The following is a 72,089-nucleotide window of genomic DNA, read 5'->3' on the forward strand; positions in this document are numbered from 1 at the left end:
TGTATATTCTATATTATGCGTATAACGCTCTGCCCATGCTGTCTTGAGAACAGGACCTCGGACGAGTTCGTAAATGGCCAATCTAGCACAAAGGAGGTGGAAATGGTGCGGGAGGAGTGAAATTTTCATTTCGCTATAACTTTAATATTGAACATAGAAAAATAAATCCAATGAGCCAAATTAGAGCCTCATTAAGACGAACAAATTTTGTATTTGAAGTTTTTCGATAACTGCGATATTTTAGAACTTGGAGCCTGAAAAGTGATTTTCAAGCTTTAACTTGAACTGTTTCTAACCTCAATAATTTATATTGTCAGATAGTAACTTAGATGTTAAAGAATCTACCTTTACCTTCCAGCTTGCCGAGAGGAATTTTTTTATGACGTATTAATATGAACCAATAAAGATATTTCCAGTCGCTTCCGCTCATTCCAACTTCATTCGAGAATATTTAATATATAAATAAAAAATTCCAATTAAAATTAAATGGATAAAACAACTGAAATATTCTGCTCCTAGTCTAATATTCTTAATCCATTAAAGGGCCATTTTTTTCTAGTCGTATTATGTTAAAATATTTTTAGGCTTGAAATTAGAATAAGAAAAGGGATTCATCTAGCTTATTAGATAAATTTAATTTGATTAATTAATTTGGTTAATTAATAATTAAGTAACAAATCAAGATACATCATTTTGTGTGAGATAAAGAACTGAAGCATCTAAGTTTCTGACTTACTAAAAATATTTGTCAGAATTTATGCCAACCTACATAAATTCATACAAAGATTGATAAATTTTGTAGGAAGCATACTTCCCACGGCCTTAGAAAGGGTTAACACAACTTAAGAGAATAACTTCTATGGGAAATTGAGTCTCGAATATTTATTTGACATCAAAATTTCAATACAGTTCATTATCGAATAAGGAATCTATAATGAAGCTTGCTAATCAAATTGCGTGAAAATTTATTTTTGAAAAGAGCCGGTACTTTCGTTAAAATTTAAATATAACATTTAGAGAGTGAACCTTCCCATTTTCATTCAAAAATAATTAACTTCTTTTTTCTTAAGAGTTTATAAGCTCAAACCTCGTCGATATAAATTCGGATCTCAGCAGATAGATGTGATAATTCAGGAGATATTTACATATGAATAGTTTTAGAGCAACCCATTAAAAATACCGCAATCGAATCAAATTTAGTGTCAGTGGCGTACATATAGAAAATGGAGCCCTGGGCAAACGTCAAATTCCACTCACCCCTTCTTCCTTTTTTCTAAATCTTGGGCCCAAATTTGAAAAAATATTTATATTTGAAGCATATAAAAATTGCAATTAAATTCATTCATCCCAACTAACTGACACTTTTAATAGTGAAAAACAAAGGGTGATATTAATGAAAATAATTGGAAGGTAAGCCGCAATTTCAAGTATTCCACAACTTCCACATCGCTAAAAACAAGTGGTAAGCAACGTTGTCAAGTACTACTTGCAGAAATTTGTCGGATTTTGAGGTATGCCTTAACGTCATGATTTGCCCGAATAAAGAGCAATCTAGCAATTGCTCAATTGAAAAGGGATGTCTTATAAGAAAGTGGCATATTTCTTTTCAAAGAGCAATCCAGCAATTGCTCAATTGAAAAGGGATGTCTTATAAGAAAGGGGCATATTTCTTTTCAAAGGACAATCCAGCAATTGCTCAATTGAAAAGGGATGTCTTATAAGAAAGGGGCATATTTCTTTGATCTGTCTTAAACTGTAATTCACTGACTTTGAAACCCGTTCCAAACTACTGGAGATGTTCGTAGGTCGAATCATGATCAGACACATGCAATAAAACGAACCGAAAATCCTTAATTGTCCGTAACTATCGGCAGAAACGGAACAAAAACAGTCACTTATTTGCAAAGCAGAACTGTTCCAAGCTACAGGAAATGACATACCATCATAAACTACACTAAATCTCTTATTATTATGATTTGTATGCATATAGACTCTTAGTTTATATCTCCTTAACCGTGAATCTAGAGTGCGGAGAACCTTGGAAATGAATATCACAGTTGAAATGAAACAGACCGGATTCGAAATTTCTACATAACACGAGAGACACTATGTTTGGTCAAATAATCGCTGATATTCATATCAATAGAACATTTAATGAGAAAATAATCCTTATTCTGTACTCAAAATGCAACTTTCTTTATCTTATCTTTCGTGATCTTCTTGCAGTCACAGAAAGCCAAGTTCGAAAGTTGAGTGTTTCCAGAAAGCTACACGAGAGATATCTGCTTACAAGAGAATCTGCTGTTCGCATTACCCTACAATTAAAATTGTTTAGCGAAAAGCAATTAACATTGAGTTTGAACCATGAATCAGTTAGGGGCCCTTCTTGTCTCTAATGAGTTCAGCTCAATCTGACCACTGATTCTCAACATACTTCATTTGGAAATAATCAGGGATCTGCTACTTTCTCTCTCATCTTCGAGAAAGAAAATATTACGACAACGGATGCTTGATGGTTTAGGCAGGCACCATGCTGAATGGCCACAGAGATCTACATATCTTTGGTAGATGTAGGGAAGAAGATGCGAGATGTAGGGAAGAGATTTTAGAACCATATATTCACTTATTCAAGAGCGGAGTTGACTGGGCTTTTACTTTTATCAGTTACAATATCCGACTTATCTGGTTGACAAATTTACCAGTCAAATCTCCGGCTCTAAGCCTACAACAAACATGGGACGCTATTGGAGGGCAAATATAATTCTTCCCAAAACTATCCAGAGCCTGATAATAGCATTGATAAAAGTGTAGAACGGAGCATTGTAGTGATTCACGAACTACCTCATTTCTAAGATGAACTGAACTCGTGTAAATTGTACAGATGTGAGAAGGGATCATATTCCTATTAACTCATTTTTTTCCTGCATTGCAACCTTATTTACAGACTTTTTTTACTTTGAGGAAATGTCGGGGGATCATGCATGTGAGCCATAATTGTTGTAAGGTTTTTATTGTTTCACCTTAACATATATCCCACTGGGGAAGATATATGTTGAGGTAAAACAGATATAGGAATGATTAGGGGTAAAACAGATACAGGAATGATTAGGGGTAAAACAGATACAGGAATGATTAGGGGTAAAACAGATACAGGAATGATTAGGGGTAAAACAGATACAGGAATGATTAGGGGTAAAACAGATACAGGAATGATTAGGGGTAAAACAGATACAGGAATGATTAGGGGTAAAACAGATACAGGAATGATTAGGGGTAAAACAGATACAGGAATGATTAGGGGTAAAACAGATACAGGAATGATTAGGGGTAAAACAGATACAGGAATGATTAGGGGTAAAACAGATACAGGAATGATTAGGGGTAAAACAGATACAGGAATGATTAGGGGTAAAACAGATACAGGAATGATTAGGGGTAAAACAGATACAGGAATGATTAGGGGTAAAACAGATACAGGAATGATTAGGGGTAAAACAGATACAGGAATGATTAGGGGTAAAACAGATACAGGAATGATTAGGGGTAAAACAGATACAGGAATGATTAGGGGTAAAACAGATACAGGAATGATTAGGGGTAAAACAGATACAGGAATGATTAGGGGTAAAACAGATACAGGAATGATTAGGGGTAAAACAGATACAGGAATGATTAGGGGTAAAACAGATACAGGAATAATTAGGGGTAAAACAGATACAGGAATAATTAGGGATAAAACAGATACAGGAATAATTAGGGATAAAACAGATACAGGAATAATTAGAGGTAAAACAGATATAAGAATGAACATTACTGTATAAGTAAGCCCATTCTCGTTTCTCTAGTGGATGCAGAAATAATGTGGACCGCCCCTGCTTACATCACGATTAAGTTTGTCCTTCCTCTTTGAGGGTTGAATGCATGGGCTGCACCATAATAAGAGGGGGGAAGCATTATGCATTTACCTTAGACCCTGACTATACTGTTTCGGAAGCTCGATCTTCAGATTTCCCCGGAAGCATTAGCATGGTGAAGATAGCTCGATTTTGATTACCTCAACATATGTAATACCTAATTTTATTAATATTATATATATATGTAGTAAATTTATAGATAATCAAATAAAAGAGAAAAATTTTTTAATACTGAACACTATTGCAAGTACCTAATATTTGTAAACTTAAAAATCGATTTTTCAAAAAATTAAATTTATTAAAGTTTTCTGTCTTAGTTGAATTCATTCTAAAAGACCCAATTCAAAACTCAGTCGGCTTAATATTTGAATGTTCCGGGGAAACACTTTCGCAGACGAAAATTCCACAGGTTATTCAAGGCTCTGGTATCGCATTATTATTGCCGCTCAGACTAGATATTGCAAACCTTGAGAAACACTCATGACATTTACCACCCATAAAGAGCTTTGTGTGTCAAAATCATAAACTTCGCCGGTGCCTCGCGACTTGATATGCGCTCAAAAGATAAAGCTCGGACTCAAAGAAGCAGATATTATGTTTGTGTACTTTAGGATGTTAAGGAATAAATCCTTAAAAGTCCTGTACGGTCTTTTGTTTCAGCCGTGATGGGCTCAGGATATTTCAATGGGTTTAGTTTATTACTATTATTTTTTTTATTGTTTATTCTTCGAATGGAATTGCTTTTATTGGTATTTTATTGGCTCGTATATCTCTAATAATGGCTCAATTAAATAAGTCGTTTTACCGTCGAGAGTCAAAGTTTAAAATCACGATCACGTAATTGTTTTTTTGCAGTTATTAAAAATACATCGCGGAAATGGAAAGTAGTTGTTGAATATTAAAGAGAACTTGACGAAATAGAAATTAAATAATTTTATAAATGAAAGTCGGGAGACTTTTTTTATTTTCTTGTAAAAAGTTAAGAAAAATTCAACGGAAAGTGAAAAAAAAAAAAAAAGCCTATCCATATCTAACAAGACACGAAGAAAGCTATATATATTCGTAACTTTTTTTTACAAGTGTTAAGGAACTTATAATGAATAAAAAGCATTAATGCTTGGCAATGCTCTGTGTTACCGTAGTAGAATCTTTTTTAATGATTTGAGATCCTCCGCGGTTTTACCACTCTAAAAAATGTCCCGTTATTTTTAAGGATTTTTTACTACTAATTTCGAATTAGTGAGAAAAATAGACATTAGAAGAAAACTTCAAAAAGTTTGAAGATAAGAATTATTTTACCTGGTAATTTTGTCCAATTCTTTCTACAGCTATCATGTATTATATATATAAGCATATTTTTTAGCAGTTGCGTGGCCCATTAGTACAAGCTTTTGAAAAGTTTGAAACTTTGCTTTATTCCATCCCGGGAGGCATAATTTATGTACAAGAATAAGTGGTAAGAAATACGCCAGCCTACATCGTGACACAAGAGCAAAAGAGACCGAAATTTTCCCTTCAGTGAGTTTTTACAATGATATTTTGATAGCGATTTCTTTGAAACTTGTAGTCTTGAGAAACGGAAATCTACGTATCTTTAAAAGAATTTGCTAAGTGTTAAGGATTTTTTTTCTGTTCTCTCGGAGCATGAGAAAATGCTGCATTTACAGTTTTCTAGAGCGCGTGTTAAAAGCAATTAAATAAAAAGTGGAATTGGATCATGAAATAAGGGAACATTTTAAAATTAAATTGATATGGGTTAAATTAAGATAAAAATTTGGAAGTTAATTAAGATTTAAATTTGATTTAAAAATATCATTACATATATATTATGTGACACTCATATGAGTAATACGAAGCTTAACTTATTATGCTTTAAATGGATCCCATCTAAAGTCTTTTTCTTTTATAGCTCGATTTAATAATCAGAATGGTACCATTTTTTATTATTTAAGAGAGAAAGAACAGTAACTACAAAACGTACAAAAATATTTTGTATATAAAAACAATTTGAAACATTTTAGCTGCATCAGCGATAGTCTGAACGACTGAAGCGTCGCAAAATATATAAACTCCTTATATTAGACATTCCGCAAAACATTTCCTATGAAAAACTTTCAAAAATTACACATAAGATGCAATTAGTCCTTTCTGTATTTATCCTTAAATCGATACATAAAAGGTCTCCTATGGAGTCCATGTCCTCAGATGGATGTTTTAAGAAAAGTATACGGCATGCTGGTTGCAATCGGAGTTTATATATTCAGAAGATTATAGATGCATATTCTATAGTTGATTGTTAATATGCAGCTCATGTATTTTTTAACTATAGCCTTACTGAATACTTCTGCTCCTAGAATCAGGACAGTTCCTAGAATTCAGGTTCTTAATTTTTTTTAAAAAAAATGGAAGCCATTTATTGAGAATATCCTATACAAATCACGTCAGCATTTATCAGATTTTGTATTTGGTTTTAGTGTTGTAATTTAAGCTGTTAATAATTTCTTATTCGTAAAAAAAGTACATGTTTAATCGTACTTTAATATGCTTTTTATTGTTTTATTTTAATTAGTTTCTGCGAATATAAACTGTTGTTACTTTCAATAAATTTTAGAATAATTTATCTGTTTGAAATATTGTTTCCTATCTTTTCAATGGTACAAGGCGAAAACTGCTGTAAAGTGTCAATACGTTTATCTTTTTCTTTTTTTTTAATTTTTTTTTTTTTTTTTTTTACACGTTCTCAAACCTAAGGGGGGGGAAAAGTGCCACAAAATAATGGTATCGTCAATTTCTGAAACAATTTTCTAGATTTATTTTAATTATAAAACTCGTATGATGAAACTGTACTTCCTTAAATGATATTTCAGCGTTGAAAAAACGTTTGAGATGAAATGCCTTGATTGGGCGTTGCTGCTACTATTTTTTAGTTCTTAAAAGTTTTCAAATAGCATATTAACATCATTTAGCTTCTCTAAATAAAAGGCATATTAATCTATCATATTATGAGGAGAAATTTTGTTCTTGTAAGGAAAATTTCAATTGCAATATACTCTAAAATTACCTAACTAAAGTTAATCCAAAATATTTTTAATGACATTTTAATATAAATTATATGTTTTTGATTGCAATTAAACTATGTATTAATTACTATAGAAATTAAATTAAACTACGAAGCGTGCATTTTAAGTACATTACGTTTACATCTGCTATTAAATAAATTTTGCTATAGAATCTACTAACTGAAAAGTTATTCACTTTTTGAAGTTATACAAGATAAAGATTAAATGTTTCAAATGCTGTTTTCTTTTCAAAGTTTACTGGAGAATTTTTTGAAATCAGATTTATCAATTAATCAAATATACTTATAAGACAGTAAGTATATAAAACATGTGACACATTCAAACGATGTCTTCTCTAATCTAAATTTATAGTTGGTATTATTCTTCAAATATTGAAAATGGAGCTGTCGTACACGCGAACAAGTTTGTTATTTTATTGATTTCTGGTATCTAATTTTTGGAGGCACTGTAAAAGAAACGGGAGTATTTTCTTGAGAAAGAATGTTGGAGAACTTGTTAATTATTGATAATTTTTATGCAACAAAATTATCAACAAGGAAATACGCCAAAAATAAAATGCATTTATTTCTACTGCAATAAATAAACCAACTGAGTCCCAAGGACTATTTTTAATTATATCCAAAATAAGATAAACTTTTATCGAATTTTTTTTCTGATAGACACCTGGAATTTCTATATATTATGATCCGATTTCATACAAAAAAGAATATATTCATTTTTTTTCATATAATTTAAAATAATTTCTGAATTTTCTACATTCTAAACTTTTTGTATTCCTGTCATCAAACTATTTAAATTAGATGAAAAATCATGCAATCGACTGTCCGTAAAGAAAATAACTTATTTTACGGACTTCATTTCTTTATTATATAATGATAATATTGCGAAAAGCATGTGTTAGTTCCAGACACAGGCTTTAAATATTGATGTACAATAAAAGAAAACAAAGTATAATATGTAATGCAAAATGTAAGAATGCTGGTAGAGGACTATAATGCAATAAAAATATGATGTTGAATTTGTTGCATTATCCGCTGCAACCAACAACGAATCATTATTTTAACATTCGAGCTGTCCATTGTTTTAACTAAATCCAAATTTGAATTTGAAACTCCCATTTTATTGTATCGCTTTCAACATAAACTATAAAAACAGCTGTTGGAATTACTTATAAATAAAACAAAAGCTTCTCAATTCCCCCCTATTATTTCTCCTCTGATAAGAACTTTATTGATAAACAATATTAATAAAATATTGTCCTTTAATGCCGTGCTTTAACAGAGCAAAACGTTTTAAAATTATTTGCGGAAACAATACGATGAGAGCAATGAAATACTTCAAAAATGAACCGATGCTTAAAACTAGACACTGTTACAGTGAAGGGTTGCATGCCTTTTTCTTCGCCTCTGTTTCTTTCTTTAAATTCAAATTCTTCGATTTGTGTATGAGTTTCATTGTGCGGCGAACACAATGAGAATTTATGAAGTAAAGCATTTGATTATAAATCACTGGAGAAAACTGCAATTTTCATTTTTATTGAGAGGCTAGGCATATAGATGTAGTTCCGCAATGCTTAGTGGATGCAACGAAGAGATGTATTACTTTCGTGGACCTTATTGTTTTCCACCAAGTAGCACTCGCCTGAGTCAAAGCATAAAATTGCTAGAAAAAGTCCGGAATTCGATATAAAGATCATTATTAATAATAAATTCTTCAGTTTACAGTCATAGTTCGTCATTAAAAACCCGGCTTATGAAAACGCTGAAACCTGATATTTTTGTGATCTTTTTATATCGCTGCAAATAATTGAAAATAAAAAAAAAGTGACAAAGGAATTAAAAATATAATGTCAGCAAAATAAGGAAAAGTGGTTTTTGCATGAACTCAATATTCAAGAAAATAAATTTATATGAAAAAAACTGGACTTTAAGTTTTTTTCTGTCAATATGTGATCATTATAAACATAACTTACGAAAGAAACCTGATATTTTTGTAATTATATCAATGTAAATAAATAAAAATAATGATGGTAAAAGAAAAAATGCAACAAAATAAAGACAAAAGAATGAACTCAATATTCAAACAAACGATTTATACGAAAAAAAAATCGAATTTTAAATTTCTTCTGTCAATACATGATTATTATAAACCCAACTTACGAAAGAAACCTGTAATTTTTGAATTGTATTTATATCGGTGTAAATAAAAATAAATGTGATGGTAAAGGATGAAAAAAAAATGACAACAAAATAAAGAGAAAAAAGTGAACACAATATTCAAAGAAATCGATTCATATGAAAAAAGTGAATTTCAAATTTTTGAATCATTTATTTCGTAAATTTATGCTATGTTTATTACTTAGTTTATTTTCTCCAAAATCATCTAATTAATAATCCATAATTAACTCCACGCAATAGTTGATCTTCTCCAAAATCATCTAATTAATAATCCATAACTAACTCCACGCAATAGTTGATTTTCTCCAAAATCATCTAATTAATAATCCATAACTAACTCCACGCAATAGTTGATTTTCTCCAAAATCATCTAATCAATAATCCATAACTAACTCCACGCAATAGTTGATTTTCTCCAAAATCATCTAATTAATAATCCATAACTAACTCCACGCAATAGTTGATTTTCTCCAAAATCACCTATTTGGTGGAGTAATCACTCATGAGCATTTTTAATTTTTGCAAAATATTTTTTTAAGATTCTTATGGTTATTTCAAGAAATATATTCAATTACTCTTTATTAAAAAAATTTCTTAATTTTTATTTTATTTTGAAGAGCGAAAAATAACAGCCGACTTGTACTAGGAGGTTTAGTTGATTTTCTCCAAAATCAACTATTGCGTAGAGTAATCAACCATGAGCGTTTTTCATTTTTAATTTTCCAAATTATTTTTTTTTAAATTCCTGTGAGTAATGAAGAAATTTATTCAGTTGCTCTTTATTTTATATATGTTGCTTAATTTTTATTCTATTTTTGTTTTATATTGAAGAGCGAAAAACAACGGCCGACTTGCGCGCAGAGGTTGAGCTGCTTCTCCATAGACAAAAACAAAATATCTTGAGTAGCTTTGCAAAAATGTGGTTGCTTTTTAACACATCGATTAAGCACATAAAATAAATGGTGACGAAAATATTTAGTTTGTCCACTTGTTAGATTTTCATTATGTAAAAAATGTGATAATTTTTTTTAAATCAAAACATTCTATCCTGCAAAAGAATAAATTCTCTTGAAAATTATATAAAATATACAACCAATGCATTTTATTTCTTTGAGCATTTTTAAATAAGAAAAAACAAAAACTCTTGAATTATTACATTAAACTAATTAAAAACGTGCTTTCTTATAGTTTTAACATTTTCTTATAAGTTTATTCCGTAGTCCGATCCTTAGTGATATGATTTTATTATTCGTTTTTACTGGTGTTTTAAAGCGTTGAAATCGATAGTTTAGTACTGTTAATACTTGATATCTAAATAAATCATTTTAACCCTTTCGCCGTCCTCTCCTGTCCGCGAAAATTTCTGCTTTTCCTGTGTTTTTCGCCACGTTAGAATAAACAAAAATAAAAACTCAAACAAGTAAACATTTACAAAGCGTTTTAAAAGTTTAAAAATGTAGAACGCTTGAAGCACGTTACGGCCGCCCTGCAGAAGTTTCACTTGAACGCACTAGAGGCGTTACGGACGAAGAAAAGGTTAAACTAAATAAGAAAAATTTAAATACTAAAGGACTAAACTTTTGTTTGAAGTCAACCAAAAAGAAATTTCGACCAGATAAATATGACATGTAACTAGTAAATTAGAAGTAGTGGCACCATGGACAGCAAATATCTAAAATAATTTTTCTACATATTCTGATGAATTGGTTTTACCCTTTCCAAATAGAACATTCTTTGATTTACAATCAGCAAAAATTAAAGAAAATATGTTAAAGGAAAAACAACGAAAACAAACATTAAGGTGTTTGCATGATTACTGCATGCTTTCATGCAAAGAAAACATTAAGCAGCTATTGAGAAAGTTGTGGAAATAACTGCATCTAACTAATAATAGCCAGACTTAAACTCATTAACATACCATTATTTTGTTTGAATGAGATATGCTTTTTAAAATGATTTTCTCAATAATTCAGCAATTGATTCCAACAAAGCTCTTGGCGAACCAATTTATCAACAAAGACATCAACTAAACCTATATCCCTCTTTATGAGACTCTTTAAACTTTATAAAGCTAAACGATATTCTTAAAAGAAATTAATAAAGCTAAACGATATTCTTAAAAGAAATTAATAAAGCTAAACGATATTCTTAAAAGAAATAAAGCTAAACGATATTCTTAAAAGAAATAAAGCTAAACGATATTCTTAAAAGAAATAAAGCTAAACGATATTTTGAAAACTTAATAAAGCGAAATGATATTTTGAAAACTTAATAAAGCGAAATGATATTTTGAAAACTTAATAAAGCGAAATGATATTTTGAAAACTTAATAAAGCGAAATGATATTTTGAAAACTTAATAAAGCGAAATGATATTTTGAAAACTTAATAAAGCGAAATGATATTTTGAAAACTTAATAAAGCGAAATGATATTTTGAAAACTTAATAAAGCGAAATGATATTTTGAAAACTTAATAAAGCGAAATGACATTTTGAAAACTTAATAAAGCGAAATGACATTTTGAAAACTTAATAAAGCGAAATGACATTTTGAAAACTTAATAAAGCGAAATGACATTTTGAAAACTTAATAAAGCGAAATGACATTTTGAAAACTTAATAAAGCGAAATGACATTTTGAAAACTTAATAAAGCGAAATGACATTTTGAAAACTTAATAAAGCGAAATGACATTTTGAAAACTTAATAAAGCGAAATGACATTTTGAAAACTTAATAAAGCGAAATGACATTTTGAAAACTTAATAAAGCGAAATGAGATTTAATATAATATTAGTTTCATGTAATAAAAGAGATACGAATAAGCACAAAAGCATAAGACAACGTACAGACAGAATATAGAAATGAATTGTTTGTTTCAGAATATACTGTATTATTTATGGACTATTTTACTCAGCAGAGATGCCATATGCAGTAATTAATAATGACCCCTTTTTGGGAGTTCCTTGTTCGGCACTTTTCAATTTTTGCTATTTTGTTTCGACATTAATTTTCATTTTTTTTTTTAAGTTTTACAATTTTTTTTTAATTTCGTAACATATATAATATTGCTTGGTGTAAAAAAAAAAAAAAAAATGAGCATCATCTCCTCTAAAGGTCATATTCATAGAGAAATCAAAACAAGCCTGCGCATGCGCAAAACAACAGGAAGGTGTCGTTGCTGAGATCATACCATTTATTACAACAGCTCTGACAACAAATAAGGTTGAAAACAAAAGTTTTGAGGTCATAAACAGCTTTCTATATTAGAATCTTCTATCTTAATTAAGGAAAACTAAGCAATAAAGCCAATTTAATTTGAAGAATTTCGTTCAAATTTTGTAAATAATTTTAGTGCAAATATTTTTTTTCATTTATCATTAATTAACGATTTATTGATATATTTATATTTGGAATCGCAAAAAGTTTTCGTGTAAATAGACAATACCTTAAAAAAAAATATCAACGAGTGAATGTAGAATAATTTTAAACTAAATTAGTTTACGGCATTATTTAAAAATTTTACAGTAAAAAATAATTATTATTATATTGAATAATTTTCATTTCCTTTTGCCTCTTTATGTAAGACAAATAATAAAAATTATTCTAATGATATATAACTTCAATTACTTATGAAACATTACAGTCATCTTGACAAAGTATATAAATATTGCATTATAATAATTATTACTAAAGTAGTAAAGTTTTTAAGATCACTAAACCTAATAAATTTGCCAATTTGTACTTGGTTACGAGGAATATATTATATATAAATCCACAAATGTAATCAATTCATGCTCAGATGATATACACTAAATACGGCGCGCCAATGGAACTTTGGAATCCTTTCCATACCTTGTAAAAGAAATAAGGGTTGATGTCACAATACATTACAAGATAACATGCAGTTAGATGCCAAAAGGCATGCGCAGTCATATTTACAAATGAATAGTGCCACATGAATTAACCCCGTTTGTATGATGAAATATTACAAAATATTCATGTTTGTATTTTGGTATACAGCCTGCATTTCTACTTATATTTTATAAATTAATAAAAAAATAATACTGAATCGAAGAATAATAACTTCAGATTATTAATACAGATTCTATTTCTGCTTATATTTTATAAATTAATTGAAAAAGTAGTATTGAACTAAAGGAACATAACTTCACACCGCATTAAGTTCTAAAAAAAGCAAAAATATGCTGCTCTTGAGTTTTCTAACCTGCTCTTTCGAAAGTTAGCGGTATACTTTAATGATTTTTTTTTATAGCAGTTCGTGATCATAGACAATAAGATGACAAAACCATGAGCAATTTAGAAGAAAGAAACACGACATAAAAATATTGTTTCTGAAGATCTTCTCGGAAAACATGGTAAGAATCTTTAATAATATCATTTAAAGATAATAAACGGGGAATATTACAGCCTTAAAAATTTTACATGTCTAATTAATCGCTGGTGGTCTTTTATTTCTGAAAATGCTGACAACTACAATTCATAAGCAAAGTATTAACAATAAGTGAGAAGCTAAAGTTACCATTACATAATAACTGAATAGATTTATGAAGGTTTTGCAAAGATTAAAAATTTTAGATAACTCGGGTGTTTAAAATTGCTATATTCTCATTCTCAATACCAACGAGAAAAAAAATCAATTAAATTAGCGACCATAAGAACTCCAAATATTGATGATGTTCTGATAAAAAAGGACTTTGTCGTCACTGTTTCATCAAAATATCTAAACTAAATTCGCCAAAATATTTTATTGATGCAAAACATTTGCATTTGTAAATTTACATCTGCTCTCAAATATCACGCGTAGATAGTGGTTCCGGATGTTACTGGTTTGTTTTGTTTACTGGCGCAAAAGCCATGTTTTGGTTAGGCTGCACCAATAATTGTTACCAGCTGTTCCAGGAAAAAATGCAAAATTTTGATGCATGTGGTTTTTGAAACACGAATTTTGATATAACAGCGACGTTAATTGAAATTTTGTCTGACAATAAAATGATAGGTTTAAAAACATTTTTATTTAAACTCTTCATTTAAATGTATTTTAGTTGTTAAATTATGAGCCCAGAACAAAAGCTTGCGTGCCGTGTCACTAAGTAATTTCTCTGTATTTCTTAAATAATCTTCTCTATTTTCGGAGGAAAAATATAACCAAGACTCCTATATCAAAGAATAATTTGAAAATTTAGCGATGAATAAAAATAAATTCAGTTTTAAATGCATTTCAACAATTTAAAAAAAATGGTTTTAATGAATATAATTTTCTTACTATTTACACGTATTGAAAGTGTCAAATATTTTAGGATGCTATGCATATCATACAAAGTTGAACAATATAATTTTGTGTAATAGTTTTATATTCCAGGGTGCACGGAGAAAATTGAAAAAAATTATATTAATTAATAAAATGTATGGAGTAGCTAGAATTTTCAAAGAGCTGTAGGAGGAAACTAGAATTTTTAAGTACATCTAACATCTGTTATAAGCAATTCATAATACCGGAAAAACATCTATTTTTTTTTCTATCTTCACGGTCATTTTAAATAATTTAAAAATCAAGAATTTCAATAAAATGGCGCATTTTTAAAAATTACAATTCTACTGTGAAATGTGGCTTAATATCATTTTTTTTAGATTCTGTGGAACTTCTGCTTTTCCAAGCATCAATAGTGCAGCTCAGACAAAGGTTCAAAACTGAGTTGGCGATTATTTGAGCAGCTTGACTTGAAATAGAGTTAAACCGGCGAGAAAGTTTACGTCATTTGCAATTTACTAATATTTACGAAATGGAGAGACAAAATTGATGCTTTGATGGTAAGAGAAGAGAAAAAGAGAAAAGTCATCTATTTAACCTTGGAATTTTTTTAATAGATTCCGCGTTCGCTAAGGAGAAGCGTGTATTGAAAAACGATGTCGAAATGTTTTTTATTATATAACAGACTGTTGCAAAACAGCATGTTAAAATTTTCCCGGAAGTCATTTGTTAGTGTGGCTCCCATGAGAAAATTTTAATTAGAAATAGAACATATTCTCATCAATAATTTATACATATATAATATATATACATATAGTCTCACTTTATCATACATAATTTTTTTTAAGCTCAACTATCAATTTTTTTAATCACTTATAACATATTATATATACAAACATTTTACACAAGTAATTCTTTTGACAAAAGTTGAAGTTTTTTCTTAAATATCATTTTTTGATAATAAAAAATGTGTCAAGGAACAAAACGAGCCTAGAAGATCTCTGAATACATATAGATGTTTACAAAAATTCTGGATATTTCCAAATTTCTGAATGCAATATTACAATGCATATTCACAACAATATTGTAAGCATATTTTGCCGTGTGGTTTTTGACATATGCTATTTGGATATAACAGCAACGTTACATAAAATTTCGTTTGAAAATTATACAAGGAAAAAATTAAGCATTCGTTAAAACGATACGAACTACTAAAAATCAAACCGAGTTACTTCTCTAGACGTCAAAATCAGGTGACAATTATAACTGGGAATGCCATTTAACATTTGATTGCGCACTGTTTTATGTTACGGCCTTTTACCAGAACATTACGAATTCCAAAATTAAATTGGAGCGGTGCTGTTGATACGATTAAACTGGGTTAATTGTACAGGATCTCCTCGACTTCGGCACAGTTCCTCTCCTATTGAAAACTCTTATACTGGGTTTATAGTTTTTACTCCTTTTCATTGAAACAGGTTATAAGAATTTTACATAAAACAATTCAATCTAAGTACATGTATTTACTGTACATAATGTGAAACTATATTCTATGTAACTTAAATGGAGTATTCAATGCAATTTAAATAACCCTTGAATATTAAGCCTTATTTTAAAATTTGGAATTTATTTTTTATGATCATAAATGCAGATGTTCTAAAGTGGTGAAGAAGTTATTTTAACCCTTTGAGGTCGAATGGTGCCTCTCACTCACCAGTGAAAACGGCGTATCATTTTGAAATTTATTTATTTTTCACTTTTGATTATTAAAAATACCTACAGAATAGTAAAAAGATGTAAATTAATTTTTCGGTGAAATTCAACTTGAAACAATTATATGTATTTATTTTGCGGAACAATAAATAAGCCCTTGTATTAGGTGAATAATTTTGTATCGAATTACTTTTCCGAGTGTAAAGGGTAAATTACTTATTTTCATTTTAATTTATAGATGAACTTTAATTTATGGCAAGGATATTAATTCATGGATAAATAATCTTAATATTAATGATATACTATTTTACGTGTTATTTAATCAATTTTTCTTAGTTTCAAAATATTTTAATTTATTGACATTCTTTAAATTATCATTTTCTTTTTATAAAACAAATTTTAACAAATTGGTTTATTTTAGTCTAAGTTATTAATAATTTCATGCAGAGAAATAAGTGCTTAAACAAATGGAAATACACTAAATCTTTTTATCGGTATCAAACTTTGTAAAGGACGTCTATTTTCTCTTCCAAAATGACAAATTGTGAGTTTTAATAAAATTATAGTCTCTGTTTTGAACTGACAGCAAATTTTTATTGCACCGCCAAATTTTTCCTCGAAATAGAATTTCAAATATAGTTTTTTTTTTTTTTTGAATTTACACCCTGCAAACGATATCTCCCCCCCTTTTACTACACAAAAACATGACTACTGTGAAATGGAAAATTTTGCAATAAGACTTTCCTTTGATCGCAATTATTTTAAACAATTATTCATTGTTTAAATACCATAAACATTTTTAAATTATCATTTATCTTCAATGCTAACTGATCTCTAAATAGTTGTAGATGCACAAACCAGAAAATTTAATTCGAAACACATTGACAGTCATGCCAGTGTTTTCACCAATTTTTTCTAACTACCGGAAATTTTTTGTTTTATGTTTTATTAAAGACACTGACAATCTTACAATACGCCAACAATTTAAATTTTTCGTGTAACTTATACTTTTCTTCCAATCTAAATGCGCATTTTCCTATAATGTTATTCAGACGAAATTTCTCTTCCGTACCTACTTGCTCAACCGGTTAACCTTTTTAATATACGTTGATTAGATTGATGATCTTAGATCTTATCTGTTAAAGACAGGAATTAAATTCTAGTCACTTTTACAAATGAGATTGCCCTTTTAAAGAAACCAAAAGGAGTCTGAGTGTCGCATTGCATTCTGATGTTCCAATTACAGCAGATTAACGTTACTTCTTTAGAAAAAGCGGACTGTGTCGAAATTATATAATGTGTGAGAGTTTTGAAAAATAAAATTGCATCCAATACTTAAGAATCCAAAAATTTTAAATTCAGTATTTACTTCAAATTAGAATATTAACACCAACAAAGGACTTAAAATGTTACAATTTCCTTAAAAAATATTTTTTTTTTAAATACAGTTTTTAAACTTTTTCCCCGTGACTTACATTATTCATTGTTGTCTTTCCGTTGCTCCAAAATCATATAAAAATAATTTAATCAGGTTTTGTTACTTAAATTCCGGACAATTCCCAATATTAAGCATATTCAATTCATATAAAAAGGTGAAATAATTCCAGTACAAATCGCAGAATTTCAGTACAATTTTAAAAGAAAAGATATTTTTTTCCAAAATAAACGGGACAAAATGCGGTCAGTCCAGAAGTCCTATTAGCCCATTGCAGATTCTAAAACAATAGCATAGATATTTTATAGCTATTAGAAATGCTTCATTCTTACTAAAAATTTTATTGTTAAGAATACAGTATATTTAGAAACTCAATATGAATAGCTTCATTCAAAAAAAGGAATGAATTATCCATTTTTAAAAAATTAATTTGTATCAATTCAAATAATGATTTTGAGAAATAGCTCTATAATATTATGGGACGACTTCATTAGGAAGGCTAATTTGCACAATAAACAAAGCAAGTGTATGGTTATTAACACAACTCTATATCTATCACAATTTGAAGCTTGAGAATACTTTACTGAAACAACCATGAACAAGCAATATTTTTATTAGAGCATAGAATTAACTGAATTTAAGCATTACCAATATTTCCGGCGAATTAGATGATCACCAAAAACAAAAAGATAAGTTTCATTTATAGCATTAGTATATAGAAAAATGGATTTGAATCGATTTAAAATATCTGTTTTGAAACATGACTTCATTCATTGCATTATTATTTTTAAAAAATGGATTTGAATCAATTCAAAACAATTATTGATTTAGCTTCATTCATCGTAATAATATTAAATGAATATGGATTTGAATCAATTCAAAATAATTATTAATTTAGCTTCATTCATCGTAATAATATTAAATAAATATGGATTTGAATCAATTCAAAATAATTATTAATTTAGCTTCATTCATCGTAATAATATTAAATAAATATGGATTTGAATCAATTCAAAATACTCAATTATAAATTTAGCTTCATTTATCTTAATATTAAAGAAAATGGATTTGAATCAATTCAAAATACTCGGCTTAAAATTTCGAGGTAAATCTATTTCCAAATTCAGACATTTTTTACTTATATGAAATTCTGTTATAAAAACTCAAGAGAAAAACAATTCTAAAAGAAAATATTTTCAGGGCTATAAAAAGGATCCCGTAAACGTTCTTTTAGAAAGCTATCATCGAAATTTTACGATTCAAGTGTTTATATGTATCTGAAATGTAGACGAAATTTTGACTTATCAGTTTTATTTCAACAGCAAGCGTCCGAACATTTTATTTGCCCATGTTTGATCAAAATCTTGCTCCACAAGTCAGGATTTGCTGATAAATCTGCTTATCTTTTTGAGCATTCTAACGAAGTTACATCTCATCAGAACGCGCTCCATATTTAGTTCTATATGCTTCATTTTAAATAATATAAGTAATGCCTGAAATAATATGCATTTCTCATCAAGATTGGTTTATTGATTGAAAATCAAATGCCAACCCCTCACGTTCCAAAAAAGTGTAAAAAGAGGTAAGAAAACATAGCAGAATTCTATATTTAAAATGTAGTAAATCTGTCGCTTTAGCTGTCTAGGGAAGAAAAGATTTTCAGTTTTATTTCTCCTAAACGCGCGTTTTTGACCTTGAGTTCTATTGAAAGCTCTCGAAGAAAACAGACATACTTCAGCGTTTGAAATCGAAAAGAGCGATTTCGATAATTGGGTGTTACCTTGCCAATTTATTCACAAAAATAAATTGTGGCATTCTTCAAAATAACCATTTGCAAAGCTAATTTAACCGCGAACTTTTCTTCACTGCGGTTAAAACAAGAACATTATATTCCTCGAATTATTTGAAAATAAACAATAGCTCGCATGGAAGTACAACCGAACTAAAGATATTTATAAAACAAGCCATTCTTTTTTATTCTATAAAAATTAAACAATTTCGCAACCATTCTTATCTGATTCGAGAAGCAAATACAACCAAGCATTTATCTCTAAAAATAAACAAGTGTCTCTTAAAATCATTTTTTTTTTTTTTTTTTTTAAGTTTCTGTCTTACATTTTCTCCTATGTTTATTAGAGTTTTTCTTATATTTAAAATGTTTAAAACAGAGAACAACGTAATCAAATCGTCAATTTTTTTTAATGATGTATATATTAAAAATAATGATAACAATCTGAACTAACGTATCAATATTTTAAATCTAATATTTTAAGTCATTATACCTTTAACATGACATAAAAACTCAAAAAGAAACACAACAACAGTAAGTACAAAACAAAACGAAGGTTTAAGTTAACTTCTTAAGGTCGACCTCATGTAAAAAGGTAATCAATACATGAAAAAACATTTTTTTAATAAACAAAAAAATTAATCGCATTTTAACATTTCTTTAACATTTTTCCTTATACAAAAAAGCATATCTTTATGTGAATTTCAAGTGATCTCAATTATAGAAATTCTTATTTACTCAAAAATTACATAATAATCATGTAAAAGGAATTATATCTTCAGCAAATTACAATAAATTAAACCTGCAATTCACAACATCACATTCTGAAACTTCAATATGCAGCATAAACATTTTACTAACACTAAGTATTTTCATTAATTTTACAACTTAAATTTAATGAGCTTTATGCCAATTTATGGTAACAGCATAAACATTAGCATAGTCTTGAGGCTTAGTACCAGAGTCTACACTGAATTATGGTAGAGAAGAAATTTTAGCCGCTTAAATAAAGTTGATCTTGGTAAACAAGAAATAAAAAGTAAAAATAAACTTATCTGTTTCTATAGATTTAACTTCTTGAGGAGTAATGAGTCTGCAGCAGTCCAGAACTCACTAAAAGGTGGTAAAGACCATATCAGGTGGAAATGTCATAGGTACGCAGGCCAAGATATTAATATGAACAGGCAGAGGGATAGGAAAGTTCTGCAAATGCAAAGGTCCGGAATATGGCCAATGGTGGTAAAGGCAAAATCCTTGAATTGTACAGCTCAGGAAGCTATACCTAAACCTCGAGTAATTATTCTGTACTACAACTTTTCTGTCTTTTTTTTTTTTTTATCGGTGACGTGCCTTCACGTCATGCTCCAAGTTGCAGGCCGCTAACTAATGACCAGGCTTATCTTCCAAACTGTTATTTTTAGTTTCCAACATCTCAAGACATAGCAATCTCTCTATCATGTATCTGAAAAAAAGGTCACTGTCCCTTCTTTTGTGTATTAAAAAGAAGAAAAAAATACCTCCTCCTTCCTCTAAAATTCATGCAAGCACTTATAAAAACTCAAATTCCGCCAGCACAACTACATTTAACATGTTGACTGCCGCGGGAATCGCTGGTGACCAGTGGGGCATAAGAATTACATTGTGAGAAACTCAGTGCGGCAGTCAGCGTGTTAAGTTTTCACTCATTGGTCAACCAAAATTAATGAAAGAGTGATTGGAAGAAATCAGAAGGTTACCAGAAAAAAAAATATATATTCTCTATCCAATCAAAGCATAACGATTAAAAGCACACTCTCAGTTTCCAGATGTCGAAATATCAAAATTCAAGTTATAATTATGACAAATAACTCTCAAACTAATCCCTCTAAACAGCGGGGTTCAAATTAACTAGGTCTAGGCCACAGAAAAGAGGCTACTTAAACAAGACTGACCAATTTTAGATCTCAAGGGTTGAACACCCTTAAACTTTTAACAAGTACAATTGTGCCTTAAAAAAAGAGATCCTAATTACAGGTTATTCTTACAATATTTACCGTTTTTTCTTTAAAAGATTCGAAGAGAATTCTCATAAACAGGGTTCAAAAGTGAACTTTTGATTACAAAATAAAGAATAAAAATTAAATTTAATGAGAAAATACCAAATAAAGAGTAAACAATTAAAATGCCATGAAGGAGACTTGCAAAGTAAAAATTAATTTCCATTATACTTCATCAATACAATCATCCCAAATGAAAGTATAAATTATAACAGGCACGTCAAATTGAACACATGTTTCAACAACGGTGGCACCTATATTGAAATATAACCCAAAGATTGTAGTTTATTGTGTAATAAAATTGTTTTTCAAAAAATCGTGTCCTCTTTTTATAATTTCTTTACTAAACTCGGCTTCTGAACTTGGATACGATCAATGCAGGGTAATGATCGTATCCAAGTTTGTAACCACATTGTATTTATGCTATTAATATATTGATGGAAGATAACCTAAAACATCGCTATTCTCAACAGTTGAAGGCAGGATTTATTCAAAGAAATTTGGATGCACGGAACTCAGTGAAACTGTAAAGTTGAATATAAAAGACATCTCCAGTCATGTTCGTCAAGAAATTTATGACCGCCTGAATAGCATTGAATACAGAAAAGAAAAAACGACTAAGAATATCGAAGGAAAATGGCGATCGGGTAAGATAATCCTTTGCTCGTTCCACCCGTGCTGCTTCAAGTCAATCACAATTACAATGAAGCATCGATAACAAGTAAGTCTAACAAAAGACTGTTTAATGTCAACCTAACAAGAGACCGTCACTGAATATCACTCTAGCAAGAGACTGTCTAATGTCACTAACAAGAGACCGTCACTGAATATCACTCTAACAAGAGACTGTCTAATGTCACTAACAAGAGATCGTCACTGAATATCACTCTAGCAAGAGACCGTCACTGAATATCACTCTAGCAAGAGACTGTCTAATGTCACTAACAAGAGATCGTCACTGAATATCACTCTAGCAAGAGACCGTCACTGAATATCACTCTAGCAAGAGACTGTCTAATGTCACTAACAAGAGAATGACATTAAATGACATATAAATGAAAATACATATAATTTAAACTTTAATAAACACATTTAATTATTATAAATTTAATCCTGCCAATACAAACTCATTAAAAGGTTTTTAAAGACAATACTAGTACTTATTATAGATTACAGAAAAAATGAAATTTTAAATTTAATATTTGTCATAAAAATAAAAATATCAGACCTTTATTGCCTAATTATACATTTCAGATTTTACACGCATTATGTGTGAGTAAATAGGTGTTTAAATAAATAAAAAATAATAATAAATAAAGATAAACGAAATTTAGTCGCTGCCTCAGTTATTAATTGTTTGTGAATATTAAGTACAATATTATGAATATATAAAGGTATCTTTTTACCTACACTTTCAAGTTTCAGAATAGAACATGAAATACGCTTTTTAATAGAAAGGGGCGATGCGTAATTGCTGGGGATATTTATAAATTCAGAAGTAATTTCGATAAGATGTCCAATTATTCAATAAAATATCTCAAAAATATCATTTAAAAGAATCTCAAAAAGGATTTTTGATACAAAACGTACGTACTACTTTTGTTCACGATAATAAATATTGTTTCACTGTCTATTTGAAGATATTCTGCATTCAATTATAGTAACACCCATATAATTAATCTCTGAATGGCATTTTTTTTCCAGAACAAAAGTTAGGAAATACAATCAATTTACATTTGCATAAAAAAGTATGCATTTTAGGGTATATATATGTAAACATAATTTAACAGTTGCCTTGCCGAATAGAAAAATTTTAAAACTTTGATTTATTTCATCACGGAAGGCATTTTATAAACAAACTGACGTCCGTTTACATCGCGTCACAACAGCAAAAAATACCAACATTTTCCCCTTCAATGGCTTTACTATGAGATTTTGATAGGGATTTCTTTGAAACGTGTCGATTTAGGCAAGGGAATTTTAGGTATCTTTAAAAGAATGTTGTAAACATTAAGGATTTTTATTCCTTCACTCGGAGGTGAGAAAATGCAGAAGAAAGCATTTTTATGGAGCGCGCGTAGCATTAATTAAATAAAAAAAAAAATGGGAACTGGATCAGGAACTAAGAGAACATTTTAGAATGGAGTTAATATGGCTAAATTAAGAATAAAATTTGGAAATTAATTAAGATTTAAATTATATTTTAAAATATCATTATATATATATATATATATATATATATATATACACGGAATTCTGCATATAACGGACGCAACCGCTCTTAAATAGAAGTTAAAAAAAAAAACTCTCTTTATATACTCCTTATTTATAATAATTTGAACATATTTCTCTGTTCGTTCATTTTCTTACGAAAATCTTGAAATTGTAAAGAAACTTTGCGGACATCCCGCGTAAAAATTAATTTCAACGGCAGGCGGCTTCCGAGCAAAACGACACTTTACACAAGCGATGAAACTTTGGTTACTTAACAACAGTAAGTAAAGACACCATTCCAAAGATATAAGAAAGCAATCGTGATAAATTAGAAATTCTAATTTAACCAGTCACAATCCCCACTACCATGTGAGCAATTACATTTCTTGCACATTTAATAACTTTACTGTTTCAGAAATGTCTTTCGTCTAAAAACAGTAGAGCCATTTGCATCACACAATACTTCTTCTAAGACTAGTCATAATGTGTGCTTCATTTGATGCCAAGTTTTTATTGGTTTCTAAAACAATAGGGGGAAAATTTGCAGTTGCGGTTTGCTGATACCCGTTATTTCTTAGAAGGAGCTTCAAGCAAAATATGCTTCTGTGTGTCAGAACACACTGTTTACAGCTAGAGGAGAGTTAAATACGTGGGTAATGCGATTATTTTTTTCAGATAAGTTAATATTTATTTTCAACCCATGAGCTATCATTCATATTTTATGAGGAAAACTTTTCATTCCGAAGAAAATGTGAAAAGTATTATGAATATTTTCCATTTAATTCAGTTCATAAAAGGGCAAAAGAAATTCTATTTAACTGCCTACAAAATATTAAAGAGAGTTAAAATATATATATATTTAACTATTTTCAAAGCATTAACCTTTTGATCTACGAATTTAATTAACTTCCTGATAAGATGACAGATACTATCTGGGGGATATGTTATTATTTTAATTCCTATATTATATAAAGGTATTTGAAATATATTGAAGTGCTTTAAGACATTTTTTTGGCATTTTAAATTACCTTTTTACTTTCACTTATTTGCAGATTTAAAATCGACATTTGAGGAATTCGATGAGCTAGTCAGTCTCGTTATTGTAGGCGAAGGGGTTAAATATAATTTCCGTATGACTAAACTTATTAAAATAAAGTAATAAAAATTTTATTTAATTGTCTACCAAGCGTTAGTTGTTGTATGACTAAACTTCAAAAAAATGTAATAAAAATTCTATTTAACTGCCTACAAATCATTAAAGATGATTAATCAATTCCAATAAACAAAATATGCGAAAGAATTTATATATATTTTTAAACCTTGGTCAACTATTTCTTTGACCTACAGGAATTGAGAGCTGAAAAATTATCATATCTTCTCTCCTTTCTTCCCCCTGGGAAATCGGGAAAATCAAACTGTAAAACAGTTCTATCTTGCTGATGATCTTACGATGACTTTTCATAAATACGGATAATTAATTATTGTGTACATTATTAAATTAGATCAAAACGTATACCAGGCATAGTTTTCTTGTTATAATATATTTTATTTAAAATATTAGTAAAATATAAAAATCTTTTTATGATGACTTTTTTAAAAAAATTTAAGTACGTCAAATAAAGATTTAATTGAACTGTGAAATCTGAAACGTAAAAATATAAATATTACTTAGCTAAATATTAGAGACGCCGTATTGTTTTATGCTTTGTTTTATCAATAATGCTCTTAAAAACCTATGCGACCAAACTTTTTTTTTTTAATTCTACGCATTTCATTCGGAAGAGAAAACATGTAAGAAAATGTAAAATCAAAGTTTCTAAACGCTAAGCAAGCCAGAATCTTTCGTAACTGTAAAATTTGGAACATAGTCTTTTAAATTAAGAATTCATAATGATTGCAAGCATGAAGAAACGTTTACATTGCGCTTGAATATAATTTTTTTATTTAAAAATACTGCAATTATTTTTTTAGACCAAATTAATGTAAAATAATGTAATTGTTCCGATTTTACTGTATAATGTTATCTTCTTCTTTGAAGATACATATTACTACAATACTAGACATTATAATTTTGTCCTCGGCTGAGGTGAAAATGAATTGTTTTCGAATGTTGGATCTACTACCTTATACCTTGGATAATTTGGCATTTTAATAAAGGGCAGTGGAATTTCTGTGTTATGAGAAACTGCATAGCCTGAAGAATCAATATTCAACGTGTTTCAGGACATGCTTATCCAAGAATACTTCGTAACTCTAAAGCCTATTTCAGTTACAATAATAGACAAAATAGACATTTCAAAGGCAGATGACTACTCTCCTCAGTAGTTTTGATTTCAATTCAACGTTATTGATTGCATGTAAAAAATGGAAGTCGCTAAAAATATAGAAAAACATTTTTTCGACAAATTTGACACTTAGATACTCTACTAAAGAAATGTCTCTAATTATCTGTAGATACAATAAAGTTTATGGAATGTAAGCATGTGATTCAAAGATAACCTGCATTATATTAATATCTGAGAGAACTACCATGACTAAAGCTGCCCAAAGAAGCAGAAACTTGTTTGAAATACTGTTTTTTTAGAAAGTTATTTTTAGTATTGTTTAATGTTACTAAATAAAAAAAAATCCTTTTTTTTATTAAAATTATGAGGTCAATCTAGAAATAATAAAGGTTTTACAAGTAAAATATCCGCTAACTTTTTTCAGTCATGCGATTGATTTCATTTCACAATAATCAATAGATAATTCAACCTTATTTATTTCATTTCACATTAATTAATAGATAATTCAACCTTATTTATTTCATTTCACATTAATCAATAGATAATTCAACCTTATTTATTTCATTTCACATTAATCAATAGATAATTCAACCTTATTTATTTCATTTCACATTAATTAATAGATAATTCAACCTTATTTTGATGCAAGTTATGTATAATTTATTTACAGCTGTTTATATGGTGTTCATTTTAACATTAGAAGATAAAGTAAACTTTCATCATATTTTACTTTTTTTTTTTTTTCACAAAAGGAAGAAAGCTGTCGATGATCGGATCGCAAAAAGATACTTAGAGTTAATCATATAGAACTCAAATGTTTGATCTTCATATATCGGAACAAGAGATTGAAGAAAAGTTTCGCTTTCATTTTTCAACAATCAATAAGCATTTGTAAAAGATGGGAGTTTTAAAAATCTCTATATTTTAGTTCCACATTAACCGAAAGAAATCCAATGAATAGAGTTTCCAATCTGCAGTTTACAACCCCAAAATTATGGAAACTATACTTTTTCAAATGGAATGATAATGCACAATCCGGAAATCGGGTGAAACAACGTTTGGGAACACATGAAATGTTAGATCCATGGTATACTTGTTGAAATGGCATAAAACCTAACGTTACCATCAAATTATAGAAATCCGATAAGAGATTGGACAGTATAGAACATAGCAAAATATGATGATAACCATGTAGCATCATTAATAAATTTGTATTCTGAAATGAATAAAAGAGTAAGAGGCCTGAAAATTAGTCCTGGAGGCAAATCTGGCTCTACAGAAGTTTTAGTAATAATATGTAACATTTTCGAATATAAAAATTTTAAAAAATCGAACATCTCATCACCTGGAAGCGAAATAAAAATAACCAGTACTTCAGACTTTTTTCAAAAAAAAAAAAAAAAAAATCTAATCAAGTTTGAAGGGAATACATTCTTAAAAACAAGTTTATATAAGCTTTTATTAATGTATATATCAAAATGGACATAAAACACTAATTATTTACATTTATATTTTATGTCATGCTGTCCTGAGTGAAAAAAAAAAAAAAAAAAAAATCTATCCTATACTTAACTTTTTGGGACAAGCGGATAAAATTTATAAGTGGAAGAATTAAGTCATATGCAAAAATGAGAACTAAATGACATAGAACTAGAAAAACAATCACGCAAAAGTATTGAAAATCACTTTTCTTTGCCCAAATTTTGACGCATATCGACAATTTTAATGTAAAGATTCCACGACAAAATTTGATCAGGGTTGGCCTTGAGAGGCGCGGCGTCCATTTAGAAATAATATTAATTGACCTCCTCCCTTTAGCGGTTCACCTTCTATATATAGGTGCGTATAGGTTCTCGATCAAGAGATTCCCAGAAATCCTTAGTCCCTTCAACTTCACCCTCCCTTTCATTTACTGCTTTTCGTTTAATTTTTTTATCCTTTAACGGCGTGCGGGGGAGCTCTCCGAGAGAAGCTGTTGCCAGTTTGCTTGCTTCTGAATTCCTTTTGTTGCCGAAAACCCCTTTTGTTGACACCGTGTGGCGGCATATTAGATGGATGGTATACTGTAGTTCTAGGTATATTAACTTGGCTGGTAGCTATATATCTGAATGGTTATTCTGTTAGGGATCACTCTGTTGAGTGTGGCATTAAGATTGGTCACTGTCCCTGGGGGTGATACCGATTCTGAAGAACATTATGTTAAGTACCGAGGCTGGGAATGGTTGTCATTCCTTGTTGGGTAGTGACTTCGGATCAAAAATTTTACCAATGTCTTATGAACAAAAGAAAACCTGCACATTTAATGGCAACAAAATGCTACAACCATTTCCAATGTTTTTTAATTAATTATCCAACGCACATCAACCACTCTAGAGTTTTTCATGGTGTTTCAATTCTTTTAGTTGAAAAATCCATAAATAATGCAGTCGGAGAAATAAAATCCGTGAAAAACTTTTGATCAAGGAATCTACTTGTAAACATAAGTATTTTCTTGTAAACAGTTGCAGCAAATTCTCACACTGAAATCAAAGTCAACAATCCCTGTTTCTGTCATTCCTCGCAAAACATTGAAATTTTCCAAGGATGTCATCACTTGTGGGGAATTATTACAAATTCCAGTAGAAGAAATCACAAAGAAGATGCAAAGTGAGGGAGTGAGCCACATGCGGCGGATATCTAGAGGGATGATGAGCTCCTAAATAAAATTTTATTCTCATTTTTAACTGTCATGAATTATCAGATCATGTTAAAGCTGGATATATACGTCTCTCTGTTTGACCTTATATCCCTAATCCATTGTGATGCCTCAAATGCTAACGTTTCGGATATTCAAAAATGAATTCTCATACTTCCTGCCGAGGAGCAATGCGCTGCCGTGAAGAAGGTGACCACGGAAGTAATGGATGCACAGCTAAGGAAAAGTGCACCAACAGTAAAGTTGACCCAACTACCTTTTCTCGTAGTTGTCTAGCATGGAAACTGGTATGGAGGTCATCGCAACAAAATTAAAAAATCAAATTTCCTATGCAGAAGACAAAATACTTGTAGCTTTTAAAATACCTCCTCAAGTGTTAGCTACTCTTCAAAGTCTCAAATCAAAGTTTAGCAGAAACATCTCCAAAACGTTTATGACGACTCTACTACTTTTGAAAAAGCTTTCCTTATTTTCAACTGCATTTACTCATTTTCTAATACGCACTTATCAAGTCTTCCATTGGCTATTGAAAATTGAGGAATTTGATTTTATATTCCGACATGTGCCTTCAACTTAATAAGATATAACTGGTTTCATGAGAGTTACAAAATGCTTATCTAAACTTATAACTAACAGCAAGTGTCAAACAAATACAGAAACATATAAAAGGATCAAGTTTCCATTGCATGTTTCGACTTCTGCTTTGCAGATTGATAACACTGCCCATTCAGCAGATGATCCCAAATGAAGTAATGAATTCAAATGCCAGCATACAAACTCCGACACCAAATCTAGGCCAAATGACAACATCCCAAAAATCAAAATTAACCAAGATATCTGAGTATCCACGTTCGAAGATGTGATACATTACGATCCGAACGAAACTACGGAAGAAAGAACTGTAATTTAAGAAAAAAAAAAAAAAAAAAACTGCAAATCGAAGGCTTAAAAAGAGCTCCTTCGATGGCTTATTTAATTTTTTTTTTATCCGACAACTTTAAGTACCTCTGTCCATGCCAAGTACTTAAACAGCCTCAAAAAGAATAAAATGGCCCTTCTCAAATCATTGGCACTTTTATAATATTCATCAAAAAAAAAAAAAAAAACTTTCGCTTATCAGACAGCATTTTAGTTGACAGACTTGGTTCAATATTCGGTATGGATCCACATTATGACTCAATGGAGTATTTAAAATGTTATCCATCCTGTTCACATGTACACGGATAGAAATACCGTCTCCCCCTCTCAAAAACGCTTGGGCTCAAGGAGATCTTATATACAATTCAAAATTTTGAAGGCGTTTTTTTTTTTTTTTTTTTTTTTTTTAATGATTGCAATACTATGAATAAATAAGAGCAAAATTTCGCTAATGATAGCTCCACATCTTAATCAATATTATCATTATAATATTACATACATCTTATTTAAAAAAATTGAATCGGGATAACAATAGCATACCTCCCATATACAGTTCTAGAGATCCAAAACCAGGAAAGGGCTTCATTATTTTTTTAAATTTTGCCATATGGTAGCCAAAAATAGTGAAAATATATTTTTTAACTACTTACAAAGAAATTACGCTCCACCCACCTCGGAAGTTGATTGATTTTTGATAAAATATATTACATAAATACTTCAAAACGAGAAAATCAAAATATAATTAATTTTGTGAAGTCCTCGATCCCAAGATATGCTGAACAATAGCCAAAGATACTTAACAACATATTAAATATGCGCCACAGTTAAATGGAGTACTATTTTTTTCTAATGGATGCACAAATTATTTAACAGTATTCGATATTAGAATTTTGAAAGTCAATAGTTCCCACGAAATTTTAACAACCGTTGTTGTAAAAGAGGCGATTCTAAAGTGAATGGGGTCAAGCCATGCCCACATGATAAATATAAAGTGATTCTTGCTTATTCATATTTTGAATCTACTGGGCATCATTCCTGATCGTATTGTTATAAACATATTTTTTCTTCTTGTTGAAGTTAAATATATTACCAAAGAAAATTTCAAGTAAAAAATAACTTTTTTTTTTTTATAGAAACTCAAATGTATTGATTTGTAATTAAACTGCAACAACCGGATCAATCAAAATGACTGTTTGATCTCTGATAGAATCCGTCTCTATCAATCTCTAGTAGTTCTAGAGTTAATTTTTGAACTTGTATATTTTAACCAGTTAAATGTGGAATTTATATTTTAAATTACGCGATCTCCCCTTTTAAAGTCATGAGATGACGCATATACACGTCCAAAGCAATACAAATAGCTGCATAGTAAATTTTGTTGACCACGCCAAAATGAAAATTTGTATTGAAGTGTTACAGGTCGAGCGCACTTACCTGGTTAATTGAATCGATGGAAAGAACAGTACAAGGCTGAATTCCGCCCTTTATTAACCGGCTCAATACATGAAGATCCAAACAATGAATGTAAAAGCAATACTAACCCAGTATCCCTTTATTAATTCGAGACATGCTTAAAAGCTTAATGAATGCAAAACAGTACCTGTAAACTTGGTATCCTGAAATCAGAATTCCAGAGTAACACTCTTCTTCTTGCCAATTCAATTAATCTCTTGCGCTATAATTGGCAGAAGCGTGTGTAATGGCATGCATAGTGTGTCATTATATTACAAGAGGTTAATACCTTTTTCTGTTTACATTGCAGATATTTTCAAATTATCTTTCTTGCATTATTTTTAACTGCCAAATGCTGAACTTTTTTTTTTTTTTTCAAATTGCAACAAAAAATGGTGTATACTGCAACATTCAATTACATATTTAGATTATCAACTCATATTATACTAAGAGCATTCAAAATCTCCAGAATATCTGCTAACCAAATGAAGTTAAAATGCCATTCAGAAGTTGTAATAGAGCACTCCTGAAATTCATATCTCCTTTGGCAAATTACTGAAGATACATAAATCTAACAGTACAAGGACTGAATTGTATTATTCCTTATAAATATTGGCTGAGAAACTACATTTAGACTATCTTAAATCATCAGAGGAGATATGTCACCCATTTATTAAAACCTAGCACGATAGCAATATATTAAAACTACAGTTACATGAATCGAAGATGCCCTCTCATAACATTCTGAAAGGCACAGAAAGCATAAAAAGGTAAGAAAAGCACTTTGCAGTGCTTTTGTAATTCTTCAGATAGACGAGATTTGTTCCTTTCCACCACCCTCTCCTATATATTAAATCTTGCAAATTTCTCATTTCAGCATCCATATTTATTTGCTAACTATATTATACATTTCCTAAAATATATTGCAAGAGATCTAATTGGATTATAACCCCCCTCTCCTACTTTACTATCTTTAAATATGAAAAATTCAGTACAAATGGATTTTAAAAAAAAAGGCCAAAATATTTAAACCAACAATAATGATTATTTTTTCTAGTATTATTTTAAGTGAAATCCCAGATTTTTAGCTTATCACACTGAAAAGTCATTTTTATAAATTCATTTTAAATCATGCTATCTTCAGCAGCTTTCAATTTTCCAACCGCAATAATAGCAAATAAAATCACTCTGGTTAACAAAACAGAAAAGATTAAAATTGCTAAAAAAATTTTTAATACACTATATTCCTATTTAAATATTGCTCACATTGTATACACAACCATCAATCGTTTGAGAAAGATGTCTGAACCCATTTCTTAATAGATGTCATAAATGCACACGTTTTTGCAACCGTCAGTTATTACTGATGAAGTTCAATTAGTTCTACGAGAGCTTTCATTCTGCTAACACTGACTTAGGAAAAATTTTCCTGGGCATTTTCAATTACGTACTAAAAATTAGTTATGTTTTTTTCTAAAAACAGCAAATGCTTATCAAAGCACCTCTATAAAGCCATTTGTTAAATGACTTTATTCTAATTGAATTTCACATAATTGAACTAAAATAATCTGTTGTATAATAAAATTACTTGTGTTAGATAACACAGGGCTGAATACGGTTACCCTTATTATATATTTTTTTTAATCTTTTCATGCCTCAATTCGGAATAAGTAAAAAAAAAAAAAAAAACAATTGTCTATTTTTATATGGCCCCTGATAACATTTCATAACTTGAGATTTAAGCTGAATTCATCACATATGGTTTTTTTTATATATTTTCAATTTGTTTAAATCTATAAACTTGCTAAAAGCTGTTTGAACTAACTTTTTTATTAGCTTCCATGAATTTTAGAATATAAATATTTTGAGGTCAATATATGACAAAGTAATTTCTCAATTTATATTTAAAAATTTAATGCAAAAAATAACAATCATTTTAATTCCAACCAACCAATACAGACTTCATACATTAGCTGAAAGATTGCAGCCTAATCCTAATTTAAAACATTCTTTTGATCTAAGAAACACATCAACTGGCAGTTTGTTCATCTTTTTTATTTACACAAGTGTAATGTTCAACATCCTACAATGGAACTTTGACATCCATAATGTACCATACATTAGATTAATGGAAATGAGGTTTTTCTGAAGTAACAACACATAAATTCATGATACTTTATTTGCAAAACGTTGAATGAACAACATAACTTATAATTAAACATTTTACATTTGCAGGATATGCTTCCACCAATATGATTTGGAAACATCTATACACCTAAATTAGTATAACAATGAGATTTTTATATGGTAACTATAGTCTACAAATGTAGATTTTATTTTTCTAGTTATATATCAACTAACTTCAGTTAACGACTATTATATTCCAAGGACACAGTTAACATTTTGCAGAGAAAAAAAAATGAACATTTGTGTAGATTGATATTTCATGATTAGTTAAATGGTCTCACACACACAATAATTTTTGAACATTCACACACATATAATGAAATTAAATATTATGGTAATATTCCTAAAAACAAAACATTTCCAAGTTTTAGCAAAATATATCAAAGCATGACTTTTAAAAAATTTTAAGAACTGCTTTTAATAAACATGGTTACACACATGGAATGTACGCACCGAAAAGATCACATAATACTAACAAGGCAGAACTTCATATTAACACTATTTAAAAATAGCTTTACAAATCCATAAAAAAATTAAGCACAAACTTTTACAGCAAGATACATAAACTAAATACACAGTTTTATTTTGCTAATAGATTTTAGGGGAAAGAAAATAAATATTTTTATATACATCTCAAATCTATAACAACCTTTTAAAAGTTAACAAAATCTGCATAACAGATGTCTTTGGCAATGACAGCCACATAACAAAATGAAACGCAAAAACAAGAAAATTCATAAAGCCTTTATTAAAATTAAATATTGATTCTCTCTCAGATCTAATCAAATAGATTGATTTGAAAATCATTTGAATAAGCAGAAATATAGAAATATAATTATCGAGATTTAAAATCAAGCACTTCATGGATTTTAAAGAATTCATTCATATATGTATAAATTTGAATAAATAAAATAAGTTACGATCTTATATTAAAATATTTAAACAAGCCTTTAAAAGTTAAGCCTGGAGATAAAACGAGCTCTGGAGAGAATAAATCATGATTTTTTATATACAAATAAAATTAAGATCATGTAATGTAAAACAAAATTCGATGATATGCAGATTTGTCACCAATTATTAATATATGACTTCAGAAAAAAATATTTCCATTCATATCTTCTATTACATGCAATAACTTAAAAACAATCATTCTGAACATTTAGAATGTGCAAGGACACTCTTAATCTTAATTTTAAGCCACATGACAACATCACATATAATCCACAAGGATAGAAAGAAATCTGAGGTAATTTCACAAGAGCAGAGAAAAGAAAAAAATAATCAGACAATGATAGGCCATGAGACATCGGAGCAAGAATGCCATTTCTAGGATTACTAAAAATTTTGAGAACACTGCCAGTACATACATCAATAATGGGAGAAGAAATACCTTTCATGTGATGTTCAGAAAGTGGCTGAAAAAATAACTACATTTAATTCTTCAATTGTTGTTCATATAAACCAATTCCTCTTTTTTTTACATAAATAACTAAAGATATCAATTTGAGAGATATGGCACCCTTGCAAAAAAAATTTTAACAGGAAAGGGGGAAATGATTTACAGAAACCAATAATATATTTTTTAAAGCTGAAACTCATGTGCAGTCAATATAGATAACCACTGTTTGGCTAAATAATCTGCCCATGTACACCTAGTCCCAGATTAAATCTTCGTGGTAAGTATCAGGGCAACAATTAGACCATACAAACCAAGTACTTCAGCAAAAATAAGTATCAGGATCATTCCTACAAACAATCTTGGCTGCTGTGCTGTTCCCCTAACACCAGCGTCTCCCACAATACCAATGGCACAACCTGCAGCAAGACCACTAAGACCTACAGAAAGGCCAGCTCCAAAATGCAGAAATCCACTAAAACGGAGAATTTATATTAGAAAATCATACATGATTTCAGAAAGAAATCACCTGTCACAAGATTTTACAGAAATTTTCACAAGACTAAAGTGAAACATACTTGTAAGGCGAGTATCCTTGTGCTGGCGTCTTTATGCTGTTGGCAATTAAGACAGCAACGACTAAACCGTAAATGGCAATAATACCACTCATGACGACAGGAATAATAGATTTCATAATCAATTCTGGTCTCATAATTGACATACAGCTGATACCTACCCCTGACTTAGCAGTTCCATAAGCTGCTCCAAGGGCTGAAATAAAAATATACTAATATAGTAAATAAATTCTCTTTTATACTCTCGCACACATTTTAAATAAATTTTATAAGTTTTGAATAGCATTTTTTCAATTCAAACAGAAGCCAAAAAAAATTAAACGAAGTATATATTTGTATACAGAAAAGTTTTATTCATTGACTTTTAAAAACAGATAATTCAGGACAGGAGGGAAAAAAGTCTCGATAAAAAGTACTTGGATGAGCACAATACTCTATTCTAGGTTGAAAATTCAACTATAATACTTTCAAAGAGGGAAACATCCCTAAGGTGTAATTCAACTAGGTCCTATAAATCAGTACATTGATAAAAAAATATTTTGCTTTTACATGAACATATAAACCTTAAACATCAGATTTTACATTTAAAATGTATTCCCAAATAATAGCATAGAAAAAGATCCAAACACTCAGGATTATTAAGTTAACAATTCAAATACCAACATAGCTATAACAATGGAATTTTACATTCAATGAAATTAATCCAGAAACATTACTTTTTAAAATGAAACATCACCGGCATAAAATCTCGCAAGTAAATCCGACAAGATATAGACTAAATCTTCATAAAATTTAGATTTATTAGCTTTACTCTAATAGCAAGCATTACATACAACAAGAGACTAAATTTATATTAAAAGTTAATAAAATTAAACAAAATATTTATAACAAATACAAGTAAATACTTAGAACAATAACATTTTAATAAAAAAACTATTTTGAAATTAGATATATAATCTATTATTAGAGGCACAATTTTAGAAGGTAAAAATTTTTTTAATCAAAGTACACATTTGCAAAAATAGATATCTTCTAAGATGCACAGATATGCAGAAATAGTTTTTAAAAATATCATTCTGAATTTAAACAAACAAAAAAATTAAGATAGAGAAAAAATTCAGAAGGTATTCAGTCCCTTTTAATTCATGGAACTGCTTACTTATTCAAATTCTACACTCAGACAAATCTAAATTTCAGATTTCATACAGAAAGACAAACGGTGTAAAGTTTACAAAATTACAAGTATAAATTTTATATAGCATTTCTATAAAAATCAACCTATTATCAACCAAAAAGAAAAAACTTAATATCAAGAAAAATAATACCTAACAAAATTGAGTAGCATTTGACTTCTAAAGTTATTTATAAAAACATCTAAGAGCAAAATACTGAATTCTGAATAAATTGTTCAATTTTTTTTTTTCTTTTTCTTTTAAGGGGAAAGGAGCAGGAAGATTTTGAAGTTTTTTAAAAAAAATTAGCCATTAATTCCTTAAATTCATTAGAACTTCAAAATAAGAATTTAGTTTAAAAGGCTAACACTACAGTTTTAAGTTCTTTATAAAGAACTCAAAAACTTTCATATGAAAATATTAAAAAATACAAGCTTACCTCTGAATTTTTAATACTGATTGAAATATAAATTAAAAGCAATTACATTTTATTTTTGATGAAATTCCATTTCATTTAAGAGATGAATGAAGAGATTAAAGAGAATTATATAAAAGACTTATGAAATTCCATTTTTATTCATTACAAAGTAAATAAATAAATGTATAAGTTTCAAACATAATTAGAACTTAAGTCGTAGGATTCGTAAAAAGGGAATAATAAATTGAAACTTTGCACATCTAAGTACACACATCAATCTTGATAGTTTGTAGAAAAAATTAATAAAGTAATTATTTAAGAGTTAGTTTATGATATACATTTATTATAAAATACATTCTAAGAAGTACTATGTCAGTTTTAAACACTTAACTTGATTTCAAAGGAATACAAGATTTCATTTTTTCATAACTTGAATGAATATATATTCAACTATTCTTTAGGAAGACCAAAGTAAACATGAGCACCAATAAAATAAAAAATTGTATTCAAAGATACTTTGACACAAGCATATCACGTCAACCCCTTGTTTTCAAGAATTCAGAAAAAAAGGGTGTGGTATCCGATTAGTTATTTAATTTGAATAAAGATTAAAAAATATAAATCCATCAGAAATATAAAATGCAAGGCCAGTTCAATATTAATTCAGTATTATTTGAGAAGAAGCTATGTAGATTGAGAAGAAGCTATGTAGATTAAATAAACATACAAATGAGATGAAAAATCACATGACTTCTTAGATGATTATGTAATTTGTATTGCAGTTGTATAACAGTTGCACAAAAACCACCATTCTCTTTCAGAAGGTAATATTTCTGAACTCTACAGATATTTATATTCATAAATAAAACTTATAGCCTTTCAATTTTAATTATAGAAGTAATATGTTCTTTAAATCTGAAGCAATCCCTAAACAATTCCATTATACCCAACACACAAGATATAACTACTTAATTTAACTTATTACTCCACATAAAATATAATTTTGAATAAAATACTATTTCTAATCAAGTGCTTGCATAGGTAAATTAATTCAGAACATCACCAAACTAAAATGCTAGGATATTTTCAGTATTATGCAATAAAATTGAAAATCTTAAGAAATCAAAATAACTTTCAAATGCTTGAGGCAATATTTGAATAAGAAACCTTAGTTCTTAAGAAAAATTAGATTTTTAAATATGAAACTAAAAACAAGCATTATGTTGTCAACTGCTGTAAACTTCTTGACATGGTGTCTTAATATATTTGATTATGCAATTACTAAAACAATAATACGTCTATTACCTTCCTATTTACTCAAGTTTTTACACTAGATGCTCAGAAAAGAAATTGCTTATAAATTTGCAAAAATCTTAGTTTTCTTTGAAGATTACTTCGATATTTTGTAATTATTTGAAATCTAACACGTGTTTCATAGCACAGCAAAAACTTGCCGCCATTCTTTAACACAAAAATGTATTTTCATTTCTAAAATTTCCCATTTCATTGTTGCCTTTTTATCATCATGTGCTGTATACTATTTAAAATTACTTTAAGAATATTCATCCTAGAAATAAAAAGTCCCATCTAATTTAAAAGTAGGAATCTTATGGTGTTATTTTTGTTCTTTTATTTCCAATAATTGTACTCTGTTCTAGTAGCATTTTATATGCAAACAGAGCTTTAACAGTTTATTTTTCAATTTAATAAAATTTGAAAAATTAATGAGACATACTTGTATAACACAATATTAGACTAATTTATCTCTGCCTTTATAAAAAGAGCTACTGAATTCGTGAGTAAATTTTGATTCAAAGATAAATAAAAAGTAAATATAAAATTAATTCAACAACTCAAAATAAATTCATCTGTAATCAGATATTTTCTTTAAGAATTATTTAAATTGAAATAAACAGAATTAAAAAATCATTACTTCCCTGTATTTATTATTTTTATCTAGTAATATTAATATTTTTAAAAAGTAAAACTGAATTCATGCATAACTGCACAATAAAAATACAAAACTGATTATGAAATCAAATGAATTTATGACTGATGAAGAAACAAAAATACCTTCGTAATATTAGATTTTATTTTAGATTGTACAGATAAAATATTCAACAGTAAAAATGTAAAGAAAATTTTTATAAGTTAACTAGAGATTTTTAAAAATTATTCAAGACCTTTTAATTTTAATAAAATTAAATGAACTATTCAAGATTGCTAAATATTTTTATTTTAATATTTAATATACTGCATAAAAATGACCTTTCCATATATTAGAAATTAAACTTTAATAATAAATCTTGAAATTTTGATTAAATTGCTTTTATATTTTATATTTCAATTAATACTTCTTTTATGATAATGACTAAAGTATAAAAGTATTTTTTAATCATAATGTATAAATGTTTAAAGAAAATTTAAAGAATATTTTAGCTAATATTGTTGTAATGGAGATAATGCTTTCCCTTCCCCCCCCCCCCCATCTTCTTAGATCACTTTTTTTCTCTTGCTTTATTGCATAATATGCAATCTTAACAAAGACTGCAAAACATTTTATTCTATAAAAACATTACTTGAACAGGAAAATATATAATCATTTAGATTACCATAGTTTCAGTTTTTCTCTTTCATATGAATTTCAAAGATTATAAACTTAAAATGTCTAAAAAAGAAAATACTGAAAAATGTCAGCTCATGATAAATTGATATTTTATTATTTGTAATTTTGTTTACTTTGAATTAATAATTGAATCAGATTCCTTATCAGTTACAATTTTCTTATTAGCATAATCAACACTGATTGTGAAGTTAAAATTAAACATTATCCACATATTCTTGTTCTTTCCCTTTTCTCTTAGATTTTATTAGTACGGTTTTACTTAGTTTTTTTTTTCTTACATTCTATGAAGCAAAAAATTACTACAGATTTTCAGCAATTTTATTCACAATACTTTTAGCAAAAATTTTTAAAAAAATAAATCTAAGATCAGTTTTTAGTATTCATATTATAAATCTTAGGTAATACACCATTCTATTTTTATTTTTTTTCAAGAAATATATATCAGCATAATTAATGTTTTGAAAATCCTCTCCTCCAACTTACTTTCAATTCTGAATGAATTCAATGAAAATTTTGTTTTTCATTAGACCAAGAATAAATATATATTCTATTTAATTTAGCAATTCTACAAAATCCTAGCACTTCATCAACAAGTTGTTTAAGCATTCTAGGATTTTCTAGACCATCAAAAGTAAAACATCTTTATCAATGACTATTTTAAATGCTTGGAACAACTGCTTTTAAAAGGTTGTTTAACATCATCAGGTTTAAACTTTATAATTTCAGAACTATAATTTTTCAGTCTTTTAGACTTAATTTTTCAAATGTCTTAGTATTAAAATGATGAATTAAATCATAATTATAAACTTTAGAAATTTTATAGAGTATTAGTATACAAATGAAACTAAACAAAGCATGTTAAAATAAGAGAAGTTTTGTACATTATGAACAAAAAAACTCAGAATAAAGACTTATTTCACAAATTTAAAAAATTAAGCATTTCAAGATAAGGAAAGTAAATTCCAACTTTTGGAGAACTTTTTTCACATTTTATTAAAAGAAACATTTTTCGGTCAGATAAAAAATTTTAATGAAGAAATTAAGTTTTTTCCAAATACATTTTTTAGAGACTAGCATTATTTCACATCTTTAAAACATAACTGCCCTACAATAAAAAGAAAACAAGTCAGAAATGAAATTTATATGTTATAAGCTAAGCATTTAAGTAAGAGATTTTACAGAAAAATGTAAACTGCATTTATATGACGCACAAATATGGTATCCAATACCGGATCATTCGTTATGCTGCATTTGATTTTCAAATCAGGTTTTTCTCAGAACTCAGGTGAAACAGAGAATTTTTACAACTCATCACACATACGCTAAAGTACAGAAAACGAAACTTAAACAAAATTTCTTTGTTAATAAGGTAATTTTAAAAATTGAATATACCTGAAAAGATCATGGCTGCAGCACAACCCATGACTCCAAAGAAAGGTCCGTATAAAGGTTCTTCAGCCATTTTACTAATTTAGTTATCCGATGAGAAGTATGAAATCGAAAAAATTTGGAATAGAGGAGTTTCCGATAGTTAATCACAAACGATCACACAGCGACTGAAGACAAGATGGCTGGAAAAGAATCAACCGTCATATGATGGGTACATCAAATAGGGGCGGATGCCTTCAACGAGCCCTGGCGGTACGAATTGGCGAAACTTAAATAAAAATTTTGTCGCTTCGATATAGAAATCCTTTTGCAGTAAATTAAAACTTAGGTGATTTAGCAAAAATAATACTCAGTAGTAGCTTTCTTGATGGATTAAAATGGTATTTTTAACCAATTAGATGGAAATTTTTATCAACATTAGTTAAAAAGTGCTGATATTGTCACGTGGTGCCGGTGTCAGGTTCCTTTTTTTTTCTCTCTCACTCTTTCTTTCTCTCTCTCTCTCTTCTCCGCTCCTCCTTCTTCCGAAAAAAAATGCATAAATTCAAGAGCATAATTTATAAAATATTTAAAAATATAAAATTTATTTTTTTAAATATTATAATAAAGACGAACACACAAGAAATTCACGAATATGTATAGAAATGAATTTTTGAGACTTACGCGAAGAATAATAAGTCAAACCACTGTCCTGACACTGCTCATTTTTCCGAAACTAATTATCACCCACAGTTAAAATACGTTTTCTATAAGTGCGTGAAGCTTTTTTTTTATGCGAGAGGTATTCTTAATATCTAGATTTACACAAACGTACATTTTTCAAATAGCAACACTCGCTTTCGAATGCATACCCACATTCTTCAAATTAAAACAACTCTACTGCATAAGTTTTTTGAAATTTTAAATAAACTGTTCGTGAGCTATAGGCAATTGAAATTTTGAATGCTTAATGTTCAAAGAGAGTTATCGTTTTTCAAGATATAACGAATCATTCAAAATAATTCTTTTTTTTTATATTAAAATAATTAATACAAAGATTATGCCTCAAAAAAATCTATGAATATATTTTATATTTTTTAAGAATTTTTAAATTTATAAGTCAAAAATTTTTGTATAGAAACACACAAAAATGTTGACTATTCTAAAGTACTGTTTTTTTTTCTAATAATTAATTTTTAAGACACTTTGGGAAATCTATAAGCTTTCGGAACAGCAGGATTTATGCATTCTTTAAGGGGCATATCAACTTTCAAAAGAATTCTTGGTATGTATAAAAAATCGCTGAAATAAGACTGAATATGAAACATATCTTTCAACATTACCTTAGATAAAGTTATATTTATTTCTTCTTAAAATAAATGTGAAGGGAAGAGAAAAAAAATCGCTGCATGTAATAGATTCCACTTCGCTTACATTTCAAGCGAACTGTACAAATGTCAGCCGATTACAATTGTTGAAATGACAAGAGAGATCTTAAATTAAAGAAAAAAGTACACAGGCAGAATTTTGTACAAAGTACGAATTTACATAGTGTTAAATCTACGAATAGATAAAACATTATTGAATAAAATTCCATTATAACACCTAGTCATTGAATTGAGATATACATGAAGAGGGCTAGTTGCTTATTTCTCCTCAGAAAAAAAAAAGTTCCTAACATGAGTCACGTGATTTGTTTTGAATCTTAGAGAATATTCTTTTTGGCGGCCTATCGAGATTCTTGGCATATTCTAAAACTGTCATGCAACTTCTTTCTTTCCGGCGTTGAGGTGGTACAACATTTTAACATTTCTTGAAAAAAAAATTTTTTTTTTTTTTTTTTGCTTTCTTTCTTTTCTTTTTTTTTTTTTTTTTTTTTTTTTTTTTTTGAGATTATTATTCTTCGAAAATTAAGCACACTGGCATCGAAAATAATGGTTTCTTTTTCATAACATCAACAACTGCGTTTCTTGACTTTTTTACTTCGTTTATATGCATTAATTAAAAATGATTATTTTTCTTCTTTAAATGGATATTTTAATTCTCTTACTTACCTAAAAATATTTTTTAATTTCGCAATGCGTGTCTAAATTTTTCTATCATTATTTCAAATACCATTTATAAAAATAGATTATAAAAGTAATCTAATAGTCTTTTTCTTTTTTTTTCAAAATACTGTGCACACACACACATATACGTTTTAGTAACTTTAATGAATAGAGCCATACAATAAAATTTTTTGTTGACAAATTCAGCAAATATTTCGTTAATCTAATTCGGTAAAATCTACTATGTCGTAATTTATTTATTAGTTATATTGAAATGTACATCTAATGTTAGGCTGTCAATTTTAATAAAAATTAAAATTAGCTTATAACTGTAAATATATTCTTGTATATTAGTTTTATAAGCGGTTAAATAAATTTCTTTAAAAACAAAATATCATGGAGTAATATTTTGGCAATTCATTAGCCAACAATTACTTATACCCATTTTTAATATTTGTATGGCTTAGTTTCGGTTTCAAAATTTTCACTTCTGGTTTATAATTTTGCCAATAATTTACTTCTAAGTACCGTAGAAACAAAAGTAAACCTTTTTTGGAATCCTAAATATATTTACTTTAAAGCGAAATAATAAAGAAATTCGACATTTTCTTATGAAAACGATGATTTTAGGGTATGTGCATACCTTAAGTTATTTATAAGAATTAACATCCAGACAAAAGTGCATCTGTAAAGATAGTATTTCTTTCTTTAATACTTTCTTTTAAACTTCTGGGTACTTTCTTTCAACATTCACTAGTTTTGTTTTAGAACTTAATTGATATTTTTAAAGAAATACAGTTATTACTTGAGCATTTATGAAATTTTACTATATATCATTTTCAATAAAAAAAATACGCTTCATTTTGGGTTTCACTATTGTATTCACAATGATGATTTAATTCCGATAATAGGGTAATATTATTCAAATATTTATGGTTAAAAAGGAACTACCTATTGGAACTAATAAGAAACTTCATTTAGAGTAAAATAATTACCCAATTATAAATCAGTCAAAAATGTTTATATATATATTTGCGTTAACGATAAAAAAATCATTCTAAGCTTGCAGCCAAGCACGTGCAACACCTTCGAGATTAAAACAAACAAGTAGCAAAATATAATGCAGTTGTACCAGTTTAAATATAGTTTAACAACAAGTTAACTAAATTAAACACAATAACTAAACCAAACTATGAAATATTATTCAGTTATAACATCAAAACCATTGTGTGATCCATATTATGAAATTTTAAATTGATTTAAAATGGATATAAATAGAATATGTTTATTGTCTATATCTGTGAAATGATACCAGACTATCCTCAGAAGCTTTTTCTTTGCATCCAATTGCATATGAAAAGTTAACCTAGCTTTAAAATCTGACAGTTAAAAACGACAAAAACTCTGACTATAAAATTTAATGGAGAATGCAGTTACAGTGAATGCAGACTCTAACCAAAGTCATGTGATTTTTGTATTGTCCTACACCAGAGAAGGCTTGATTCGAAGATTCTAATTTATCCTTTCTATTCTCTACTTCTATTCTATGCTCCTAGTATGTGGCTAATATAGTATCATTAGACTTTGACAAAACACCTTTTAAAAAAAAGATGAAATAAAAGCTTAAAAATACTTCGGTAAATTAATCGTTCATTTTTAATAATTTTTCTGGCGATAAAACATTATTTACAAGATTGTTAAAGATGATGTAAAGTATTGTTTGGTGAAAACTTGAACATACATTATGCTATTTATGTTTCCATTATAAAGTATCATGATTATGAATTATAAAGTATTATGAAGAAATAACTATCTGTCTTTTATATTTCAGCTGCTTCAAGCATTTTTTTTTATTTCAAGCGGTTTAGTGATATTAATTGCTGAACCTAAGCAGAACGCTCTAATATCTTAAACGATATGCCTTGTGAACGTTATTCAAGTATTATTTTATTTGAAATTAAGTATACAAATAAAAACCTGCATTTCGATTTCTTATTTAATCCTGTCTCATTGCTCCTGACAGTTAACTTAAAAAAACTGCATTAATCTTTCTTCGAGCAAAGATATTGTATTAACAATTAAAATGAAAATTTAGATAAAGAAAAGTATTAATAGGGTGGCATCTTTTGCAACGTTTGCATATATCGGAATTAGGGATTGCAATACCGGTATACCGGGATACCGAATACCGGTATTTTGAGCCATTTGTACAATTTTGTAATACCGGTATTCACAAGTTTAAATACCGGTTTTCCGGTATTTACTAGAAATTTTTAAAATTGTCTCCACTATATGTTCAGGTATCGCGAACATAGCAATATAGTATACGTTTTTGTTTTTATATCTCCCTAACGGGTGAAATTAATTAGCTAATTAATGGCTTAATTAATTGCTTAAATCTAAATTAGCGAAACATGGATTATCCCTGAAAGAAAATATTGTATCCATAATGACTGATGGAGCAACAATTATGAAAAAAGTTGGAAAGTTGATTGGTGCAAATCAGCAGTTGTGCTATGCACATGGAATTCAATTAGGAGTAATACATGTATTATACCAAAAATATAAAGAAAAGAAGAATCCAAATACTGTGGATATAAAAACTTCGGACTCCACCTATATCACATTGAAAAATCGCACAGAATAAAGGCATATCGAAATAGAAAATGTCTTATGGTATTTACATAATTCTAATGATTTTAAAAATGAAAATGAAAAGAAGAAAAGAAAATAACCAATTCAAATCTGATTAAGTTAGAGTAAAGTTTCTAAAAAAATTTTTCCCACAAACCTATCCACATTCAGAATTCGGTTCAATTATCGAAGATTATGATGTCACTACTGTCGATAGTGAAAAGGAATTGTCTCTTGAACAAAAATTAGAATTAGCAATAAATAAAAAAAAATTCAACGAACCAAAATACAATACAGAAATCAGCTATATCCAAAACCATCCGACGAGAAATCGATTTATTTGAAGATGAGGGATTTAGAGGTAAATACTTGGAAAAAGTATATCGCGCATTGCTAATAGTACTACCAACTAGCATAGATGCCGAAAGAGCGTTTTCGACAGCTGGTCATTTTTACACAACATTACTTTTCAGGCTTAATGACAGTACAATTGATGCATTACGTTTTTTTAGATCACATTTCAAAAATCTGTAATAGTACCACAAACTGAATATTGATATTTACACTTTTTTTTTGTGATTTAAATAAATAAGATGTTACTCTACTTTTTTGTGATTATATACTGTTATAATTTATAAGTTACAAATTATTTTTTGTGATATTTACACTCTCTAACAAAACTGGCAAATAAAAAAAAAGAAACACCTGCGTTTTCTTTCTTTTTCCAAAATTTCTAATACCGGTATTAAAACCGGTATCCCGGTATTAAGATTTAAAAAATACCGAATACCGGTATTGAAATTTTGGTCCGGTATTGCAATCCCTAATCGGAATAGCCCTTCATTTTTTTTCTTGTATATCTTCGGCTATCGTGAATTGATTTGTCTAACATTTTATATTTGGGAATTTCTCATTTTTCAGAATCATTTAAAAGACAAAATAAATAAATAAATAAATAAAAATAAAGACTGTAAATGGGCAAGTGGAAAATTATGTCAATATAAATATATAGATATCTTTTATATGAATTCCTTTTACATATTTATAAAGATAACATACTTCTAAGTTGAATCTCAGCGTTTATGGATTATGAACAATATGAAGTGTATTTTCTTGATTGACCGTGCTTTTATACGTTATAGTTTAACATCCAGATTGCTGATAATGATCTGATAGAAATTTGTTATCCAAATATCGATGAACTACATTCAGCAAGATGAAAACACTTGGAATAATATTACAGTATGAGACCCCATCAAACTTTTCTTTATATACAGAATTTGATCATAATATGAATATGAGAAGAGCTAATTTTGGATTCGTGTATAGAACAATGAAAACGGGCAAGTTTCAGTTCTTTCAGGGTTTTTCTAAACTAAATGAAATTTACTATGACTCAATTAGTCAAAACTTTTCATCGACTCAGAAAAATTTACTATTTCACAAAACCCAGGTAGCACACTATGTTGCACAATATTGTAAAATATTGTGCGATATTACATTATATTATTCAGTATTTAATATTATTATACAATACTGTGGATATTGTTTGACATCATGGAGATTTATTTGATAAAATGTTCAAGAAGAGTGAATAATATTTCTTCGTATCATGTAGTGTGCGATTTGTACAAAATAAAATAAGCTGTTTGCAAAACAAACATATTTATTGAAAATGATGTATTCACAATGTTTGTAGTAATTTGTTTTTATGCTTGGATTTAAAGAACACACAGTTATGTAATAAAGCGATTTTTTAGATGCTTCTGTTTACTTTTCCATCAAGAATCCTGTTCACGCACGAGAGAGCTGTAAAAAAGACTATATATATATATATATATATATATATATATATATATCTTTGTAAGTGCCTTTCCATGACTGGAGACGTAATACGAAGAGCGGGGGGGAAAAAAAGACAGTGTGAAGTATTTTGAACTTATAGAATTTCAGAAAGGAGCTTGCTGACACCACTTTTAGTTACTATGGGAAAATGAAAGTCAAAGAAACTTAGAAGTTAAAGTTATAGTTAAGCCGGAGTTCGAGTGCCCATGAAATTATTTTTATAACGTAGATAAACTGAAATTATTATTGTATTAATTCATGTTTTTATACATGGAGTAATACACACATAACCTCAAAATGCCTTCTTATAGTATCTCTCTTTCATGCTTTTTGCCCTCCTACTCGGCACTCTGTCCCGTGGTCTAACCATGGCCAGGAGAAAGAATCTTGATAATATATACAATTTGGACTATTTCTCTGAAAATATGAAAAATTAACACCTGTTTCAATATTCTTTAATACTACTACTACTACTACTACTACACACACACACACAATCATAATTTTTTAAGCAGAATCCTGGCCGAAGACACTTTCAAATTTTAAACTTGCTTTATTCCATTTCGGGAGGTATAATTTATGCACAAGCAGAGGCGACGAAACACATCACACAGGACGACACAAGGGCGAAAAGAGAAAAAGCTAATGGAATCTTTATCCCCGTGATTATATACTGTGAGGTTTTGATAGAGATTTCATTTCACGTGTCGATTTAAGTAAGGAAATTACAGGGATCTTTTAAAAAGAATTCACTTCGGTTGACAATTTTTTATCCCTTCACTCAGAGTGTGGGAACGTGTTGACTTCAGCAATTTTAGAACTCATGTTGAATTAATTAAATAAAAAAAGGTGGTATTGGATCAGGAAATAAGAGAACATTTTAGAATGAAGATAATATGGGCTAAATTAAGATAAAAATTTAGGAAATTTATTAAGTTTAAATAGATTTTAAAATATCATTACACACACACAGAGATATATATATGTAATGATATTTTAATATCTAATTTCCTCCAAATTAATTTCCTAAATTTTTGACTAATTCAGCCCATGTCAAAGTCAGTCTAAAATATTCTCTTATTTCCTGATCTCATTCCACTTTTAATTCAACTGAAGCTGTGTAAAAATTACTGCACCATTAGTTGCCCTTGCCAAGGTGAACACGAGTATTCAATTGGCACTTGACCGGAAATCCCATGTTATATAAGACTAGTGATCATTTGTTTCGTCCCTTTCTTACTGCTGATTTTGTTCTGCCCTGTTGTGGACGTGTTTTGTCCGCGCCTGCTTGCAAATAAATTGCCTTCCGGAGATGGATTAAAATTAATTTAAAAATGTAAAATGTCTCTTCTATGTCTTCAAACCTGCCTTCTGCTTTTAAGAATTATAAGCTTGCATATATATATATATATATATATATATATATATATATATATATATATATATATATATATATGTGTGTGTGTGTGTGTGTGTGTGTGTGTGTTTGTTTGGTTTAAATTATTTTGATAAACATCTCGTTTTTAAGATACACGAAGACTATGTGGAGACGTATTTCTTATGATGATCTTGGTCAAATATAGTGGTGATTTTGTCGGCACTCCGACGTACAAGATTCCATGCCAGTGTGGGGAAGTTTATTCTGGACTATGCTCTGTTTATTTCGGTAGAGTAAGTTTAGAAGTCATGATCTTCCAATACTTGCTCATATCTTCCAATACTTTAGAAGCCATACTTCCAATAAAACCTTACAAACTACGTACTTGCAACTTTTATATGACGATTCCAAGCATTTAAAAGTCAAATAATTACAGATCACGGTTATTTGAAGCTAAGTATTATTTTATTACGAGCAATAATAAGCGCTTAATAAGTCAGGATAAATGCTTATAAATCTCATGATGAAAGAAAGTATTTTGGATTTGAAAGGGCAAATTTAGTAAGTCTTAACGTTCTGCTTTGAAGTTGCAGGGTAACTTTGAATGTTGAGACGTTGTTTTGGAACTATGATTAAATGAACCGAACGATATTTAAAACGGCATTTCCCTGGCATTGTAACTTACTTCTGGAAAAATCCGGCGTCACTGGAAAAATATTTGACCTCCGAAATTTTCCTGATAGATCATTTACACGGGAAATTCATCCAATTGTGTCTGACCAGATCTATTTTTCCAAGTATGCATTCTATTCTGCACCAAGCCAGGTCTGTGATAAAATGTGTGGAACTTGAGCTCTTAAAATGACTCATCATCGCATTCCCAGTATATTCTGCGAATCATCTCTTTGTACTTCACAGAATGTATCATAGTGATTCTGAGTTTCCTATCAACTTTACCACTGTTTATTACCATCCACGGCATAGATTTACGACTTCATTAAGGACCTTGAAAACCTCTTTGAGTATTACCATGATGAAACATTAAAAATAAAAACTGGAACTGTAGTTGCACTGATCAAACTAGAAAAGGATACATATCTTATGTGAATGTTTTCGATTTTGAAATAATAGCCTCGAATACTTTTACCCATTACAGCCATAACAGCGAATCCATCGTCAGTTTCGCAGATACTAGACTTGTTTCTTATTCAGAAAAGTGAAAGCACTTCCTTAACTTTCAAGCGACCATCTCCGAATCAAAATCAGATTTAAGGTGAAAACCCAACTATTGAACTTAAATGCTCTCTTAATTGAAAGGAATTTAAGCACACCGTTTAAAGGTTCCTTCCTTCCATTCAGAATTTAGTGATGAAATAGATATTGAGATAGGTAGATTTACAGAGCAATTCTTGACTGCACCAAAGGCATCCCTCAAACTCAAAAAGAAAAAATGAAATAAATCTACTGAGATTAGAAACCAGATTACTAGACGAAATGTGTCGCGCAGAATTAGATTGGCCAGAGGAGATCTAAGAAAAGACTTATTTAACTGAACATAAAACGGCCCTACAACACTTTTTGAAATAGAAGAATAGAACAGATGGTTGAAGCTAATCCTCGTGAAAAGTTAATCTGCAGACTAATCAAAAAGTTTACGAACAAAAATTTGTTAAGCTACCAGTTATTGAACCGCAACATACTGCATACCTAGACTTTAAGAAAATAAAAGAAATTGTAAACAACCTCTAACATCAACTTCAAAATAACTGTCTCGGGAATCCCTAGGGGCCGCGGTGGCCTGGTGGTAAGGTGTCGGCTTCGGAACTGCAGCGTTTCTGGTTCGAGACTCGATTCCACGGAAGAACCGTCGTGTAACAGGGTACGGTGCACGTTAAATCGGTTCAGGCCAAACGTCCTCACTCTGGTATGTCTAGGTGTGGAGAGGGGGATGCAAGCTGAGGTGTCGTCCTCGTCATCTGACTGCGGCTCAAAATTACGAGGTCTCTCCTAAAATAGCCCTAGTGTTGCTTTAAAAACGGGGCGTTAATATAACTAAACTAAACTTTTGGGCATCCCTCCACTGAATATAAGGTACAGTGAAGACAGGAAAACCAAACATAACAGAATTGGAATCTTTCTGTCTCCTTTCAGAAATAAACAACTGCAATAAGCTGTTACAATTCTTTTCACTGTCCATAAGTCAGGGAAAAACTCAAATCAACTTAACAGGGACAGATACATTAATATATTATCCAGCCTCTGTAAAATAGGCGAGTATATCCTTCTCATTCTACTAACAAACATATTGAAGAAAAAAAATTTTCACAGTCAGTTCGGGTTTAAAATAAAATCTCTTACCAATAGGACAACTCCTTAGAATCAATGAAGGAAGAAAACTGAATTAGTTCTAGCTTGATACAGGATTGGTCATCCTAGATATTGCCAGCGTGTTCGATGAAGTGTGAATAGATGAATTAATTCATAAAATACTGCAAATGAAAATATTTGATGGACTTGGAAAACGTCTTACCCATTCTCTCAATAGAAGTACATTAAAAGTCAGAGCCAAAAACTCATTTTTCACATTCAGAAACATCCAAGTCGGAGAAGTACAAGGCTCAAATTTTGGCTCGATCTGCTTTAATATCTATATCAATGTCATGTTCAAAATCGAGGAAATCAAATTTAAGGATTTCCTCTGTACCAATAGACAATCAAGAATTGTTGCCTGTACCAATTGAAAAATTTACAGGATGCCCACGAAAAATTGAAAAATGTCACATCCAGTGGAGCATTCAAATCAAAGGAAGTGTAGCGATATATTTCTTATGAAAAGGGAAGCTACTATCACCTCCCATCTCAAACTACCCAGAAAAATCATTCCCTGGGTAAATGAAACAGTATACCTTGGAGTAACACTTGTTAAACATCTTATCTTCAAAAATCGCATCAGAACAATTGAAAGTAATTTCAGAGGAGTAAAGTCAGCCATCTAACTCTCCGACCCGCCACGAAGGCACACGGATTTAAACCATAAAAACTGAATGACCGGACCGCCGCTAAAGCAACATTGGCGGGAACTGCGGTTGAGTCCTAAGGGCCGTCACCGGCCACTGTACAACCCTCCCCTAAGGAAGGACGTCTCGTCATCGATGGGAGGAGTCAGATCCCCCCACCTATTAGCGTACCCACCAGGGTGTCGAGATCCAACCACCATGCCGAAAGCATCTCATCCTCATTTCGAGGTGCCCCCCCCACCGGGGGTTTTCAGAGGAGTAAAGAGAAATTATTCCCTATGATAAATCAGATTCGAAATTTTCACGAAGCAATAAACTCCTTATTTACAAAATTATGTTTTTTCACGAAGCAATGAACTACTTATGTATAAAATTATGTTAAGAACACTCATAAGCTATGTTCCGTCCTTCTGTGCTTCAGTAGTACAATCCCATGCAAAACAATTTGAAGTACTGCAAAAAAAGTGTATCAAACATGAAAAGAAACAATAATATAGAAAAAGATCTTCGTATCACAATATCCAAAAAATTTCACATGAAACTTCCGAAGAAATTCTTTGAAAAACTGTACAAAATAAATATGTTGCACTTAAAGAAATTGTAACATAACCTAATGTCCCATCATGCCAATATGCTTATCAGTGAAGCCGAATGCCGATATATAAACGCATTGCAAAATATTATTTCTCGACATGCATCTAAATCCTCGTCTCTTTACTATTTCACCCATTTATTTATCATGACTCAGTAAATTTTTAAGAATCCGATAGAGTTTTTATGGCATTTCCAAATATATTATGAAACAGTATCTGCAATGTCACTTTTACCCATCAATAGCAATGACCAAAGTAAAGAACGTCCGAGTTCAAGTACTCTGTTAACCCAAAGCAAATCGTCATCTATCTATCTATATCAACGGGAGGACTTTCGAGTTCCATGAATATTAGTTTGGGACAGAACATTAATCGACTGCACACAATTATTTAATGTTGTTGAAAACTGTACATATTATTCTGTACTGTACATATTAACTGTACATGTTGATAACTGTACATACATTTCGATTTCCATGAATATTAATTTGGGACAGAACATTAATCGACTGCACACAATTATTTAATGTTGTTGAAAACTGTACATATTATTCTGTACTGTACATATTAACTGTACATGTTGATAACTGTACATACATTTCGATTTCCATGAATATTAATTTGGGACAGAACATTAATCGACTGCACACAATTATTTAATGTTGTTGAAAACTGTACATATTATTCTGTACTGTACATATTAACTGTACATGTTGATAACTGTACATACATTTCGATTTCCATGAATATTAATTTGGGACAGAACATTGATCTACTACACACAATTGTTTAATGTTGTTGAAAACTGTACATATTATTTGAAATTGAAATGCAAGCATATAAATTTATATTTCAGGAAAACCAAAATTAAATAACATTTTAAAATTATCTAACATGGAGAAAGTTGCTGAAATTAGACTGCATGGACATTTATTATGCAATGATAAGGAAGTAATTTTAATAAAAAAAGTAACATAAATTTTTAGTAGTTTGTCCACCTTGAAAACAATGTCATTAACTTTTTATGAAATGCTTTTAAAAGTAGAAAAAAAAATTTTCAAAATATGAGTCATTGTACTAATTAATGAAGTCGGTTACCGAATCATTGATTTTCGAAATAGGACTATCAATTTCTTGAAAGACAATTAAATCAAAAATATTTTTGTTTTTTAAGCTCCTATCATCTTATGTCTGAATAAAGTTACTGCATTTTGTGCAGTATATCAATTCTTCTGCCGGCGTCAAGACATAGTTCGAATTCCGGTTCGGGCCGGTTGTTCTTCATCTGTGTTTTATCTGTGAGGTGTGTGAATGTGCCTCCCCCCCCCTTGTAAAAAGGGGTTGTGCAAGCGAATGTGTGTGAGTTCTTCATATGAGCTAGAAGTCAGACTTCTGCCCTCGGGTGCTCAGGGGTCTTTACCCCCAGAAGCTACTGCACCACCTTTCCGTAGTAACGCGGACACGACATCATCATTTCTCTAAATTTGTTTCTTCACATATGAAATAAATACGGGGCCTTAGTTTTTGCATCTATATTTAATGTCTTTAATGTCCTTTTATTATTATTATTATTAATATTTTTGCTTTGGGTAGTTCCACATTCACTTTAAAAGACTATTAGTGATTATAACTGCTTTCTGGAATGTTCCACCAGTTCAAGATAATGACTCAAATGATCCAATAATCCCATTTAGGCAACTCTTTGTGTTCTAATAAGCAACTTTTGGATGAAAAGAAAAATCATCTAATTTTATCCTTAAATTTTAACAATACTATTATAGTAAAATGCAAACAAACAAATTTGTTGTATGCGCATACAATAATACATTTTACAAATTACTTTAAAACAGCACAACTTGATTATTGTTGAAATTTAAAGGGAAGTCTTCTCTTATTTATTTATCAAAATGTTTGTAATCTCTCTCTCTATATATAGAGGAGATTTCAGATCAAAATTTGTAAAAATTCCTTTACTTTGATATTACTGGTTGACTGAAAGCTGGGGTCCGTACTGTATATTCAAATTTCTGATTTGATTTGTTATATATATTTATATTTAAACCAAAGGTGACAGATTCGCTGCTCACAAAAAATATCTTTGCGTCTCTGCAAACATAATTAACAAAAGTAAAGATTTCCAAGACTGATATCTTTTTAATTCCAAAATATGCTTACTTTTAATACCACCAATGTTTAAAAACGCTGGCAAAGTTGCATATGATATTATTATTACGTCTGGGAGTATTTACCAGTGCGAGGAATTATTTATCCTTACGGAAGTCAGTAATCTCCTGCCAGATCAACGATTACTGACAGGCACCTCGGGCTAGCTTTAGAAGTGCTCACTGCAAAAAAGATATTTCCCAAAATAGGAAAGAGGATGACAGAGAAGAGACGCTAAAGTATCAGGGAGAAGATATAAATTAAACTTACCGTTGATCTTGTTCTTTTTCATACTGCGTTTTCGTAATAAAACAACATTACTGTAAAAATTGAAATTTCTGTTTTGTTGCTAAGCACATAGAAGACTTAGCTTATTTTGTCTGTGATGAACTTGAGTTTGATGCCCCGGATTTAGACCATACTTTCTATTTTTATTTTTACAATTTGTTTATGCAAAAAACAGCAACAGTTAAAAAATTGTCGTTCAATTTGATTCACTGTTTTTTAAACCTAATGCTGTATTATGATTTTCATTTTAATATCTTATTATACTAATTTTTAATTATTTCATAATTATTGATAGATAATAATAATAAGAAAAAAATATGATTTTTGAGCCTTATTTTAGTTTTTAAATAATTGATAATTAATTGGGGAATTCATTAAGATTAGCACAGAAAATAAAATACCTTTTTATAAGGAGAATTGATAATAAGTAGACAGAAGACAAGGCGTATAGCAACGAGACTTTAAGAAACCAAGCTGTTTGAAGAAAGAAATATAGAGTTTCTTATTAGCTTAGAGATGTACCTGCATAAAATGGCGCCTAGACCAAATATCTAAAGAGCACCACTGACTTTTAACAAATTACAACTTACATTATTTGTAACTTTCTCTGAAACTTCTCTGAAACTTTATACCAGGGAGCACTAAAAATAAAAACTGTAATGAAAACTAAATAATAAGTAATAATATGTAATAAAATCATTTTTACACTTAATGATTTACTATCATTAATTTCTTAATGACATTCAAATTTAATTCAGTTCTCGAATTTATTTAATATTTGGTATTCTGAAAATATTAATTACTACAAACAATTAAGAATGAGATGGAAAAATATAAAAAAAAAGAACAATATGCAAATATATATATATATATTTGTTACTATTTGAACTAAATTTTGATGCCTGAACAAAATGAAACGTTTTTTTGATGCTAATGATTAGGTAGAGTGAGTTAAGTAGAGTTAAGTAGAGTGAGTTTTTGAAAATATGAGACTTAATTAAGATTATTTATCTTATGGAACAAGCATAAAATTAACTTAAGTTACGATAATTTCACATTGCACAGCTAATTATTACATTTGATTTATATAAAAATATTTAGCCATTGAAGTGACGTATGATTCATAAAGCTATCACAATAATTACGTTTAATTGGGGATTAAATATTACATATTTAATCCAGTTACATGGAATTTGAGAATAGCAAATTTATAGCTACAGGTGCTTTAAAAATAAGAATTTATAGTTTCCTATGAAATGCATAGTTCAAAGTATCTATGTCTTTAGAAGTTATAAAAATCTTTTAAATAATTCAAGTACACTTAGTTATTGTCGTATGACATATCTAATCCTGAAATAAAATTATTTAATGCTTAAAATCCCCATTTGCTAAATTTTCTTAACTTAAGACTAAGGAAAAACCTCGGTTAAAAAAAGTTATTTGATATATAATAATCTTAATCAATAGAAGAAAACAAACGGTTTAGAAATTTGATAAATTAATGAAATCTGAGTTAAATTTAAACAATAATAACTACTATTTCAAATCATTGAATTATTGAAGTCTGAGTTAAGTATCAACAATAAAACTACAATTTCAAATTATTGAATGAAAGAATTCTGAGTTAAATTTCAACAATAAAAACTACAATTTCAAATCATATTAAAAATGTATTAAAATTAAAAAATACATACTAAATTTATATAATTGAGAGATAAATAGTATTTAAAATTTTAAGATGGCGTCAAAATTATTTTTGTGCGATAATATTTTCAGAAATTATCCCTTAAAGGCTTTAAAATTTTGATAAAATTTTAATATATTAAAATCTCATTTAAAGGTATGAAAAAGTTCGAGGTGCACATTCCAAGTATCCAAAGCATATTTGTGCTAAAATTGGCAACTCTAAATCAAACAGTTTAGCCTGTAATGCAGCAGAAGGCAGATAGACAACAGATGCAACATTCTCTTTTAATATTAGAAGATATAATTTCTTAGTAGCTGTGTAATATGGATGGCTCTTTCATCTAAAAGCCTTAAAAGGTTAATTTACCGTTATTCTACTTTAAATTACTTGATATCATTTATTACAATTATGTCAAGTTATAATAATTATCAAATACATTATGCAGTTTAATTAATAAAAGAATGGTTAGGAGAAACTAATATTGAATATAATTGTTTTTATTACTATACTTCACGTCTTTTAAAATTTATCTCATATCCGGCGCAACTTTTAACGGTCGGCAAGTTTTGAAAAAAATATTTCTTGTGCTAAAATCAATATAATTTGTAATGTTTTTCTGATGCATTTCATGAACGAAGAGTTAAAATACAATAAAAAATAGTTATTGTCAAGAAATAGTAAATACATTTAAAAAAATACAAGCATTTTTCAAAAATTGTTACAACAAGCTTCAGTATTCCCTACTTTTTTTATTAAGTTTTAAATTTGTTATTGCCTCAATGAAATGCTGAGAAATCGATTTCTTATTTGAATTTCACTTTAATTCGTTGATTGCAACAACAGGATAACCCGTAATTGCACGATTTCATCAAAACAAGTTATTTAATCTGCTTTTTAAATGCTCAGAACTAAATTATAGTGATGAAAGAAAAAATACCTATTCTTGGAGTAAATATAGCGGGAAAAAAATTCACGAGCAAGGCGATAGATAAATATCGAATACAGTGAGTGTTGGGGTTGATGAATTCCTGTTGCTTCGTTACTCAAATAATTCAGTTTTAGAAAATTGGTGAATAAAATTGATGAAACAGATAATATCACTGTTGTCTCAAATCCGACCAAATATTTTTTGATGCATAGCATATTTATATGTTTACTACGTAAGCTCTTAAATATTTGTATCTAATATTTGATTATTGCATGTTACGTAAAAAGCTTTGGAAAACAGTTCTGGATGCTACACAGCAAAATTTCCAGGGACTAATTTTACAGTGAGCTAATGTGGCTATAAACACGATAGAAAGGCGGAATTTACCCTAAAAATTTTTCATACTCATTTGCCTTAGTTACGAAACTAGAAATTGCTTTGATTATAGTTTTAAACAAGTTTAAAAATATGTTACAAAGACCTATAACTAGTCAGCAACAGGGATTTCGGCAATAAAAAAAAAAGAGAGCAAAGAATAATTGAATGTTGCCATTAGGATAATATAGGTTAAATGAATTAGTGTTTTATAAATCAAATATAACATTTTATAAAACATTGATCCAACCAAAATTGTTAATGAATGTACCACAAATAAATACTGACAAATATTCAAATTAACATGATTGTATCAACCAAAAAATGATTAGACAATGCACTGTTATCATGATTTATATTTAATCTTATCTAAATATAATAAATTTGCTTGCTTGAAAAATAATCTTTGTATAGTATAAATTAAAATGCATTCTTTTATATCAGGCAAATAAGTAGTTTTAAAAATGCTGAATAAAATGCACACATATACATATATGCTTTATATAATATATATATGTTATATTATATAAATTTAAATATTAAGAGTGTATTTTTTTAAAATTTAGCACACACACACTCATATATGTATTATACATGAATAAAAGACATTTTATAATGCATTTGTTAATCTTGCTTGCAATCAGATGTGGCAATAACTAGCACGTTAAATTCGGTTTTGAAAATGTAAGACTTTAATTAGAGAATAGACGAATTTTTTTTCCTTGTTTTGCACCTTGGCTATTTAATTTAATTTTTAAAATTCATTATTCATTCATTTTTTTATTCTTTAAATTTATTTTTATTTTTTATTTAGATATATTCATTTTATAATATTAATTTTTTAATAAATTTTTTATTTATGTTTATTATTTATCTTTAATTACTTATTTTATTTTAGCTCTCAACTCTTAATTACTAATTGAGAATCGAATTATTTTAGCCGGAAGCGTTCAAATTTTCAAGACGCCACGAAAAATTCCTTGTGTTTTGAAATGCGTGGGTTTTGACAAGGGACGCTTTGAAATAATAATATCTATGGTACAAATTTTACTCTAGAATATCTGATTTTCTTCCGCTTATAATCTTTTTTTCATCCCAGAAATACTTCTGTGCCTTCAAAATTTTAAAATAAACATGAAAATCAACTATCAGTTAATGGAAAAAATAAAGAAACAATCCAATTTAAAGCAGCAATGCAGTACATTTTAAAGAAAAATTTAATACTCTAGGAATTTTTAAAATAATTTGTTACTTACCAGTGTTGAAGAAATTGAGAGACGAAGGCTGTGTGGAACATTTTCAAAAATCAGAATTAATTATCTTACCTTTTTTTGGTTCATGATCATTAGTTTCAGCAATCATCTGCTCCAAAGACAGCTGTCAAATCGCCTCCCCGGGTATGTCGTTTTTACGTAACTCTTTCTTCAAGTGTGTCGCAATTTTATTTTCCGACGGATTGGATAGATGGCGTCACAATACAATGGATTGGATTGTCGCATTGGAAGAAAAATAAATTTTCAAGCAACCATTCGTATTAACGAATATTAAAATAAATAAATAAATAAAACATAATTTTAGGTTGTACTTTTAATAATTGATATATGTAAAAAATATACCGAGTATTTCTGGCATTATGTATGGTAATTATGAGTACTTAGGTGGAATTTTGGTGTTTTATTAGTCAGTTTAAATGGAAATAACACTCAAAAATCCATTTACCACCTGTTAGAATGAAAATCGGTCGGAAGGCCGGAACGAACTTTTTTTTTTTTTTTTTTTGCATCATCTGCTATTCTGTACAAAGATTCATTATCCACAATTTAAAAAAAAAAAGTGTGGGGGGGGAGGCATTATAATCTGCATTATTTATTTTATTAAATTTTGCTTATGTTTGTTATATTTTAAACCTTTTTTTTTCTCATCCATATACCAAATTTATTAAAATTGGTATTCTTGTAAAATTTTTGGAAAATTTGATAAAATTGGTATTTTTTTGGTTGTTTATTTATTGTGTATCGAAAAATACCAAATTTGTTAACATTGGTATTTTTGTAAAAAATTTTTAGAATTTATTAAAATTGGTATTTTTGTAGTTGTTTATTGTGTATCGAAAAATAAAATTAAGCGTTCATCACCTTACAGTCTTTATGCCACTTTAGAAGCTTCAAACTCGGCCACGAATTTAAATTATATATATATGAGATCTTTTTTCTAAATTCATAATAACATATCTTTGAATTGCTTACAAAAAGCTGCAGTAGCTAAACAGTTTTAGACATTGGAAAATGCTGATAAAACATTTTTTTTATTTAAAATTACTAGTTTATTCTTTTCTAATTTTGAATTTTATAATCGATTTTTCGCTCTTCTTTGTGTACTACAGTTTTCGTTTTTTTTTTTTTTTGTTATGTATTATGACAATATACTATTTTAATACTTTTTATGCTTAATTTTGATAAATCGGTTGAAAGAACAGAATATTGATTCCATATCAGTAACGCCGTCTGGTGATAAAATTTGTGAAAAAATTTCAAGATTATTTATTATTTTTTTTGTATAAAAAGGAATTATAAATACAAAATAATTGAAAAAAAAGAAAGTTCTATTTTTTACATAGAAATAAAAGCGCAGTAATATATATATATATATATATATATATATATATATATATATATATATATATATATATATATATATATATATATATATATATATATATATGTATTTACATAGAAATGTTATTATTATTATTATTTTTAGCTATGGAAGTAAAACAATTGAGTCAATTTTTGCACAAGATATGCATTCCAAATGGGCACTGAAAATTTAATTTTGGAATCTAATGCACATCTCGTAGAAGGTAAATCTGTTTTATATTACAGTTTTTGGTGAGAGAATGTGCATTTCAATTATACTTTCAATTATATTGTTCATGCAGCTGTGAAGTCAAAGAGATTGCCTCTATTTGCTTTCATGTCCTCTTTTTGTTTTTATTTTACTTGAAACTTGTGTGAATAAAACAATGTGCAGATTTAACAGATTATTAGCATCCAAACAATGTTTGTTTCAAGTAAAAGTGCTTAGTTTCGAAGAACTGTACACATTGTGAGTAGAAAAATATTGTAAAAAGCAGCAGCTTAATGGTGGAAAAATGTTTCTGAAATACAGTTCATATTTTGATTAGTGCAATAAACAAAACTTTTAACTATAGCCAAACCTATTGTTGTGCTGTCCTTTTTCATGCGATTTTATTTTTGTGTGATTTATTTTGTGTGATATTCCAACGGTGTAGGCACCGTCGTAATGTTTTCTATCAGTGTACACATGCGCGTTAATACTATGTGTATGGTATAAAATATATGTACATATTGCATCAACTAATTTCAATATTCCAAAATAAAATAAATAATATATTCCAAAAATAATTTAATTCAAATGCTTCACGCAATGAAAGTTATTTTGAGCCACTTTATCACAAGAAGATGCACATGCGCATTATAACACCGTTGTAATGTTTTCTATCAGTGCATATATGCGCGCTAATACTATGTGCATGGTATAAAATATATGTACATATTACGTCAACTAATTTCAATATTCCAAAATAAAATAAATAAAATATTCCAAAAATAAGTCAACTTAAATATCTTCAAGTGATGAAAGTTATTTTGAGCCACTTCATCACAAGAAAATGCACGGTATTGATTACAATGTGTAGTATTTATTGAATTATGTGCGTTTTGAAATTTTCTCTATATTTAAAATGAGAAATCAAATTTAAAAAATGTTTCCATCACAATAATATGCGCGGTATTGATTACGATGTGTAGTATTTATTGAATTATGCGCATTTTGAAATTTTCTCTATATTTAAAATGAGAAATTAAATTTTTTAAAAAATATTTCCATCACAAGAAGATGCGCGGTATTGATTACGATGTGTAGTATTTATTGAATTATGTGCATTTTGAAATTTTCTCTATATTTAAAATGAGAAATTAAATTTTTAAAAAAATATTTCCATCACAAGAAGATGCGCGGTATTGATTACGATGTGTAGTATTTATTGAATTATGTGCATTTTGAAATTTTCTCTATATTTAAAATGAGAAATCAAATTTAAAAAATGTTTCCATCACAATAAGATGCGCGGTATTGATTACGATGTGTAGTATTTATTGAATTATGTGCATTTTGAAATTTTCTCTATATTTAAAATGATAAATTAAATTTAAAAAAAAATATTTCCATCACAAGAAGATGCGCGGTATTGATTACGATGTGTAGTATTTATTGAATTATGTGCATTTTGAAATTTTCTCTATATTTAAAATGAGAAATCAAATTTAAAAAATGTTTCCATCACAATAAGATGCGCGGTATTGATTACGATGTGTAGTATTTATTGAATTATGTGCATTTTGAAATTTTCTCTATATTTAAAATGAGAAATTAAATTTTTTTAAAAATATTTCCATCACAAGAAGATGCGCGGTATTGATTACGATGTGCAGTATTTATTGAATTATGTGCATTTTGAAATTTTCTCTATATTTAAAATGAGAAATTAAATTTTTTTAAAAATATTTCCATCACAAGAAGATGCGCGGTATTGATTACGATGTGTAGTATTTATTGAATTATGTGCATTTTGAAATTTTCTCTATATTTAAAATGATAAATTAAATTAAAAAAATATTTCCATCACAAGAAGATGCGCGGTATTGATTACGATGTGTAGTATTTATTGAATTATGTGCATTTTGAAATTTTCTCTATATTTAAAATAAATTAAAGTTTTAAAAAAATATTTCCATGTTTAATTTAATTACTTATTTTATTTGGAAAGCATTTTCTGACCACATAATTTTTTTTCTTTAATATGTTGAAATTTTTTTTATTATAGCTGTTTATGAAGTTTTGGAATTTTTGTGTGCAATTTCTTTTTTTGCGGTCCCAGTCTACAGCATAAAAGCAGGTTTCACTGTGTTCTCTTTTTAGAAATTATTGTCAAATTTCAAACAATCGAATTGAATTAATCTCGTCTTTCTTTTCACCAGGTTACTGACTCCACCCCGAAATAGTCAAGTGTATAGCTTCAAAATTTAGCTTCATTTTAACGGATCATTTTACCTTTTTTTTTTTTTTTTTTTTTTGTAAGATGGAAATTTTCATCATAACATTTAGTGAACAAGAAATTGTACTCAAAACAAGTCTACTATAAATTAGTTGTTTCTGGTAACTTTTTTCACGACTGCTGCGTAATAAGGAACGTAGCTGTCAAAAAAGAATAAAAAATCAAATGCCGCAGTCATTTTAGCGGGTTTGAACTCGTCATTCTGCTGTTTGTTGAGGTTGGAAGAAGCGTGCGCTTTCTTGAATATGTTTTTTATAACTAATCTGAGATTTTTTTTGCTAATAAAAGCTATAATGGGAGGAGAAATTTAGAAGAGAGGGACTGTGAAGATTTTGTACTGAGCTAAACATGTAAATTTGCATGATGATGGATATTTCCATCATACTGTTTATTAGTTTTTTATATTATACATTTATACTAGGATTTTTTATTCCTTTAATCTAAAGCATGATTATATCACCCTAGTTTATTTAAAAAAAAAAAAGAAAAATCATGCAAAGAAGGATTGATCAAACTGATTTCGCATTTCGGGAGAGACTTTAACTACTTTCTTTCTTTTCTTGACTAGATTCAGATTTGTTGACTGATTCGAGTCATAATCGTAATGGGCATATTACAGACTAAGATTTTTTTTTTTGAAAATGTTTTATGCAGCATCTTTTTGAAATGCAACAATTTCCATCAATTTTTAAAATTTAAAACGAATCTTATGAAACTGGACAACTTTTAAAACTGCACTGCTAATTCAAAGGCATTTTATGTTTTTTTTTATTTAACTCTATCTGTTTCATGTTTGCAAAGATAGAATTTTATAATCGATATTTCTAATGTACCCACATACATTTTCTCGATGATAATACATTAGCTTAATATTTTTAGATTCTTATTTGATTCATTTAATTAAATTTTGATATCGTGATGTCAAAGTCATGTCAAAAAATCTGTTGCAAAAGTTGATCTGAGCGTTCCAAAATGTTTATAAAAATAACTAATAAATTAAATAATAAAAAAATCAATAAAATAAAAAAAAATTCCACTTTTTATTGCACTTTAAGCGCTTTTATTGAATTGTTTTAAAATCTCAACAAATAAGAACTAATTCCGTGAAAGGCATGGATTTAGTCTACTTAAATCTACAGAAATTTCTATTTTAATTAAAGCAAATCATGTATTCAATATATAATATAAATTTGAGAGATAATGGAGAAATCAAATGATTTGTTCTTGAGCATAACATTAGACGAATTAAAAATTATTAGAATTAGTAAGCATAGCATTTAGATGAATCAATTTCGTATAATGAGATTACGAAATCCAAAACTTTTTTTTAACTGCCTGTAGAATCAAATCTTAAAGTTTTGTAACTGTTCTAGATGATATAAATTATGACATAAAATATTTTCTCACATAAAACTACAAGATGAGATGTCTTGGGCTTATTCAATTTTACTTTCAGAAATTAATCTGGATTGTTTTGAAATGATGAATATGTTATATTATTAACGAATTCCATAAAATACGTTTCAGAAGCTCTTGAATAACTAGAAGCTTTGTACGGGCTTTAGAAATGTTATGATTTTTGTCGAAATATCTAGTCTTTAGTCACGTAATGGTTAGTTATTAGTTAACGTACCTCATATATTAGTCTAGTTATAATTAACCTACATCACTTGTCTAATTATCTTCAGTTGTGAAATTCAAACTATTATGGTTATTATGGTTTTTTGTTATTTAAAATTCAAATCAACGTCAATAAAGAAACTCTAAGTTGGCTAAAAAATTCTTCAATTTCCCCTACTTTTAGAGTATTTTTATAAAACAGTTTTAAGCTTTCATCTCTAAAAGAAAATAAAGAAATACAGAAACCAAGATTCTCTGTAGTTGTCCGTATTTTTAGAATATTGCTGAGTATAATTCTAAAATTTCACATATAGAAAAAGAGCACACAATTCAATTGGCTCAAAGACTATGTGGCTGTCTGTATTGTTTGGATATTGCTAAAAATAATTGTAAAAATTGGCATCTAAAACAGGCCAAAAATATTTACAAGAATTCTTTAAAATTCATTAAGAACACATACGACATCTTCCAATTTTGGTCAGGTAAAAACTCGCTAGAAAGAAATGTAATTATAGCTGAGTTCTTCTATACAAACACACGAAAATATTTTAAGCTATGCTTTTTAAGTAATATTACATTTGATTTATATTTATAAGAATATATTGACTAACAACATATAAATTTATTACATTAAATTAAAACTTGACTTATTAGCATATATTTATATTTAAAAACTATAAATTAAATATTTTTGCTTATACCGCTTAAAAATTATATCTGCAGTTCATTCACTAAATTAGTCTGATGGGGATAAAACGTTTATCTGGAAAAATAATCTGATGATAACGAAACCACAGCAACCTTTTGAATAACATACAAATGATAAAAATTCCCATTCGATCAATGATGAATAGCGATTGTTGTGAACTATGACTAAACATTGTGATTTTCATTCAAGAAATGAAAGCAGTTATCAGAAACAAAGAATCTGATTCATTTTAAAACCGCTTTCTACTTTTTTAGTGATAACAGAAAGTCTCACTGAAGAAGTTATTGTAAATGAAAATTTCTTGCACAGCTTCCGAAATATCTGTCCGCATGACTATTTGTAATAGAGTAACAATAACCTAAATCATTGGATGTTTATATCTTCAAGGTATTCATTGATGGATTAATAGATTTTTTTGTGTTCTATGCCTTATAAAGATTTTGGTAAGCTCTTTTTTACAGTGTTTTGTCAAAAAACTTTTTTCGTTCTTAAATATGGAATGCTATAGTCATTTCTTCCCTTATTTTCTAAGTCCCTCCCCTTATGCTCTAGAGTTTTAAAATTTTTAGCAGATATACATTCCCGGAAACAGTAAATTATATTATTTCAGCACTTTGATAACAATTAATTGATTAATTTTCCGTTAAATCTTTATTCGCACGAGAAAACGTCATCAGGTAGTAATTTTGTTTAGTTTAATTACATTAACGTCCCGTTGTTTTAAAACAACACTAGAGGTATTTTGCGATGGGCCTCTTTATTTTGAGCTTCGGTTAGATGACCAGGACGTCCCCGTAGCCAGCTCCCCTCTCCAAATTTCCTCACCACACCAGCATGATGACATTTTGCTCCGATAGATGTAACGTGCACCAGACTCAGTTACACGGCAGTTCTTCGTTGAAATCGAGTCTCGGTGACCACCGAGACCCTTGGGGCGATTCTGAGAACAAGATTCTATAATATGAACCATACTTTTGAATCATAAAATATATTAAAGTTTAAAAAAGTAATTAGCAGTAAGAATGTTATTTTTCAGCTAAGAAACCGGAGCTAACGCGCCAAGGTCAGACGCCAATACTTGGCTACTACATTTCGCTATGATTCATACTACGTTGTCGCCAATATTTTTAGCCTGGCGATGTCTGGTGCCCTGCTCCCGGAAAAGTACTTTAATATTAAATTAAGAAAGCATGTTTTTACTTGGGCACTGAAGAATAAAAATAGTAAAAGAGAGAGGTACTGAAACAATGCTTCAATGAAATAAAGTTGCTATGACAATCAGGAGAATAAAAGAATTCCTAAAAATTCATTAAAAATTAAAATATAATATAAATGTAATTAAAATTCCCTTTTTTAGACATTCTGATAAGTGGCTCATGCTTCTACGATTTTTGTTTCGACCTCCAGTCTCGATACAGTATATTTTCTACTCCTTTGTGCATTGCTAAAAGCATGTATTAATTGTTTTCATTCCACATTCATTCAATTGATATTTATTCATTAGAAGATGAGCCCGTCGAGGCGGTTCTTCTCCTGTTAACAATATCGCAGATTTGATTGTCGCAAATTAAAGACGAAAGAGGAGATTAACAAAAGTTGCAGTAAAAAATATCATGCACATTGAACTATAAGCGTTCTAAGCTTAAGTACCAAATCTTATAAACTTAACCTCTTGCACTTTGTAGCTATCAATTTCATTTGTACTGGAACAGTCAGACGGACAAACCTCCAATGAATGAATTTCGTTCAAAAGTTGATAGAAATCTTCAACATTGTTAACATTTTTAATGAAATTTAACATTACTTTAACATTTTTAACATTAATTTAACATTTTTAACATTAATTCAACATTTTTTTAACATTAATTCAACATTTTTTAACATTAATTCAACATTTTTTAACATTAATTTAACATTTTTTGACAGAAATCTTTAACATTTGTTAAAAACAAATTTTGTAATAATTACCTACATCAAATTTTAACCGTCTAGCTCAAAGCATTTTTGAGTTATCATGCTCACAAACTGACAGACAGACAGACAAAGATACAATGCCAAAATTGAGTTTTTCTGACACATGGAGGTCTGAAAAGTAAAGATTCATCAAAATCTCAAATTTTAACCTTTTTACAGTTACAATACTTACTCTGTATTTTGTACAAGAGAAAGTAAAAAAAATAAAATCGATTTCTGAGGTTCGATTAAAATTGAGTTTTCTTTTTTTATCAGTCAAGTATTTATTTTATGACGTGATATTCATATAAAATTTTTTATTGGCAATTTAATTGATAAACGATTATGATATTATTTCTTTGCGTTGCGTGATTTTTCATAAATTTGGATACACGTGGTTTGAATATCTTTTATGTGTTAAATTTTTAGGGTTAATCCCGTCTTTCTATCGTGTTTACAGCCACATTAGCTCACTGTAAAAGTAGTCCCTATAAATTTTGCTATGTAGCATCCAGAACTGTTTTCCAAAGCTTTTTATTGTAACATGCAATAATCAAATATTAGATACCAATATTTAAGATCATACGTAGTAAACATATAAAAATGCTTCAAAAAATATTTGGTCAGATTTGAGACAACAGTTACATTATCTGTTTCATCAATTTTATTCACCAATTTTCTAAAATTGAATTATTTCAGTAACGAAGCAACTGGAATTTAGTTCGGAACTTTTAATAAGCAGTTTAATGAACTTATTTTGCTTAAATCTAGCAGTTACAAGTTAGTTAGAGGACATTTGAGATTTCTGTCAATATCATTTACAACATTTTGAGATAACAGTGACATAATCATCCGTTTTATTCGCCAATTCACTAAAATTGAATTATTTCAATAAGGAAGCAACTGAAACTCATCAACCATAACACTCACTGTATTCGATATTTATCCATCGCGTTGCTCGTGAATTTTTTCCCGCTGTATTTACTCCAGAAATAGGTATTTTTTCTTTCATCATTAGAATTTAGTTCGGAACTTTTAATAAGCAGTTTAATGAACTTATTTTGCTTAAATCTAGCAGTTACAAGTTAGTTAGAGGACATTTGAGATTTCTGTCAATATCATTTACAACATTTTGAGATAACAGTGACATAATCATCCGTTTTATTCGCCAATTCACTAAAATTGAATTATTTCAATAAGGAAGCAACTGAAACTCATCAACCATAACACTCACTGTATTCGATATTTATCCATCGCGTTGCTCGTGAATTTTTTCCCGCTGTATTTACTCCAGAAATAGGTATTTTTTCTTTCATCATTAGAATTTAGTTCGGAACTTTTAATAAGCAGTTTAATGAACTTATTTTGCTTAAATCTAGCAGTTACAAGTTAGTTCGAGGACATTTGAGATTTCTGTCAATATCATTTACAACATTTTGAGATAACAGTGACATAATCATCCGTTTTATTCGCCAATTCACTAAAATTGAATTATTTCAATAAGGAAGCAACTGAAACTCATCAACCATAACACTCACTGTATTCGATATTTATCCATCGCGTTGCTCGTGAATTTTTTCCCGCTGTATTTACTCCAGAAATAGGTATTTTTTCTTTCATCATTAGAATTTAGTTCGGAACTTTTAATAAGCAGTTTAATGAACTTATTTTGCTTAAATCAAGCAGTTACAAATTAGTTTGAGGACATTTGAGATTTCTAGCAAGATCATTTACAACATTTTGAGATAACAGTGACATAATCATCCGTTTTATTCGCCAATTCACTAAAATTGAATTATTTCAATAAGGAAGCAACTGAAACTCATCAACCATAACACTCACTGTATTCGATATTTATCCATCGCGTTGCTCGTGAATTTTTTCCCGCTGTATTTACTCCAGAAATAGGTATTTTTTCTTTCATCATTAGAATTTAGTTCGGAACTTTTAATAAGCAGTTTAATGAACTTATTTTGCTTAAATCTAGCAGTTACAAATTAGTTTGAGGACATTTGAGATTTCTAGCAAGATCATTTACAACATTTTGAGATAACAGTGACATAATCATCCGTTTTATTCGCCAATTCACTAAAATTGAATTATTTCAATAAGGAAGCAACTGAAACTCATCAACCATAACACTCACTGTATTCGATATTTATCCATCGCGTTGCTCGTGAATTTTTTCCCGCTGTATTTACTCCAGAAATAGGTATTTTTTCTTTCATCATTAGAATTTAGTTCGGAACTTTTAATAAGCAGTTTAATGAACTTATTTTGCTTAAATCTAGCAGTTACAAATTAGTTTGAGGACATTTGAGATTTCTAGCAAGATCATTTACAACATTTTGAGATAACAGTGACATAATCATCCGTTTTATTCGCCAATTCACTAAAATTGAATTATTTCAATAAGGAAGCAACTGAAACTCATCAACCATAACACTCACTGTATTCGATATTTATCCATCGCGTTGCTCGTGAATTTTTTCCCGCTGTATTTACTCCAGAAATAGGTATTTTTTCTTTCATCATTAGAATTTAGTTCGGAACTTTTAATAAGCAGTTTAATGAACTTATTTTGCTTAAATCTAGCAGTTACAAATTAGTTTGAGGACATTTGAGATTTCTAGCAAGATCATTTACAACATTTTGAGATAACAGTGACATAATCATCCGTTTTATTCGCCAATTCACTAAAATTGAATTATTTCAATAAGGAAGCAACTGAAACTCATCAACCATAACACCCACTGTATTCGATATTTATCCATCGCGTTGCTCGTGAATTTTTTTCCCGCTGTATTTACACCAGGAATAGGCATTTTTTCTTTCATCATTAGAATTTAGTTCGGAACTTTTAATAAGCAGTTTAATGAACTTATTTTGCTTAAATCTAGCAGTTACAAATTAGTTTGAGGACATTTGAGATTTCTAGCAAGATCATTTACAACATTTTGAGATAACAGTGACATAATCATCCGTTTTATTCGCCAATTCACTAAAATTGAATTATTTCAATAAGGAAGCAACTGAGACTCATCAACCATAACACCCACTGTATTCGATATTTATCCATCGCGTTGCTCGTGAATTTTTTTCCCGCTGTATTTACACCAGGAATAGGCATTTTTTCTTTCATCATTAGAATTTAGTTCGGAACTTTTAATAAGCAGTTTAATGAACTTATTTTGCTTAAATCTAGCAGTTACAAATTAGTTTGAGGACATTTGAGATTTCTGGCAAGATCATTTACAACATTTTGAGATAACAGTGACATAATCATCCGTTTTATTCGCCAATTCACTAAAATTGAATTATTTCAATAAGGAAGCTACTGAAACTCATCAACCATAACACTCACTGTATTTGATATTTATCCATCGCGTTGCTCGTGAATTTTTTCCCGCTGTATTTACTCCAGAAATAGGTATTTTTTCTTTCGTCACTAGAATTTAGTTCGGAACATTTAACAAGCAGATGAATGAACTTATTTTGATGAATTCAAACAGTTACGAGTTACCTTGTTGTTGCAAGATTCGTAGTTGTTGATATGCATGCTGGAAGGGCCATTAGACATTGTGACTCGTGTAAAAAATATATCAGGGATTGAAGGAATAATGCACTGAAGAAATGTCTTCAATATTTTAACAATATACTTGCTTGCATTATATTATATCGCATTGCAATAAAGACGTTGATAAGTTTCGAATCTTATCTAGATTTCTTTCTTAGCGGAGTCTCAAATATAAATTTTTAGAAAATAATTTAGATATAAATTCGATTATCGATATCAGAAACATTATAATATTGGTTTTCATTATTATAATGCCGAGTGGTCTTACCAAAACTCACTCCTATACTCTCTAATAAAGTCATTATCTCAGAGAACGCCTTACATGGCAGTGGTATACAATAATAACGGAATATTAACCTTTGGCGTGAATTTAATATTTTTACTGAATCTATCGTGTGATCAGTGGAAAATTTGTTTTTTTGACAATTAATCTCTGGCATGTGATTACTATTGGTTTTCATTATTATAACGCCGAGTGGTCTTACCAAAACTCATTCCTATACTCTCTAATAAAGGCATTATCTCATAGAACGCCTTACATGGCAGTGGTATACAATAATAACGGAATATTAACCTTTGACGTGAATTTAATATTTTTACTGAATCTATCGTGTGATCAGTGGAAAGTTTGTTTTTTGACAATTAATCTCTGGCATGTGATTACTATTGGTTTTCATTATTATAACGCCGAGTGGTCTTACCAAAACTCATTCCTATACTCTCTAATAAAGGCATTATCTCATAGAACGCCTTACATGGCAGTGGTATACAATAATAACGGAATATTAACCTTTGACGTGAATTTAATATTTTTACTGAATCTATCGTGTGATCAGTGGAAAGTTTGTTTTTTTTGACAATTAATCTCTGGCATGTGATTACTATTGGTTTTCATTATTATAACGCCGAGTGGTCTTACCAAAACTCATTCCTATACTCTCTAATAAAGATATTATCTCAGAGAACGCCTTACATGGCAGTGGTATACAATAATAACGGAATATTAACCTTTGACGTGAATTTAATATTTTTACTGAATCTATCGTGTGATCAGTGGAAAGTTTGTTTTTTGACAATTAATCTCTGGCATGTGATTACTATTGGTTTTCATTATTATAACGCCGAGTGGTCTTACCAAAACTCATTCCTATACTCTCTAATAAAGGCATTATCTCATAGAACGCCTTACATGGCAGTGGTATACAATAATAACGGAATATTAACCTTTGACGTGAATTTAATATTTTTACTGAATCTATCGTGTGATCAGTGGAAAGTTTGTTTTTTTTGACAATTAATCTCTGGCATGTGATTACTATTGGTTTTCATTATTATAACGCCGAGTGGTCTTACCAAAACTCATTCCTATACTCTCTAATAAAGATATTATCTCAGAGAACGCCTTACATGGCAGTG

The 72,089-nt window shown here is 29.1% G+C and overlaps 1 protein-coding gene across 1 annotated transcript; it reads right to left on the minus strand.

Annotated features, from left to right (window-relative positions):
- Positions 1-33,013: 33,013 nt before the first annotated feature.
- Positions 33,014-40,961, minus strand: LOC129958663 (V-type proton ATPase 16 kDa proteolipid subunit c-like). Its single transcript, XM_056071289.1, has 3 exons — positions 40,746-40,961; positions 35,141-35,333; positions 33,014-35,037 (listed from the first exon to the last, which is right to left on the minus strand). The coding sequence occupies exons 1-3, from the start codon at positions 40,813-40,815 to the stop codon at positions 34,830-34,832; spliced, it is 471 nt and encodes a 156-aa protein (XP_055927264.1). The 5' UTR covers positions 40,816-40,961; the 3' UTR covers positions 33,014-34,829.
- Positions 40,962-72,089: the final 31,128 nt, after the last annotated feature.

This window comes from Argiope bruennichi, chromosome X1 (assembly GCF_947563725.1).
Source record: "Argiope bruennichi chromosome X1, qqArgBrue1.1, whole genome shotgun sequence".
Taxonomy (NCBI): domain Eukaryota; kingdom Metazoa; phylum Arthropoda; class Arachnida; order Araneae; family Araneidae; genus Argiope; species Argiope bruennichi.

Coding starts and splice junctions, on each gene's coding strand:
- LOC129958663 (XM_056071289.1), bottom strand. CDS start 40,815: ATGGCTGAAGAACCTTTATACGGACCTTTCTTTGGAGTCATGGGTTGT. Junction 35,334..40,745: donor TGCAGCCATGATCTTTTCAG/GTATATTCAATT, acceptor TTTTTATTTCAG/CCCTTGGAGCAGCTTATGGA. Junction 35,038..35,140: donor CAAGGATACTCGCCTTACAA/GTATGTTTCACT, acceptor TCTCCGTTTTAG/TGGATTTCTGCATTTTGGAG.